The sequence below is a fragment of the Vigna angularis genome, chromosome 6 (assembly GCF_016808095.1).
Source record: "Vigna angularis cultivar LongXiaoDou No.4 chromosome 6, ASM1680809v1, whole genome shotgun sequence".
NCBI lineage: Eukaryota > Viridiplantae > Streptophyta > Magnoliopsida > Fabales > Fabaceae > Vigna > Vigna angularis.
In genome coordinates, this window is record NC_068975.1 from 3,433,600 (window position 1) to 3,505,688 (window position 72,089).

Genomic DNA, 72,089 nt, shown 5'->3' on the forward strand with positions numbered 1-72,089 from the left:
TGACTCACCCTTGAGGGGGAGATTGTTGGGAATCCAAGTGTGAGTCTAAGTCCCACATTGGAGAGAAATGAGAATGTAGAGTGGTTTATAAGTGGGAAGACCCATTAACTCATTGCCTTAAGGTTTTGGGTAAAGAGTGGTGTCAGCTACTTATAAGGTTGGACTCACATCTCATTTGCTCATTGACTTCCCGGTCAAAAACCTCCCCTTGATACTCCTAACATAAAATTGAATGGGGTAGTTTGTTTTCTATAAGTAAGGATTAGTGGGCAGTTAAGGGATTCAGGTTAGCATAGATAAAAAGGGTAACCATGGAGTTCCTTTTTACACTGAAAAAAAAGAACCTGCGGTAGTGAGAAAGAACTTGCATTATATTGTAGAAGCACGAAAAACGTCAAGCTACCCATTGATTTAAAAAGGTAAGAGAAGGTTACCATTATTTTGTGTTTGATGATTGATATTCTTGTTGTGACTCTTTGTAAGATTTATATCAATACTACTTGTTGTTTAATCAAGATTCGATGTATACTGTGATGAATGGTTTCGTGAACCCATGTATTCTTTTTTTGTGTGTAAGTGGAGCACCATAGCTTACTGTCGTGTTTTTCTATTATGTTTTGATTATTATATGATAATAATGCATGTGTCTTTGCGCTGTTGGGGGCTGTAAGGAAGCATGTGAATGCTTCTTTGTTTGGTGGTTGTCTCCTCTATGAACGGGGGACGATATGTGAAGTTCTTTTAATGTTCTATTTTGGTTGTGCTAATCTTAAGACCAGGAGATCACTATCGCTATTCAAGGAGGGGTAGAGTGATAAATTAAGAGTTGTTTTGGTAGAGGAACTATGGAAAGGGAAAGTGGGTGAGCTGTTATAAGCATGAAGGGTTGACGAAAGAGGTACAGGTGATTTGAGTGTTGGGAGCTGTGATGACGTGAGTGAATAATTGTTCGAGAAAAGATGAAGGAAAGTGATGGTGTTTGGACTTTGGGTACATGGGGAAGTAGTCTTACGTGAATGAAACATGAGTGGAAGAAGGTGAGGAGGAGTGGTTGATGGGTTTTGAGAGAGAATGGGTCTCTTGAATAATGTGAATTGAGAAAGAAGGAGTGGGTTAGTAAGAATTGCATGGGAAGGGAGTCTACGTGAAATTTAAACGTATGTGTTGATGTAGGGAAAATGCAATGGTGTGTGTGGGAAGGTCAAGCTGGAAGGATAGATATTGGATAAGAGGAAGGCTAGGTGTAGATAGTATATGAGAGGAAGAGTGGATATTGGATGAAAGAGAAATAAATTATTAGGTTTGAATCAGTATTGTGAGAAGAGTTTAGCTTTGAATTATATGAGGAAGAGAAGAAAGAAGAAACAGAGAAAGGAAGTAGAAGTTTTCATTATGGTTGATGAAGGAAGAAAGAAATGGAGAGAGGAAATCTTGCATGGAGTTTGTATCTTGCATCGTTTGAGGGTAGGGATGGCAACGGTCGGGTCGGGCACGGATAGTGTCTACCCACAACCCGACCCGCTATCCGTTGGATATCCGTTTTCAACCCACAAATATTTAAAAAATATATTTTGTGAATTTTTAAATAAGGTTTAAATTAAATTACAAGTTAAAGAGAACAATTTAATATATTTGCTACATATTAAAAAGACATCATGTAATTTTTAAACAAGTTAAAAGAAAACAAATACTGAACAACTTTTGAAAAAAAAAAGATATGAGGAAGAAACATCCCGTAACTGAAGTCTCAAGTTAGTCACAGGATTATCCTACAAATACCTATCAATGTATGAAAGAGAGAGATAAACAATTTCCAAGAGAACGCAAACAGGAACCCTGTGACATCCGAGCACTGACGAGGGCGGGGAGTGATGCCGGTACAAGAGGCATGGTGCAGGGGGCACAGACAAGGAGCGGCTCCTGGCAGCTTCGGGTGGAAGGGGTACATGGACGAATCGAACATACACCGGAATGAGAGGGATCTAGAGACTGTATAGGTATGGAACTATACGGTTGAAGGATAGCTTAAAGGGATTGATTGGGCTACTCATATCACCAAATGCATTTGCTTTTCGGTAGCCTGACTCATAAGAACTCCATGGTTAAACGTGCTTAGCCTGGAGCAATTCTGGGATGGGTGACCTTCTGGGAAGTTTTCCTAGAAAGTGTGCTTTTTGAGGACAAAGCACACTGGAAAGCTTGGTGGTCAGAAATCTCCAAACCGCGATAACCACCAAGGTCTTCAAAATCCAATCTGCATCAATAAACTAAAATCCAAAAAAACTTAAAACACTCATTCGAATCATAACCCCAAAATCGTGTAACCCCTTTTTTCTTTTAAAAAAATGTAATTGAAAGGAATCATAAGTCATTGTTATTAAAATTTCCCTTTTTTAAGAGTAATAAAAACATTTAATTTTAAAAAATATTAATTAAATTTTTTTTCGGGTAACAAGTATCCGCGGATTGGATAGTATAATACTCACATTCGACCCGTTTAGAAGCGGGTATTAAAATACTCACTACCCATTACTTGCGGATAATAAATATTCGCGGATAGTGACTATCCATCCCGGATTTTATCCGCGAATATCTGTATACGCGGATTTCTTTTACCATCTTAGTTGAGGGGTTGAGTGCATAAAGTGGGTCTGCAAAGTAAATCTGGAAATCTAATGTTTATAGGTGTTGAATTCATAAGAGAGTATGCAAAGTAGAATTTTAGAGATTAATATTTATAAGTTTTGAGTACAATAGTATTCTTTTTATTAGGTTTGAGTTATTTTGGGTGCTACCAGTGATGAAGGAATGTGAAAGTTAGTTTTTGAAATGATTTTACACTGGATGGAGTTACAGATAATATTATATTAAGTTAATTTGTGAATGACGATTTATTATATTAATTTATGATTTGACGTTTATGATTGAAGCTATATAATATTAGCTTAATTTTATTACATCACACGTTATATAAGTTAGTTAGGATTCACGTGATATAGGTTAGTGTATGAATATTTTATTAGGTTATTACATGAATAATATTAGGTGAATGCATAAATGATATTATATTAGAATAAAAGATGAAAGATATTTTATCAGGTGGTGCAGAGTATGTTAACGTAAGAGTTCTTTACATTTTTTTTGTAATCCTTTGTATTAGTGGTCAAATAAAGTGTGGGTTAGGTGTCTTAAAGTTTGAAAGGCTGTTTGCATATGAGCTGAGTATATTTTCGTTGTGAAAGAAGCGGATTGTTTTAACTCATAAGTCTTGAAGAGCAGGGGAGATAGATTTGAAGTTGTGGTAGATATGACTCGAACTATCCTGTTTTGGTGAACATGTGTCCTGTTTTGTTGAACAAGTTTCATATGGTAGAGTACAAAGGGACAACGTGTGTCTTCTTGGATTTATTTGGTTGTAGTATACTGATTAAATGTGCATGTTAACAATATTACTTTGTTGACTAACACTTGATGTGTTGAGGTTTTATTAGACGTTGAATATGATAGCTTACCCTTATTGTTTGTGTGTGAATGCGATGGTCGTATAACTCGTGTTGCTATACGGGAGCAGACGTTAATACATATACTCCAGTTGATTATTAGAGCAGCAAGGAATTTGGGGAGAAACTAGGAAATAACTCTTTTGTTTTACTTTTGAATATTTTCAATTAATTCGGTTTATTTGTTTTGGAAGATGAATTAGAAGTTACAAGTTTGTAATAAAAGTTTTTATTGGATTTTCATGAACTATTATTTAATTCCTCAGTCTAAGATTTATATGAATGTTCTTTTAAGTTATCTTTTTAGAGAAAAAAAATTATTGACTTGTGCATAACAAAATGGGATGTTACAACGGTTATATGGTACAGTTAAATTTTTTGTTTTATTTCAAAATATTGGATATGAGATTGATTTTGAGTCATTTTTTAATCATGCAATATTGAAATTTTCTAAATTAAACAATTCGAAATATTGACATTGTCCTTAAGCGGATGCATTCTCTACATGCACATCATAGTCAACACATTCTAATAGGAGGATCCATTATAATATCTCACTAGGTTGAGAGACACAGACTTATCCTAACCATATTTATTCTCGATAAAATATAGCACATTAAAATAACATAAAAATGTAATTTCAAATAGACTTTTGTATTGTATGCGTATCGGTCGATACATATTGACCAATTTGCTTTAAACCGATTGTCCAAACTGTTAGAAAACTGATTGATGCCGATTAAGATTAGCTAATAATTCAAGGGATGGTTGACCATTACATTTGTGATTGACCGGAAGATCATATAGTACAGTTAAATTTTTTTGTTTTATTTAAAAAGATTGGAGATGAGATTGATTTTGAGTCATTTTTTAATCATGCAACATTGAAATATTTTAAATTAAGCAATTTGAAATATTGACATTGTCATTATGCAAGTGCATTCTCTACATGCACATCATAACTAACATGATCTAATAGGAGAATCCATTATAATCTCGCACTAGGTTGAGAGACACAAACTTATCCTAACTATATTTATTCTCGGTAAAATATAGCACATTAAAATATTGTAAAAATATAATTTCAAATAGATTTTTATATTGTATATGTACTAATAAGTACATATCAATCAAACACCTCAAACCGATTGTTTAAACTGGTAGAAAAGTGATTGGTGTCGATTATGATGAGTTAATAATTCAGCTAAGTTAAACAAATCAGTAATAGAATTTAACAGAGACTAGGTCATGATTAGGTCAACTCTAATCAAAAGTTCATGACGAAATTTATAAATACAGGTTAAATGTATGATTGTTGAAATTTTTACTATGCATTGATTATAGCATTAATTGTCAAACCAATCAAATACTAAAATGACTCGCGGAATATCTTTAATGAATACATCTAATTGATTGGAGTGAACAACAAAAAAAGGAAACTAAAGAAATAAAAAGACTCTTTTGAGTGAACACTTAACCCATAAACAAGAAACATCTTCTAAATAAACACCATCCAAAACATAATGTCTATGGATCAACCCAGTGGAAACGAAAAAGCAGAGAGAATGACAAAATTGACCTTCAGGGACACAATAAATGTGGCGAAAGACAAGCAAAAGGTGTTGACTGTCATGGAAGTACACAGAGAAGAGGGTTGCATCATAGAGACGTAGGTTAGAAGAAATCATAGGAGAAAATAGTGATGTGCGTGATTTTATAACAAAAGCATAAAAGATAAATTTAAATTTGAACATTCCATAGATCATAAATTACAAGGACACATCTAAACATAAATGTCGAAATAAGAATACATGCAATCCAAAAGATCACTTAATTTTATATTTTGGTTCGGAAAGAACAAGTGGAAGAATTTAAATAAACACTTTTTTATTTAAAAATGTAAAGAAATATACAAACTCAGTTTTTATTGATTTTTAGTTTCGAAGAAACTCATCTCTTTTCTATTCTTTATTTATGAAATTTGTCAGGTTCTAATCCTTCACACACGATCATGTGTCAATTTCTCTTTAATCCCTCATTTACGAAAACTACACAACAAATTCCTTTTGGTAAAAAACACAATTGTCTCGGGTGACCAGCAAATATAATTGATTTAAGAAATAATTATATTTAATCTAAATTTCTTGATTAATGAAGAAACTGTAAGGAAAAGAAAAGGAAAATAAAATGTCGATCCTTTATCATCAATATGAATTATATTTTAATTTTTTTTCCTTAACTTCCAAAATCCCAATCCCTGTCAATCGTGAATTGTTTTATGTTTTCCAAATATGGGTTTCTCTATCTTCTCCAAATAAGAAAAAAAAAATCAGTAGTTTGCTTGTGATTATACATATATGTGTGTGTATCTTTATAATATATATATATATATATATATATATATATATATATATATATATATATATATATATATATATATATATATATATATATATATATTCATTTTAAGCAGAAACAGAGAAAAGGGTGGAAATGGAACCCGGAAATGAAGAAAGATTACATATCATAATTACATGGAAGACTTGTCCATTCGTCTCAATTTACACAATGTCTTTAGCAGGACCATTTCTGACAACCAGACACTGCCACTTAGTAATGACAATATCTGTTGATACAACAAAAATAATAATGGTGATATTCAACGGTCAAACATTGGTCTGACCGGTATAGGATCAGCCTGAGTTCACCAAGATGCAGGGGAAAGGGGAACATTAATCTGTGGCATTCAAATTGCACCTGATACCATTCGATTCAATTTCAATCGCAGAGCATGATTTGTTCTCTCTGAGCTATTTGTCATGCTGTTGTAGATCAATTTCCCAGGCTGATGCCAACTGCAATAAAAGCTGATCTGGATGTACCCCTTCCCAGGCCTCAGTAGTATCAGTAGAAGCTTCATGTAAATTCAGTAATAGCTCTTTCTTCACTTCCATGGGGATGCCAAAGGTTTCGGCTCCATTTTCCAATACTATCTCCAGCAACTGAACATTATGGTCATGAATTCAATATATTATGCATCAGAAGAGATGTAAAAGCAGGCAAAAGAAGATAGCAAAAGGAGATGAATTCAACATTATGAAGTATACATCAATTGCTAAACAAGCTCTTTGTTGCAATTTGGTGCAGAATTATCATTCGAACGAATGAATGCACATATAACCAACAATTTTTTAAATCAGAATTAATGATCAGTCATATACATTTTGAAAAGAGATGTGATTCCATGTAACAGGGAATTATACAAACCCTGTTATGGAAAGGGACTAAGGGTTATATTATCCAACCTTGGGTTTTGGTAGGTTAAGTCTAAGTAGCACATTAAATTAAATCAATGTTGATTGCCAAATACACCCGATATTGCTCCCTTTCGAAGAGCCTTACTGAACATGAAACGCTTAAGATCTGGACCATCTACCAATAAAAAAGAGTGCACCTGACAGTCCCTGGCATTGCTCACAACTATTGAGTCATGCTAATGCAGACAAGGACACGAAACTCGCCCAAAAAATAATTAATATCTGAGTGACTGCTTAAAGAGGCATAAATTATGGTTTGAGTAACAGATATTTAATGAAGTAGCGGGTTCTCCGTCACTGCACTAAGTCAATTGTCTAGCTGATAAATTATAAAGAAGAAACATATAAGCAAGCCCTCCAACAAAACATTGACGCAAGAAAACATTAATGGCCACACCGCCTGAAAGATGAGATTTTTCACTTATAATCCACAGGAGTTGTGATCTTGTAGCAATTTGAAAACCAGATCTTGAGACAGGATTACACAGACGAGTCATGAAACCCTTTAACAAAGTATAATAATTTTTCTAGATGAAGATCTATTTCATGGTTTTATACTATACTAGTGTTGACACTGATAAAATATAAAGAAATACCAAAATCATCCCTAATTATTTTAAGGTGCTATTTTGATGAGAGGATTCATGTGACTAAAGAATACACATATTCAGACAAGAAGAACGGAAATTCAAACAGAAGAAAAAGTCATACCTGTTGAATCCAAGACAAACAGATGTCATACATGTTCTGGTCCAGCAAGAATTGCCCAATGGCATTCACAATTTCACATGCAACTTCACTTGAAAGTTGGTCAATTACAGGACCTGTTCTGTCCATTAGCTTTACAAGCAAAATATCATCACCAGTGGACAATACTTCTGCAAAGGCTGAATCTGTGTCACCTACTTGAAGGGCATCCATTGCATTGGTCCAAGAAGTCCAGATGGCATCCCTCTCTTGCCCAACATTGTCATCGGCCAGAGCTTCTGCAGTCATTTCAGGGATTGCTACCCTCGTTGCTCGAGATGCTCCATTGTCCTCACCAGCAACTCGAATTGCTTCCAAGGTAGCTTCATCCTTGGAAGCTTGCCAGACACTTCTGGCAGATGGTCCCTCACCAAGCCGGATGGGCAGTGCTGCTTTATCCCAAGCTCTCCTGTTTCCTGACTGATCACTCTCATGCACAGATTTCGGTGATCTTCCATCAGCAGAACTACCACCAAAAGTCCTCCTTGAGGAAACCTGGCTATTATTTCTAGAAGCACCATAACCAGGAAGATCCCACCCTTCAGACATGTCAGATCTCCAAGATGGCCCTCTTCCCCTCATTCCCAGAGCATTTCCATCAGATTGGGAAAATCTTTCACCAAATTGGATGCGTCCATCACCACCTCTTCCATACTTGGAATTGGAGTAGTCATTAAAACCATTATACTTATTAGGTGGCCTGCTAGATGATCCTTCAAACCCTGTAAAGTTTCTACGACCTGATGATATGGATAAATCTCGAGACATGTCTTCAACAATTCTCTCAAGGCCACGCACTCTATTCTCTAGAGTCACCATACTATCATGCGAACCACCCATGAAATCCTGCAAAATTGTTTAAACATCTATCACTTGTGATAAACATAATACCAGAACTATTTTTTGTGCTACACTGACCATACCTGAAGCATATTCATTAGATGAACCTGTTGCCTTTCCAGTTGCAGCAACTGCCTCTGGATGGCCAACCAATTTCCTCTGTTATTGGAGAAGGGTACGTCAGACTGACCATCAGTTTTAGAAAAACCTGCAAGATTGGCAGAACCCTCCCTCTGATCATTTTCAGTTCTATCATCAGTATCATATGCCTTAGTCCTCAGTTCTTTTGAGTTCATCCTTCTTTCGGAGTATCTGTCATGGCCAAAATCATCATAATTCCTTTGTTTGGAATTTCCATCATTGCCTCTCTCAAAGATACGATATTTATTACTTAGGGATCCATGAAAATCATCGTTAGGGATGTTTCCAACAGAACTTGTTCTTTCTTTTGAATCTTTAACATTTGCCTCTGACTCTTCCTCGTTGTTGGAGTTAGAAGAATTGAGGCCTCTCCGAGGAACAACTACTTCCACTGGCAAATCATCTGAACCCCTTCTTTCAAGTTTTTGGAAAAATTCTGGATTTAGCTCTTTATCAGATAAGGCTGGTGCTTTCTTTTTCAGTATTACAACCGCCTTCTCAGAGATGCCAGCTGCTTTGGCCTTAGAAGTTGAATCCGGATTCAAAGAACTAGTTGATGAATCTTTTACTGATGAATCAGTCTTCCTCTCATCAGGATTTACTTTTTTTGGGTCACTTGTCTCTGACGAAATAGCTGATTCATTCCCACCATCTAAAGCATAAAAACAACAATCATCACCAACATAAACTAGGATAAGAAACAGACAATGACCGACAACTCAAACATCCTACCAGACGAGGGCTTTGAATCATCAGGAGACCCATCTCCTTTCCCTGAGATCTTTTTCCACAATTGCAATGCCTCGTTGATGCTATCTCTTACAGGTTTTATCTGAGGACAATAATACATTAATTTAGGGGGGGAAAGTAGATAATAAAGCAAAGAATTAGTTCTCCAGTAATGGAGTTTCAACATATTAAAATCTGGCATACTCGGACCAATGATCCTTGGCCCAGACTATAAAGAGAACAGCATAAGTAGTACTATTGTCAGACACCTGATACACCAGTCACAATTAAATGCACTGTCAACTCTATGTCGGCACATAATTTCTTCAGTGCTCTTTGAATGAGATACACTAGAATGCAAGAACAAAGTCAACAGGAAAAGGCTAATATTTTGTGGCTACCTTCTTTAATGTTTTTACGATAAACATCCTCACTCCTTGCTGACCAGAAAAATAATTCTCACTCCTTGGGTGTGTTTGGTAAAACTAGACTATAATAAAGTAGCTGGTAACTAATAAAATAGCTTCTAACCAATAAACTAGTTGCTAGCCTCTAACTAATAAACTAGCTGCTAGCTGAAAAGTTCTAAACTTAAAAGTTCCAAGTTGATAAACTAGTTTATTGGATTGGAAATGTTTGTAGAATTAAATGATAAGCTAGTTGGTAAATATAAAAGGAATAACTACATAAACTCTAAACCCTAGACCTTAAATTTTGTTATATTAAAAAAATTGTGTTTGCTAGACAAAAATATATTATGCTATTATAATTTGTTTTTTAAAAAATAATTAAATTCTTATTAACCTTTTCAGTGTTTCTGCTTACTTTTTTCAAATTTATCTATGTTATTTATATTTGGACAAGTCACCTCACCTTATTTAAACTAGTTAATGTGATGAATATTAATCAAAATTCATTTTTTATTAATTTTCAAAAGTTTAATTTTTTATTTCTCAATTTAAATTATTATCTCTGATATCTTTTTTATAATCATTGTGTGTAATTTTCACAAAATAATGTAATGATTTTATCTTTGTAAAATTGTAATTACCAGTGGAGAAGAAATGTTTGCCACTGTAAAATTGAAAATAATTAAATTCTTATTAATCTTTTCAGTGTTTCTGTTTATATTTTTCAAAGTTGTGTATATGTTATTTGTATTTGGACAAGTCACCTCACCTTATTTAAATTAGTTAATGTGATGAATATTAATCAAAATTTATTTTTTATTAATTCTCAAAAGCTTAATTTTTTTATTTCTCAATTTAAATTATTATTTCTGAGGATCTTTTTTATAACTTTTATTGTGTGTAATTTTCACATAATATCATGTAATAATTTTATCTTTGTAAAATTGTAATTACCGGTGGAGAAGAAATGTTTGTCACTGTAAAATTGAAAATAGGAAAAAAAATTAAGAATGATAAGGAAATGTATTTAAACATAAGGGATAGTAATGGAACAAAATTAAATAAGCAAGAAGCCAGTTGAAGTAGCTTGCTCGTAAGATATAAGCTCCTACATAAGCCATTTTGAATTATCTTACTAAACACTTTTATAGAGATCAAACTAACTTAAAAGTTAATTAAATAAGTTAGTAACTAAGTTATTGGACTTACGAAACATACTCCTTGTTGAATAAATTCCTTCTTAGAAACACAATATTTAAATAATATAAGAATTGCAATAAGTGATAACACCAAGAATCAAAATGAAAATAGCATGGGATGTCAACAAGTTATAATTAGGAAATCTCACGGCAAATTCTACCTTGTCAAATCGGCAAGCCTCAAGTACTGCCAGTGTAGGTGCTGCTTTATCAGCAACCAAACTGCTTGAATGCAATGCCAATGAACTTAATGCCTCAGCTGCTGCTTTACGTGTTGCCCAATCCGTACTAGAAAGACATTCATGGATGCTAGGCAGCAAATGTTCCAAGCTTTGTGGTGCAATCGCTCCAACCTGCAATCAATACCCAATTACCTCTAAGGAATTTTCATACCAATTCTATACATCATAAAATGGTAAGTTGGCGATTAATGGCCCCAAGTTGGACAAAAACAAGCAAACCAACAGAATCAAAATTAAAGACATGGATCTTTGCAGCCTCTATCATCCAAATCTGATAGACCTATGCCAAATATTGAACTGCAACTTCCGTCGAACTTCATTGGGATTAGCCTCTGCAGTTGCCAAAGCCACTTTCAAACATCATTATCACCACATATGGCCATGTTAAATTCAATTCTATAAATGATTTTGTCAATATAATCAGTTCTAACTAAATCTCAGTGGTTCATAACCCTAATGAATCTACTACAATAAACAAACACTAGCATTTGTTTAGCATGTTAAGAGTTAAAATAGAACGGAACAGAGCCAGACATACGGATAAAAAGTGATACGTTTTGGATCCAGCAAGAGAACTAAAACCAACACCAATGCTCCTCCTGATTATATAAAAATGACTCCACCATAGTCTCTTAATAACAAAATGCCAAAATTTAAACGTAGTTTTGTAAGTACTTTTAACACTGTTTTCTAATTAGAACTAGAGTTTCATATCCAAGTCAGTCTGTGTTTGGATTAGCCTTTGAAACCTCAGATCCACAATTCAGATGTGAAAAGTAAAAGCTACTCTAAGTAACTTACTTGAATATGGATCGCACATTTTGTTTGGTCATGTCAAACCAAGCAAGCACAAAACTATCCTGTCCTGACCTTTAATGAAACTTTTATTACACAAATGATCGCACATTTTGTTTGGTCATGTCAAACCAAGCAAGCACAAAACTATCCTGTCCTGACCTTTAATGAAACTTTTATTACACAAATCATTGATGTGAAATTCCAATTCATATTTGAATATAGAAACAAAAAATGCCATAGGATTTACTTCTAAGTTTTAATCTAAAGATAACTCTATCGCAAAATAACTAAAGCATCTAAATGTTTTAAACTAAAGCTCCATGCATCAAATAAAGAAAGGACAAAACCACAGGACCACCTAATGACCAAAATAACCATTCAAGTTCAAACTGAAATCAACACCAGTGCTCCCCTAGGCAAGGTACTCCATAGATATAACTCAAGCACTCCGCCATATCATTAAGGTAACACTCCAATTCCCGTTTGAGAAGAAAACCAAAAAGAAAGCATCTGCATCTAAGTTTTGCCATAAGGGAAACTCTATATCTGAAAATAACCAAAGCGTCTCAAATCTTTTACACTAAAGCTCTGTCCATACCCTAAATAAAGCAAGCACAATACCTAATGACCAAAATAACCCTTCAGTTCAAACTCAAAGCAACACTAGTGCTGCTCTTGGCAAGGTACTCCCTCCCTAGTTAAAACTAAACCACTCATCCTTACCTGAATCATCTATGAGGACCTTCAATGAAAAATGCAAACCTTTATTATGAGAATCATGGAGAAGAAACTCCAATAATTTTGATTTGAGAACAGAATAAAAATAACACCTATGGATCTACATCAAAGCTTTTGATCTAAAGAAAACTCTACATCCCATATTGATCAAGGCACCTCAAAATGCTGTATATTAAAGTTCCATTCATACCGAAATAAAGTGCAGAACCATTGGATCACCTAATGACCAAAATAACCCTTCAAGTTCAAACTCCTCAGAACCATTTCATAATGGACAACATTTAGATGCAGTGAAGTGATGTTGGTGTGGTTCTCCGATAAGAATTAAAATTTCACCTGAATAATCTATATAATAAAAGATTCTATTGAATGCCATCCTGTATAAAGATGAAATTCAAATCTGGTTTGAGAAAAATAGTAATAGCATGTATGGTACTATATCCAGTATTTCCATTGGCAGGGTACTCCCTACATATAACTCAACCACTCCTCTATACCTGAATAATCTAAGCGAACATTTAATGCAGATCTTCATTACAAAAGTCATGGAGGTGAAATTCCAAATCTGATTTGAGAACTGAACTAAAGAAACACCAATAGATCTGAATCTAATATTTGCACTATATAAAACTACGCAACCCAAAATAACCAAAGCACCTGAAATGCTTTACACCAAAGCTCCATTCACACTCCAAATAAAGCAAGCACAAAAGCACTTTACCAAATAATGACCAAAATAACCCTCCAAGTTCAAGCTCCACAAACCATTTCATAATGGACAAAAACTTCGATGCACTTAAGCGTTGTTCTCCAGTCAGAAGTAGAATTTTACCTTAATAGCCTTAACAATAACAGATTCCATTAATTATCATCCTGAATTGCTGAAGTAAAACTCCAAATCTCATTCAAGAACAAAACCAATAGCACCTATGATACTACATCTAAGTTCTCTTCAAAATAACTCACATCAATACACCAACCCTCGATCCCACTTCACCCAATCCACAACAATGCAGTCCTCTCACCTGTGACAAGCTGGCAACCACCGGCAAAATCGCCGCCTTAGCCATGAAATTGGGACTGTTTAGCAGCTTGCAGATCCTCGGACAAAGTTTCTGGAACGCCGGCACCGGCGCCTCCCCTCCGCCGCCAGCACACTCCACCATCTTCGCCATGCACACTGCCGCGCCCGCCTGCACCCCTTTGTTCTGCTCCCCCATAGCCTCGAACAGCGGCTTCACGAACAGCCCCACCACCGTCCCGACCCCCCCTCCGCCGCCGTCGCCCTTCAGATACTGCGCGGCCAGTGCGCCGACAGTGTCCCTACAGGCATCGCGAACGGCAGAATCGGCGTCCTTGAGTCGGCGCACCACATGCGCTATAATCTTGGTGAGGTGCGCCGCCGCGGCGTCGGCGTGGGCGGCGCAGACGGCGGCAAGGAGGCGCAGCGCGTCTCGCTTGACGGCGGGCTTGGGGTCGGTGGCGGCGTCGTAGAGGCAGTTGAGGATCATGGGAATGGCGTCCGGTGACAGCGCAGCGATGGTCTTCTCGAGGTCCTCAACCGCGATCTGGTGCGTGTCGCGGTCGGAGAGCTTGGAAAGGGAAGTGAGTATCCTCTGCTTGAGCTCCACCATTGCAAGGTGCGATGAGAGTGAAGAAGATGAGGATGACGATCTTGACGAGGGTGATGGCGTTGGGTTTGTTTGGGTTTGGGGTTTTGGGTGCTTCATTGCTGGCGTTGGTGTGAGTGAGTCTATGTTGTTAAAGGTTTATCTTTGAACCTAATGCAATGGAAAAGAAGATAAGAGAGAAAGTGGAAGCAATCTGTGAAAGGAAAATGTGAACTGATTTGAAGTGGAGTGCGTTGGAAAGAAAAGATGGATCTGTGAGGGAAAAGGGTGCAAGACAAGTTTTCAAATATCAAAAACTCTAAATCATGGAGCCTTTCTTTTTCCCTGAATAACCAACCATTTCTGAATTGGAAGCTAAGAATTTGGAATATAAATTTATTATTTTTATCATTATTAAATTTAATTTAATTAAATTGTTGGAATATGAAAATAGGGTTTTCGGGTACCACAGCAGTCCTTGGATCTTACTGAGATGCCCTAGAACCACACTTCTAGGGCATGGGAAGGGACCCTGTACGGGTGTAGAGTGGGGATAGGTCCTACTGGCTTACTCAAGAGAATTTGAGTATAAAACATTTTTTCATTTTAGTTCTCTTTTTTTTCTCATTTTTCCCTGTTTAATTATTAATTCTAATAAAATGTCGTTCTTGATAACATAATTTAAAATTTTAATTATAACATTTCTATTAGTTTATTAAATTATATTGAACATATAAATCTCATATAGATCTCTAAGAGTATGATCAAATTATAAACTTTTCATATCATAATATGGTTGATGTAGTGTACTTTTAATACAATGACAACAAAATTATATCATATAATTTGTGTTCGGCAATAAAAATATTGACAACAATTATCAATGTACATGTTCAAATTATTGTAGAAAAAATAGTATATGAATTGTTATAAAACTACCTCTATAAGATAAAATTACTAAATATACATAAAAGTTCTAATTTAAAAAAAAATAAACGCAGGACTTCGTGTAAATTAATTAAATTTATTATCACTAGTTATGAAAATGAGGTTATTTAATATTGTTTTGGGATAGGATGAGGTCAACATATTGGAAAGTAGTTTAAAAGGTTTTAAAATTGTTTTATTCCAATATCAAAATTACTTTTTAACATGTATCAATAATATAATAAATGCAATCTCACGTTTTATTTCAAACTTATATTTATAAATTATATTTTATCTTTTATAATTTAATAAGTAGTAATTATACTTTATCTTAAATTATTCAACATTATAACTAATTGTCCTAACAATCGATTCAGTTGACTCGAATGAATACTAATTAATGTGTATATATATATAATAAAAATAAATAAATTAAAGTATTATTATGGTTGTGTTCACTTTACATGATGGATTTGGCAAAGAGAGATTTGAGAGGACTTGATAGTGAATTGATTGTTGTTTTTTAAAGAGATTTGGAGGTGAATGAGAATGGAGTTGGAAGTAAAATTTATGAACCAAAGTATAAGTAATAAAAAATGATAATTTTTTAATGTTATATATATTGTAAAATTTATTACGAGGAGAAAACAAATAATTTTTAACATGATAAAAATTTGTATTATTATTATAATTAATTGTTATTATTATTTTTATTATTATTATCATTATTTACTATTATTATTGTTGTTGTTGTTGTTATTAACGCATGTGGGAACCGAATATCATATTATGGAATCGAATACAAAATGGTAGAACTGAATACCTCATGGTGGAACCGAATACGGGGGACTGTAATCGAATACAGCCCCTATGGAATCAAATAAAGGTCGTGTAACCAAATACAACTCCAAGTGGAATGAGATCCAACCTCCGCAGTTTGAGCAATGTCATCCTCTTTCACTTCACCTACAACCTTCATCACAAGACAACCCTTCATCTTCAACCTCTTCAATGTTTACGTTAACGGAGACCACGAAGATCCACTTCAATGGCTAATGAGTATGGATGCATGTATGATTGCTTGCTCTTCGGGAGCATTTGGTAATTTTACTTGCAATCATCGCAAATCCGACCTATCATACGAGAATTCACTTTTCCTCCAATCCCTCAAATCCTCTTAATCACTCGCTTTTAAATCTTTGACAAATACGGTAAATTTCACAATTCCTTCCTCGCAAATAACCTTAAACAGTACATTCAAATCAAACAAACATAGTCTGTTTTATCATATAATTCAACTAATATATTATTTATCTTAATAGGCAATTTACAATTCCTTAAATTTAAGTATATTCTCAATCTATACTTATATATTATAATTATCATGTACAGGAAATTCTCCTTTCTAATATCCATATTTTGTTTCCTATTTAATTATTTTACTATTTTATCTTTTAATTGAAACTTTTTTAAAATTTAACTACTTTTTTCTTTTTGAAATTTCACCCTTTTGTTTAAAATTTAACGATTTTGTTAAACTAAAATAATTATCTATAATAAAAAAATTCTATAAAATCCATTTTTAATAAAAATATAAAATTTATTTATATTTACTTCTATAATTATAATTAAAAAATAATATTTTTCTTTAATTGTCATAAAAAAATTGAATAGTAATATTAAGCAACGGTTGTAAAGTTAAATGCACTAATCTCATTCAACTTTTCATTGTCTTAATTTATATAAGTTATTAATGAACTTATAACTTTATCATTTTTTTAACAAACTGATTTACTTATTTTCATAAAAAATTGTTAATGTATAAACATATTATACATCATTAAATAAAAATATATCTTTCATAATTTTGTTTGGAACACTCATTGTTTTAATAATAAATAATATCATAATTTTTATTGTTTAATGAAGTAGTAATCTCTCAAATTCATAAGTGTATTATAGGACCGTTTCGGCAGCTATCCAGTGGCTTAGGATAACGGCATACTAAAGTACAAATCAAGCGACCATTTGGTCAAACATCGAGAATGACCAACCAGTCATGAACACTTAAAAACCTTAAGTATCACCCACAATCAAGTTTATCTGTAAAGTATGTTTATTAGATATTGGGTCATAATTAAGTCTATACTAATGATAAGCTCATCTAAAAACTTATAAATATGAGTTTAAGGTAAGGAGATAGGTGATTGCATTTATTGAGAATTTAAAATTTTATTATGCTACCCGAACGGTCATAATACTCACTTGATTGTTGAAGTACCTTTGGCAAGTATACCCCGCACAACTTGGAGACACAGACTATTAAGGACTCGGAAGAACTTTGTAGCCGAAACAGAAGAACATGTTTGGAAGCTTGGAGAAAAGTGTGAATGACTGTTTTTATTGTGATCTCTAACCCCACACTCGAAACAATAAAATTATATGTAGGTCATAAATAAATCTAAAGAATCATTTATACAAAATCAAATGCAAGTAGTACAAGATGAAAAGTCTATTTGAAAATTATAAAACTCCCAACTATAAAAACTTATAGACCAAGATGTAATTGCTCAAACACTAAATGTTAGCCCTCATGGTAACCTTCCATCAATTTTTTTTTATATTTTGTAATATGATAACCTAAGATTGGTCCATAACTTATCAGTATATAAATCTTTCCACTGGATTAATTCATTATAACTTAATAGAGAAGGAATTGACGATTCCTAAACTACCTATAGGAACCTCCTACACTCTTCACCACCAAATCTCATTCTTTATGAGTGTGAGAGTCTATTAGAGTCTAAGGATAACTTCACATAGCATCCTTAGAAATTGCATCACACTACCTTATCAAATACTCTTCCTCCTTATAGAGAATATAACCTTACACACCAATTAATTTATACAAATAATTCATACATTTATCACATTTACATCATTTTCGAAAGTTTACCCTTCATTTTCATTCTCTATAACATAGCCATTCAATAATTATATCACACTTCTCATATAGCTCAACTAATCACCCTTAACATATAGTTACGTTATTCTTTGATCCTCAACCATTCATGATTCTCAATACAAATAACGTACTTTACTAGTTCAAATCACATCTTTAATCACAAGGTACATGAATAATTATACATTTTATAAGTCATTAACTTTTCATAAATAATCATGTTAACTTCATATACACATTCATAAAGTACTCAATGAGACAATCACAGATACACTTTGGGAAGTAACCTCAATTCATTATAATATTAAATACAACTAACTTATACAAGCATAAACCCGCAACTTAGATCCCTTAGCAATTTAGAAAATGAAAAGAACCAAAACATCCCAATAAGTCATGCATAAAAATGAAAGCATTCACAAAGACATTACTCAATATTCGCGCTCAAAGCCAAAGCATTAGAGGCTCTGGTCGCACCAACTCTTAGTGATATGTAACACTTCCTAACGCCCTACTTCCAATGGTCATTGAGTGACATAAGGTGCCTCCTAGCGCCAATCTTCCATGGGTTCTCTATTGAGCCCATGCTTAGCGATAAGTGGTACTGATCAACAATGGATGATATCGCTCAGCGGTGTCCGGGATAATAGCCTCTATTTGAGGTTTTGTGCAACTCGCACTTGACAATGTAGACTAATAGCCCAATGATGATGTTCCAACACTAAAGAAATTTCACGATTCAGGTATAAATTCGACATGCAGTATCTTAATCTTGTTTATTTACAATCTTAAATACAAAACACAATTTATATCATTTAAGAACGCAGTTCTAGACCATAAATTTAAGTAATCCTCTAAAATAAATTAGCTTTCCTTAACTTCTTAGTGACCTTTACTTATTCTTTAACAGACACCCAAGTTTCAACCTCTTACACATAGAATATGAAACAAAAACTCAATTTAGTGATCCAGAACTCTCTTGAGACCAAAACCAAAAGAGAAACCCTAAGGAAGCTTTGACAACACATATAAGGAGAAAAGAGACAATTGCATATAATTCAAAACTAGTTTAAGGATGAAAACAAAAATTTCTCTTTCCCTGTTGCAACTCTTAATGATGTTAGGGTGATGTGTTGTCCAATGTTTCTTCAATGACAACTCTTAACATAGAAGAAGAGAAAGAAAAAATAAGGGCTAAGAAAATAATTGAAAAGAATAACTTGAAAAAAAAATTCAAAGTGAAAGTGAGAGTGAGAATTCTATTTTAAATTAGAAAAGGGTTTTGCATTTATGAGGTTTCACTTATTACATAACTTTTCATAAAAATAAGTTATTTATTTTTCAAATAAAATAACTTTTATTATAATTTTTCATAAAAAAACAATGGTATATGTATCTTTTTTTATTTATTGTATAATTTGTAAGACATATGTAATGTAAATAATAAAAAATGTAAAATATGCCACTAAAACAATATAAAATATTAAATTTTCAAAACTAATAATAAATATTATTGAGTAACAGCTACTTGAATCCATCCCTTCCATTGAATCCATGGTGACTACTATTATTCTTTATTGTTTATCATTACAGTAAAACAATTTCCAAAAATTTAAATTAGTCTATTTTAAAGCTTGAAATTGGAAGAAAATAAAATAAAAACTAAATAACATCTAGCAAAAATTGGTTAAAAACTTGAAATTTATGACTAAAACCCATTTAAGTGGTTTTTTTTTTGGGGGGTTTGAGGTACAAGAATAAAAAATTGTGATGACAAAAAATATCAATGATCGATTAATTTTTTGAATAAAGATCAAGAATCTATACAAAAGTAATATCTTAGACATCAATAACAGATAGATAACAGAGTGGGTGAGAAAGAAAAGAATATTGCATTATTAACAAATTTCAACTAACATTCAATGATCACAGATATTAATCATATTGTTTAACTAACCAATTGCAATTAAAAATTATTGTTAGTTACTGGCATAGTTTTCAACACCAAAACGAAAAAAAAAAAAGAGAATGTTAATCTCAATTTCTTTTGGTTTGTAAATTGAATTTGGTAAACCATGTCGTGTGATTCTAAATTACGGGTGGCTTATGCACAAATGTCAAATAGACGTGCAGACGAAAACATAAGTACTATGAATTGAGTATATGTTAGCATTATTTTAAATTTAAAATAAATATTATAGCATTTTCAATTTCTATTTTTAAGGAACATAAAGTGGTCCATTAAACGTAAAGTTCATTTATTTTGAAACCTGTGATGACCCGACTTTATATAAGGGAAGGGGTTACTGTCAGTTTTGATCACTAAGCCTACTTCTCTATTCAGAAAAATACACCATCGAGTTTGAGTGAGTTAAGGTTTAAAAAACAAAGCTGTTTGTGTTTAGATTTACAAAATTGCAATGACAGAAGGTACGCACCTTGTTCTTTCATTTTTTTTCTTCCGCTGTTTTTGATCTGAATGTGTTACTGTGATGTTAATATAACATGTTTAGGTCAACTTCTAATTTTATCATATTTAATATTTAAGAAAATAAATTACTTTTGTAATCATATTATTGATTTGAAATATAGAATAATTAGCCTACATATTAGATGGGAAAAGTGAGAAATAGAGATTGAGAAGAAAAAAATTTTAAAAATGAACAATGATGAAAAAATAAAAGTGATTATGCAAGGAGACCGTCCTATTTTGTTTCGTCTTGTATTTTGTCGTCTTAAATTGGGCTGGAGAGAAGTTTTCCTATATAAGACTTCTGACTTAATAGGTTTAACTCATTTCACATAAATATGAAATTGCAGGTCAATAAATAATCCACATAAATTACAAAACATATAAATCTTTTTTGTAATTTTTTATTTATAAATTTGAGTATCTAATAGGATTTTATTTCTAAGTATAAGAATTAAAAAAAAATAAGACTCCAACGATTTACTATTTATTACAAGTAAATAAAAAAATACTATAAAAAGATATTAAAACATATTTTCTTTCTCCGTCTACTTTATCTTCATTATTTATCATAAAAACACATTCCATCATTCATCTCTTCTCCATTTATTTTCTTCTTCACAATCACTCTAAATCACCAAAATAAAGACCAAACTCCCTCCATTAGAACCCATACACTAACTACTTATTCTAGACATTACACTCATTACTTAGACGCTCCCATTTTTTCCTTCAACTGAAACCAACACTCCATCTCTTGTTTTTCTCTTGTTAGAAAGATGAACACTTGTTTTAAAAAAAGAGTTTTGATGATGATGACTCATGGAGAAGTGTTGAAGATTTAAAGAATGTTTGGATTCAAGAGATACATTGAAGACTTAAGAATTTAGTTGTTGAAGTCTTGTAATTTAGTACATCAAGAGTCAATAGGCACAACCCAAGCAGTAGAGCACTCAAGGAAAGTTTTAATTTTCATAAAAACCTTTGTGATAATCAATTATCACTATTGAAAATCGATTATGCCTCGAAGCAAATTCAAGAATTTTTTTATCTTATTATTAATCAAGAATTTCGTATATATCTAGACCGACCCTCACAAATTACAAAAACTAATTTGTTAATAATTAATCGAATTGAGGTTATAACATCATCATTAGCTGGAATTGAAATATCAACGAGGTCTGGGTCACTATTTTTATCAATTAAACAAATTGTTGTAATTGATTATCATAATGAGAAAATAATTTTTGAAATAGTTTATGGAATAATCGATTATCACTTATGATAATCAATTATCAATGGTAGTTGTTGATAAACTCTTTAGTTTTCTAATCTAATTTTCAAAATAAGGGTATATATATATATATATATATATATATATATATATATATATATATATATATATATATATATATATATATATATATATATATTACCTAAACCTAATTTCTAAAGAACTTTTCACTAAGAGGTTTAAGATTTATGTGCTAGAGAAACTCTCAATTTTTGTGAAAAAGGGTGCTTTGAAAAACCTGGTGTGGATAAAACGAGAACTTTCACTGAATATGTCTAAGTGATTGAGTCTTGTTGTTGTTGCTAGGAAAGTTGTTCATCATTTATGTGTAAAAGGAGGTGTTGTTCATCCTTTGTGTGTCAAAAGAGGTGTTGTTAATCTCTTTGCTTTCTAACCTTAACTCAATTCTCTATTATTGTAAGTTTTAATTATTTTTTAGTGATTAGTTAATCCCTCTTTAGAGAGATTAACAACTCAACGTAAGATCTTTTGATTTGAACTAGTATAAAGTTGTCGGTGGAAGCTTTTCTTTCCCTACTCTTTTTAACTTTGTTGTTCTTGTTTAAAAGTAAACTAACTTTCTTATAAAATTATTTATAAAAATAGAAAAATTTTAAAAGATAAGTTTTTACTAAGTAAACCAATTCACCCCCTATTGGTTTTTGTCTACACACGAACCTTTTGTTGCGTGATTCTAACACATCTTGCCAAAAGACTGGTCCAATTAGAACCAGATTCAACATAACCCCTGTCATTGTTTGAAATCCAAAATGACCATATGAATCTACTTGCCCCTTCCCCTTTAGAAAGAATCACAAATTTGTGTTACAATTTAGAAAATGATACCTTTGAAGTATCATACATGCATTCCTTTCTCCCTTTAGCATCGAAACAAAAACCATTAAATAGAAAAAATATAAATGATGTGCAATTTGAGGTAGGAGCAATAAATGGGTTCCCCTCCACCATTGTTCACACAAAAAAAAGGAGAAAAGAAGGGGCATACAATGGTGCTACAATAGTGAAATAGTGTTGCAACATGTCTTTAATTTGTGTCCCTGCCACATGTACAAAACGAGTGATTAAAAATGTCCAATAACAGAGGGGTGACATAACATGCCATTTGCCACGTTTAAAAAAAGTTAACGTCCTTAGGCATTAAGGATTGAGTTGATGCATGTCTTAAGTATAATGACCTAGTAGATCAAATTTTGAAAGAGTAACTAAAACAAAAATTATATTATAGTTTAGAAAATTAAACATAATTAATCCTAAATATAGTATTGATAAAATAATAAATAATAAATATTTAATCATATTTAATGTAGAAATCATGTTATATATTTCGATCTCAAGTCCGTTGAGTGACATAGTTAAGATCAATAACTACATTTAATGTATTTTTCGCTTTAGAGTTATGGAATTTCGTCATAGTTTTGTCTTTAAAAGACGTCTCAAAGGTTCGAAGTAGGAAGGAATATTTAAATTGCGCTTGACCTCAATTCGAGAGTGATGTAAACTTATGGATTGATTTGTTTTTGCATAAATAGTGGGTCCTACTGGTTGGTTTCTACTTAAAGTTATAATGCTAAGCTAAATAAAAAGCAAAAACAACATACTCTAGTACACTAAACACTTACATCTTCCAAAACCTCTCCTATTTCAACCACTGACCATGCCTCAACAATGTTATCATATAAAAGTCACGTCACACCATGTCCAACTCACTTCTTGTAGAATTGCAACCGGACTCAACAAACTCGATATCAAGAATGGCGATGACATTCTCCTTCTCTCAAATTTTCCCAAGTTCGTCTTCGCATTCCTCAACTTCTCCATTCGTTGCGCCACCATCACCGCAATTAATCACCCAGGTAGAGGCGGTCAAGTAAGTCATGATGTCCAACGCCAAACTCATCATACGGAGAACAAACGAGGAGGACTTTCCTAACGCTTAAAGGATATGGATGCATTGTTGTATTCTTTAGGAATAACGAGACTTCAGAAAAAGTGATGTTAATGCATGAGAGGATGGCTACGAGCGTGGAACAACAAGTCGACCAAGAAAACCCTAATCAATATATACGCAACAAAGTGATGTTTTGATGTGGCGTAAATGTCGTTGGTGGCCTGGATGAGCTTTAAGACAATGAAAGTGAGAAAATACGACAAAGATGTCATTGCAATAAAGAAAATCCAATCTCCTTGATTAATGACCAAGCAACGTGAGCTAAGTAGAATTTTGAAAAGGGAAGACTCTATATTGAAAAAGAAACTTTCTGATTCGAAGTGCAACTCAACAATCATGAAATATTTGTTCCACCATGGAAAGCAAACCCAATCCAAGAACTCCTAGTATACTTGAGATAAAAGGGAGCATAGGCATTGAAGAATGTCATGTCGATGGATATCAAAATGAAACCTACGCCAATTGTGGGAATACTAACAAAACAGTTGAAGACACATGTTTTGTTGATTCCAACCATCATATTGTGGATTCCAACCAACATAGCAAAGTAAAGAAACTTAGTGCCAAAATTGTGAAATCAATGATTGAACAATAATAGATAAGAAACTTCATCGAGCCCAAATTTCAGCTCTTGCTTATGACAATAATCTTAAATGAAAAGTTATCTTAGAACTATTTCAAAAGTGTTAAGAGTAACACATAAGATTGAATGAAAATTCATTTAAGAGTCCATGTCATGACTAAGGTTGTTTCATCAAATAAAAAACATGGATTTCTATGAGGAAATTTGTAAAAAGAAGGTTTAAGGAAAATTTTGGTTAGGAAAGATAAGATTATTAAGTTTGTTTATTATGATTTCTCTCTCTTTCATAGGAGTCTACTTAATAAACCTTCAATAATATTTATCTCTAGAAAGATTTTATGCACCACATAGCTAACCATTTGGGTGGTACCATTATCAACTTATATCGGGACAAATTGGTTCGACCTTCGACCTACGTCAAAATGGTTTGACCTTCAACCTACACAAAATCAACATGATCTTCGACCTACATTGGATCGTCTTGACTCGCCTTGACTTATGAGTCAAGATGACTCGTCTCGACCTTCGTCCCAAGATGACTCGTCTTGACCTTCATCCTGAGTTATATAGTCTCAACCTTCGACCCGAGCCAGTTTAGCTTGACCTTTGGCCTTTGGTCTTTGTTGAATCAACGTAACCTTTAGACGTGATTGACTCAACTCGTTCTTTGTCTTGAGTCGAATTGACTTGATCTTTGGTCCAAGTTGAATCTACTTGACCTTTGACTATATTGAATCAGTTCAACCTTCGACTTGAACCAACTCGTCCTGTCCTTTGTCCTGATTGACATGTTTTCTTGACCTTTAGCTTAAGTCGACTTGTTTTGACCTTTAACTCGAGTCAATTCCTCTTAAATTTTCCTTTGGGCCGAATTGATTCAACTTTCAACCTCAGCCGACTTGAGAGTTTGAATTGACTCAAGTAAATCTTCAGTTCGAGCCAATTCAACTTAGCCTTTAGCCCGGGCCAACTCAACTTAATCTTTAAGTAAAGGTGAAAGAGTAAAATTTCAATTTTCTTATATCTTTTAAGATATTTGTAATTCTTTTATTTTATTTATTATACCTTACAAGTTTTCTTAAATTTGTTTAAAATACTTTATTCAAACAAGTGATATTTTACTATACAAAATTAAAAATTCTTCAAATAAATAGATCAACTTTCTAAATTACCTTGTTTAAACACAATGCTATACTTTTAAATTAAAAAAATAAATTCAGTGACGTATTTAACAAACGAGTATATTAATACCTTGTTAATTGCATACGATGAAAATATAATTCCTCGTTCCCAAATACTCGAAGATAAAAATCGTAACTAACAATTAAATTTATAAGTTTACTCCATTTTTGAAAATTCAAAAGTTATATTTAGGTTTAAACCCTCGGATGATCCTCGCATTTGTATAAAAATCTCAAGTGGGTACTCATATTTTCAATTGTCTCAATTGGATCCATATATTTGCAAAATGTCTCAATTGGGTCCAAATATTTGAAAAATTAAGCCATTTAAACCCTATCCGTTAAATTTTCACAGACGGCGTTAAAATGTGATGACGTGGTGCACGCTGATGTAAAAATGTTTTATTACGTGGATTTTTTTAAAATTAAGAGTTTTTGACGTGTTAAAATTTATTCCTCCAACCAATCATTGCCGCGACCGCAAGACCAGCCTGCTCGCGAACCCGATCTGCACACTTTTCATCCTGGAGAACTTTTTCCAACAAGGAGAATAGCTTGAGTTTGAGAACCAAGTCTTGCAACTCGCGGTTAAATCCCTGCGAGATTCGATCCCGGGCTACCAACGTCGTCCATCGCAACCCCATGGCTGCTCCTCTTGCATAACCACCAACAATCATCAAGAACCAGAACTGCAAGAATTAGAAAATCCTAACGGAAGATTTCTAAAGTAGAAATCTCAAAACGCTGCAATCGCGAAAAGAAGATCTCCAAAACTCAAAACGCTGCAATCGCAGAGTGAATCCATAAAGCCCAGTTGCAAGATAACAAATTTAGCACAAAAATAAACCCCAAATTTTCAAATTTCATAACCCTAAAATGCCAAAACGGAAGATTCACTCCGTTGCCGCGTCGGTCTCCCTTACAACGCTTCGCCACTACCTTCACCAGTCATCATAGTTCGCACCCAACCTGTCCACCTTCGCGGTTGCTTTGAGGGTCGTCACAAGAGCCTCCATGAGACCGTGAAAAGCCGTCATCGTAGTACACACTGCCACGAAGAGAACGACACGCCTTTACCGCGCCATCGTCGCTTTCTCGCCGACATTGTAGTGCCATCGATGATCCCTCCATGTTGGTTGCCCGCGAGAAATTGGGAAGAAAGAAGCTGGAGTTTTGAATCCTCATGGAAACGGCACCGCTGCAGGACGCCCTCGTCGTGCCTCGCCGCCAACGTTGAGTCTACCGTAGTAAAGAAAAAGAGCAAAGGCTTCAAGCTTCTAGATTTCGCAAGATGAAGAGGAAAGAAAATGGAGGATACTAAGGCTCACGAGAAAGGAAACCCAAGGTTGGGAGAAAAATTTTGCTTAGATATTAAAATGTAGGGCTTGATCAAGGTTTTTCATCCTAATGTATCCAATTAGGATTTTGAATAAAAAAAATATTATTTATTAAAAGAAGGAAATTAAGAGGGCATTATAATTCTACTTTTTTTTAATTTATTAAATTCCATGTCATCATTGCAGCATATTTTTTTTAATAAAATATCCACCTCACTATATCCACCTCAACACATTTAACGCTGTTTGTGAAAACTTAACGAACATGACTTAATTGGCTTAATTTTTCAAATATTTGGACCCAATTGAGACATTTTGCAAATATATGGATCCAATTGAGACAATTGAAAATATGAGGACCCACTTGAGATTCTCATACAGATAAATACGAGGACCATCCGAAGATTTAAACCTTATATTTATTATGTTTAAATTAATAATTTTACCATTGCAAAAAAAAATTCTCAAAATTTAAAATTTACTTAAAAATTTTGTTTTATAATAATATATTTTAGTATTTCAAAATAGTTAAATGTTAATTTTAGATTGTGATTTGTAAACTTTGAAATAGACCCTCCAAGTATTTTATGTAAATTTGTAAGGATTTTAAAAGGCTATTTAGGTGACTTCACTTCACAGCAATGGGTTGAAAAATGTTTGATCTGACCCGGCCCATTATCGCTCTTTTGCATAGTTTAAATTACAACTACACAATGCAGAACCCTTCTAAAAACCTGCGGCAAAAACAAACCAAACAACCATGTCGCCCAGCTTCGTCTTCGAACCTCCCAGCGACGAAGAAATCGAACACTCCGAACGAGAAGAGGAAGAAGAAGACGAAGAAGAACCAGAGGAAGCTGAGTCAGGATCAGATTCTGACTCAGAAGAAGAGGAACGGCACAAAGAAGCGCGGGTTTCGAAGAAGAAAACGCAGTCTCCATGGGACTTCGCCAAATACACGGAATCAGTGGCCGAGGAACACGCTCGCAGGAGCACAACCTCCGTGGACGAGAAAATCTCCAAAGCTCTCCGACAACGTTCCACGCCGCTCGTTGCGGAGCTTGACCACAGCTCCGAGTCTGAACTTGATGAACAAGTAATTATTGGGTTTTCTTTGTTTGCGTGTGTGTGCATTGGTGTACCCTTCTGGGTTTTTACTCTTACACGATGAGAAAAAGTGTTTTTTTTTGTTGGGGAGGATTGACCAGAAGTGCTTCACTGTTTCAGAAGTTGGTTTTGTTTGGGATTGAAAACGAATTATTGGGTTTTCGTTTTTTATGTGTGTGTGCATTCGTATACTCTTCTGGTTTTTACACGATAAGAAAAAATGTTTTTCTTTTTGTTGGGGAGGATTGTGAAGAAGTGCTTAACTGTTTCAGAAGTTAGTTTTATTTGGGATTGGGAACTAATTATTGGGTTTTCGTTTTTTTTTCCGTGGCCGTATACCTTCTGCATACACTATTGAAATTTTTGGTTATTGGGGAGGATTACATAAGTGTTTCTCTGTTTTCAGAAGATGGTTTTATTTAGGATTTGGATGTTTTCTATATGCTTCAAACGCTGTTTTTTATTTTTGTTGTTCTTTTTGGGCAAATTGAGGAAGGGGTCTGTCGGGTTTGTTCCAGTCCCAGGGGTTGAAAAATACTGCTTGTTTGTTTAAAAAACTTGATTATTTAGTTATTGAGTTTCTTTAGGAAGATCGTATAATGAGTGCTCATTTGTTTCAATAGTAGTGCTAGCAAAATGCATTGCAACACACTCCTGATGTGCTCTGTTATTGGTTAAAATTTATTGGAAGCTATAAGATCATGAATGGAGGCTTATTGAAGTAGTGAAACTTGTGTGGAAATTTTTGTTTTCTAATATATTTCAGCTAATAATACTGTGCTTTGAAACGGGTATTAGAGACAGTGTTGCTAGCATTTCTCTTGTTTCAGAATTTGCTCTCTGACCAAACGATATGCAATAGTGCTCATTTGTATCAAGAATTGATTTTTTTTTTTAAATTTGTTGCTTTTGGTTAGGAAGATTATAAACCGGATGAAGAAGACGAAGAGGAGGGTTATGGTGGTGATAGCAAGTCCTTTTTTGCTCCTTCTGATGGAACCTCTTTCCATGCCGATTCCTTCCTGCAGCTTAATTTGTCTCGTCCTTTGCTCCGGGCTTGTGAGGCCCTGGGGTATGCTAAACCAACGCCAATTCAGGTTTTTATTTTTGGCTTTGTTGATTTTTATGTTAATTCTTAGCATTTATGGTTGCTTAATTAAATGCTATTTAGGATAGATTACCTTCAATATCTTGCCTTGCTTTATCTTTTGAGTCTTAGCACTGGAATTAGTTGTGTGACTTCATGACGTGTTCTATCTTCATGCTATTTAGGACGCCTGTGCAGACAATTTTACTTTGTTTTTGGGCGTTTTGAATTTTGATGACAGGCAGCATGTATTCCATTGGCACTGTCTGGTCGTGATATATGTGGGAGTGCCATTACTGGGTCAGGGAAGGTATTCTATCTGTTACTTTTCTTCGGGTGTTTGTAAATTTGTGATATCTTGCTTCAGTGTTCCATATATTGTTCATATCATGCTCATGTGTTTCCATGCAGACAGCTGCATTTGCACTACCTACGCTAGAGAGGTTGTTGTTCCGTCCAAAACGCATGCGTGCAATAAGGGTCCTCATTCTTACTCCAACCAGAGAATTGGCCGTCCAGTAAGTGTTACAATTGTACTGATTTTTACTTTAGGATTTTGTTTATTTTGTAAAAGTATTCCAAATATAGTCTAGGAGAGCGCCTATGGATACTAAAATGTAGTATGAATGTGCTTTTCTTTTCTTTGACCATGTATGATGTGGGCTGACTAGTATATAGGCTTTGCATACTCGTTCTTCATTGTCACTTGCACAAAAGCTGGAATTAAAGTGGTTCATTGGGTATATAGATGGTTCAGTTCATGGTTGCATTGGATGCATTGGATGGATATAATTTTTGAAACATTTATTGCTTTTTTAATGCATTTAAATTAATGCATCAAATTCAGATCAGGCACCTTTTAAATCAATGATTTGTATATGAATATATAAAATATAATATACATACATATATATATATATATATATATATTGTATTCATATATTTAATTCTGAAAATTAAGCACATCAAGCAGAAAAGGCTGTAGATTAAATTTTGAGAGTACTCTTTTTATGGTGATTCATGCTATTTGCTTTCCAAATATACTTATTTCTAATTTTTCTTTGACAGGGTTCACAGTATGATAGAAAAGCTTGCTCAGTTTACTGATATAAGGTGTTGCCTGGTTGTTGGGGGTCTGTCAACAAAGGTTTGATCACTATTTCAATTTCCTGACAGCTTAATTTGCAAGATTTTTCTGGCGGTTCAGAATAGATTTATGTGCCTTTTGTGATGCTTTCAGTTTGCAGTCAGCTGTTATCGTATTGTCCACGAGAATTGTTTTCTTTTGCCTTCTGTCTCTTATAAAACCTGATAAATTTTGGGTTTTATACAGTACATTTCCTGTCTGTTTGACAGTTGATACATAAAAATCAATTGAGTTTGAAGGCATTAATTTTCTTTCATACTATCAATGAATCTAAATTTGACATGTTTGACACTGTATATGATATGATATCTATTTGTAGACGATATGAATTGATTTAAGAAAGAATTTTGTAAAAGTAACCTTTTCTGATGACTAATTAGATTAGTGAGCCTTTGAAGAAATTCCAAACTAATAAACTAAGAGAATATGACGGATTGTATTCAATAAACTAAAACCATTGGTTTCTTCATAATCAGTGGTCTGTCTCATTTTTTTTTTCCAAATTTTAAATAATTGTGGCTTTTATAGCTATAAAATTTTTCTACTTTTGTCTAGTTGATTGGGGACAAAGATTGTCTCCTTTGCTATTTGTGGTTTACAAGCGGTATTTTGCCATCCTAGGTGCAAGAGGTTGCTTTGAGATCAATGCCAGACATTGTTGTGGCTACTCCAGGACGCATGATTGACCATTTACGCAATGCCATGTCTGTTGATTTGGATGATCTTGCTGTTCTCATCCTTGATGAGGCAGATCGTCTTTTGGAGCTTGGATTTAATGCTGAAATTCAAGAACTTGTGAGTTTTAGTGTCCTTTTAATACAAGAACCATTACACTTAAAAATATGCTGTATAAATTTTCCTGATATCAATTTTTAAAATAAAAAGTGTTAAAAATGTGTGTTTGTTTAATGTTAAACAGGTTCGCTTGTGCCCCAAAAAAAGGCAGACTATGTTGTTTTCAGCAACAATGACTGAGGAGGTTGATGAACTTATTAAGCTTTCCCTGTCAAAGCCCTTGCGCCTTTCTGCTGACCCATCTACAAAACGGCCTGCAACCTTGACTGAGGAGTAATTTCTTTGTCTCATTATTATTTCTAATCTCATAATCACTTATCTCTACTTCTGTTCTGTATGCTTTGATGATAGTCGGCTGTATGTCGTATTGTAGTGATCAATAAAAGGTTATTGTGGAAGAAAAATCAATAAGTAATACTTCTTCAATGTTCTTTTGTTGTAAGCAAGTCTTTTAATGGAATGGACATTGAATGGTTTTATTTTTTGAACTTTAAAAGCATATGAAGGAGAGCATCTTTCATGCTTGTTTAGAGTATATTTTAATCCATAGAAGTTACTTGTACGAAACTATTATTTAAAACATGGGTTCACAAGGTTTTGGCATCAATTAAAATCTTTCAAGCTTTGTTAATTATTTTTTTTCTATTCCAGAGTTGTTAGAATACGAAGAATGCGTGAAGTAAACCAGGAGGCTGTTCTTCTTGCAATGTGCTCAAAAACTTTTACCTCCAAAGTCATCATCTTCAGGTTTCATTTATCATTTCCTATGCTTATTCATGTAGGATTTGATTCTATATCATGAACTGGTTATGGATTCTCATATATTGTCATCATATGAAACTGATTGGCGACAAGTAGGAGGTTGATTTTACTACAACTCCAGTGTCATACTATTACTCCTCTAATCTATGTTGGTCTTCACTTGCACTGCTTTATAAGTGTTAAAACACTAAGACATTTTATTCATATATGAAAAGTGTAAGTTACAAGGTTATGGTATTCTATATATATATATATATATAGAATACCATGACAGAACACAATTACACAATATAACCCACTTCTCAAGTTGGGTACACACACAAACAACATCAAACAACAACATAAACATAATACATTTTAACACTCCCCCTCAAGCTGGAGCATATAAATCATATGCACCAAGCTTGGAACATATAAACTGAATCCTAGGCCCTCTTAAAGACTTCGTAAAAATATCTGCAAATTGTTCATTAGAATTGACAAATTCTGTAATGAGATCCTTGGACAATAACTTCTCTCTGATGAAATGACAATCAATTTCTATATGTTTTGTTCTCTCATGGAACACTGGATTGGAGGCAATGTGAAGAGCTGCTTGGTTATCACAATACAACTTCATAGGCTTGTTTTCACAGAATTTTAATTCTTGAAGGAGTTGTTTGATCCATATAAGTTCACATGTAGCTATGGCCATAGATCGGTATTCAGCTTCTGCACTAGATCGAGCAACAACACTTTGTTTCTTGCTTTTCCATGATACAAGGTTCCCTCCAAGGAGTACACAATATCCTGTAGTAGATCTTCGATCATTCGGACAACCAGCCCAATCTGCATCACAATATCCTTCTAACTCAGTACTTCCCTTGTTCTCATACAATAGTCCATGACCTGGATTCCCTTTTACATATCTAAGGATGCGGACCACGGCATTCCAATGATCAATATGAGGATTTTGCATAAATTGGCTCACAACTCCCACTGGATAAGAAAGATCAGGTCTTGTTATGGTGAGATATATCAGTTTTCCAACCAACCTTCTGTATCTTTCTGGATCTGAGAAAGGTTCACCATGGTCTTTCATTAACTTTTTATTTGAGTCCATAGGACTATCAATGGGCTTGCAATCTGTCAGACCTGTTTCCTCCAAAATATCCAGGGCATATTTTCTTTGTGAAATGATGACTCCTTCTTTTGATTGTGCCACTTCAATACCAAGGAAATATTTCAACCGACCTAAGTCTTTGGTTTGAAAGTGGTTGAACAAATGATCCTTTAATTGAGCAATTCTTGCAACATCATTTCCTGTAATTACAATATCATCAACATAAACCATTAGATAAACACATTTATCAGGAGTAGAATGCCCATAAAACACTGAATGATCTGCTTCACATCGTTTTAATCCGAATTGTTGCACAACATGGCTAAATTTACCAAACCAAGCTCGAGGTGATTGTTTCAAACCGTAGAGTGAACGACGTAATTTACAAACTAACTTAGACTCCCCCTGAGCAACACAACTAAATCCAGGAGGTTGCTCCATGTATATCTCCTCTTCCAGATCACCATGAAGAAATGCATTTTTAATATCCAATTGGTGAAGTGGCCATTGTCTAATGGCAGCCATGGCAAGAAATAGACGAACACTACTGATTTTGGCCACCGGAGAAAAAGTATCACAATAGTCGAGACCATAAACCTGAGTATATCCCTTTGCGACTAGACGAGCTTTAAGACGATCAATGGCACCAGTAGGACCAACTTTAATAGCATATACCCATCTGCATCCCACGGGTTTCTTATCAGGAGGAAGAGGTACAAGGTCCCAAGTGCCACTTTTGTCAAGTGCCTGCATTTCATCAATCATGGCTTGTCGCCATCCAGGGTGATCAAGTGCCTCACGAACATTATTAGGAACTTTGATGTTAGAAAGGGAGGAAACAAAGGAGAAATATGTAGGAGACAGACGATGGTAACTTAAAAAATTATAAACAGGATAAGGATTTCGAGTAGATCGAATACCTTTTCGAAGAGCAATAGGCCAAGCCTGATTTGAGTCAAGAGAGGACGAAGAGGATGAAGGATCCATGGTCTGAGAATCTGATGGAGAAGGAGTTGAGTCTCGAGGATCTTCAGGCACGGAGGAAGGTGGTTCAACAATATCTTGTGCATTCTGAGTTTGAGCTAAAGATGGAGAAGCGGGAATGACCAAGGGATCACATAATGGTATAGGAAGCATCTCTTCAACAGATGAAGGATACTCCTTGGAAGACAAGAAGAAGGGTGTATCCTCAAAAAAGGTGACATCAGAAGACATATAATACCTTCTTGTGGAGGGAGAATAACATCTATATCCTTTCTGAATGCGAGAATATCCCAAAAAGACACATTTAATAGACTTGGGAGAAAGTTTATCAAGACCAGGAGAAACATTATGGACAAAACATGTACACCCAAATACACGTGGGGGAATATGATACAGGGCGTCATTTGGAAAAATAACAGAATGAGGAACTTTATTCTCAAGAGAGGAAGACGGCATCCTATTGATTTGAAAACAGGCAGTGAGGATTGCATCCCCCCAATGATGAACAGGAACATTAGTATTTAACATCAGAGAACGTGCTGTTTCAATAAGATGTCTATTCTTTCTCTCAGCTATGCCATTTTGTTGTGGAGTGTGAGGACATGTTGACTGATGTAAAATTCCTTTGGAAGATAAAAATGAAGAAAATGCAGCAGAAAAATATTCCTTAGCATTATCACTTCTGAGAATTTTAATTGTCTTTCCAAATTGATTTTGAATTTCATTAACAAAGGACATAAAAATGGCTAAAAGTTCAGATCTCTCTTTCATAAGATAAACCCACGTACATCGAGAAAATTCATCAATGAAGGTTACAAAATAGTTAAAACCAAAGGAAGTAACCCGACTCGGTCCCCAAATATCAGAGTGAATGGTAGAAAAAATAGACTTACATCGTGTCTCAGATTTCTTTGGATAAGAAGATCTAACATGTTTTCCTAACTGACAAGACTCACAATCTAAGACAGGAATGTGTTTAAGACTTGGAACCATCAACTTCAGCTTAGACAAATTTGGGTGACCCAAACGATCATGTAAAATTTTAGGAGATGAAGTTGAAATGCAAGAAACAAGAGAGGTAGGTTTTAGGAAATACAATCCTCCTGACTCATATCCTTCTCCAATTCGACGACCCGTACCATGTTCCTGTATGACAAAGGAAGTAGCAGTAAATGTTATAGAACAATTTAATGAACGTGTCAATTGACTCACGGACATTAAGTTATAAGGACAATGAGGAATATACAAAACAGAATTTAAGTTCAGTGAGGGAGATAAAGACACTTTGCCGATTCCTTGAGATGTCAATTTGGATCCATTGGCAATAGTAACTAACTGAGGAACTTTTTGAGAGGTAATGGAGGAAAACAAACGAGTGTTACCAGACAAATGATTTGAGGCACCTGAATCAAGAATCCATGAACCTTGAGATTCCGCAGATTGTGAGATACGTGCACTTGACATACTTGGCACTAAAGGAAACTGACAATGGCCAGTGGATTTCTCAAACTTGTATCTCAAAAATTCTTGATACTCTTCATTTGAACATTGCACATACCCACTTCGACTACTATGGCATCCTCCATTAGCTCCGTTCCTTGAAGTGGCAGATAAGGAGAAATTAGTTTTAGTAGACGATGTCATTCTAGATTTGTGAGTAGGATCCAAAAAGAAACAAGGTCTTATGACTATGGGAAATCAGAATCCCTCTTCAACCATACTAAGAAATGAAGCTCTCCAATGTGAAATTTAAGAGAGAAAACCCTAGGTGCAAACAACAACTACCAAACCAGCGAAGCAAGGGGCCAAAACACGCTGAGGAAGCTACGAAAAACTGTCTGCAATGGCACAGTGTCGACCCAGTACAGAGAAGGCTGCGCGTGAGGAACACGCGCCGGAGAGTCGCCGGAAACAGGCGGCGCGTGAGGACCACGCGCCGGGAACTTGCTGGAGATATGTGGCGCGTGGCGGCGCGTGAAGATGAGTCTGCTCTTGACTCCGACGATGTTGGCCGTCGCTCGAGAAGACGGTCCAGATCCGCTGGTCACCGGTCAAAACCGTGACGGTGGCCGGACGGTGGCCGGCGTAGATCGGAGAGAAGCTGCGCGTGGAGGAGCGTGTGGAGGTTTCTGAGGAAGCGGCCACCAGGGTTGGGTCGCGCTTCACTAGGCGAACCTAACCCTCAACTTTGCCTGACAAACGGCGGCGGCGTACGGCGGCGGACGGCGGCGGCGGCGACGGTGATAGCATCGGCGGCGGCGGAAACTGGCGGCGACAGCAGTGGCACACTGGGTCTGGCTCTTGATACCATGTTAAAACACTAAGACATTTTATTCATATATGAAAAGTGTAAGTTACAAGGTTATGGTATTCTATATATATATATATATAGAATACCATGACAGAACACAATTACACAATATAACCCACTTCTCAAGTTGGGTACACACACAAACAACATCAAACAACAACATAAACATAATACATTTTAACAATAAGTATTCTTTCCTTTGTGCAGTGGAACAAAGCAAGCAGCACATAGATTAAAGATTATATTTGGATTAGCTGGCATAAAAGCTGCTGAGCTTCATGGAAATCTTACTCAAGCCCAGCGTCTGGAAGTATGTTGTTAATAATTGATGGGTGTATTATTTGTATTTTTTTCTATTTGGTTTATTTTGTAGTTATGTTGCTATCACATTTTTTGGATACTAAACTTGATTTCATTTGGGTTTCATGTTTTTTTTTCCTGTTGAAATTAGTTGTGATTGTGACAAGATTTACTCCCTTCTGATTGTCTATTCAGGCTTTGGAACAGTTTAGGAAGCAGCAAGTGGATTTTTTGGTTGCAACAGATGTGGCTGCTCGTGTACGACTCTATTCTTGACGTTTCCTTCTTCTTTATCCTCTTTGAATATTATTTTATTAATTGTATTGTTAAATCAAACACCCCTTTTGATCTCGTAAAACTGTGGTCACTCAAGGTGATCCTACAATTATTAAATATGTGGTTTTTCTAGCATTTTCTTTTGGCATTTTGGAATTTGGATATAAATATGACACTGTTGCCTATGCTTTTATTTGTAGGGCCTTGACATTATTGGTGTTCAAACAGTTATCAACTTTGCATGTCCACGTGATCTTACTAGGTATAGTCTATGATATCCATCTTTTTGTTAACTGGTAACTTTGCTTGACGTGTTGCTGCTGTGCTGTATATATGAGTATATATTTATTGATCTCACCTTAAACAATATCTCATTCTCTCCTTGGTCATCCTGATAACTTAAATAATTCTTTTATCCCCAAAGCTATGTTCATCGTGTGGGTCGAACTGCAAGAGCTGGAAGAGAAGGATATGCTGTCACTTTTGTGACTGACAATGATCGATCACTTTTAAAAGCCATTGTGAGTATCGTTTTAAGAATTGCTCCATTTTTTTCATATTTTTTTTCCATACTTTTCCTTATTTTTAAGGTAAAAAAGGTTGCATGAGTTCATCTGGATTTTGGGTCCTCGTCCTTTTTAGTCATTTATACATATTCTGCCAATGTATGTTAATTATTTTTCCCAATTAGTTATTCAAGTTTGACATTTCATCGGAAAGTTTCTACACCAAATATTTTAATTACATAGTCTACATAGAAATATCCCATTCACTCTGTATGTACTAATTTTAGTTTTTATTTGGTCCGGATTATATATACCTTTACTATTAATCATTTCACTAAAATATGCCTGAAGAATACCAGATATTTTTATTGTTTTCCTATTAAGGGAGAGAATACACAAATGGAAAAAAAAATCTAGTTATGCTTTAAATGAGCCATTTATAATCAGTCCTGTAACTATTGATTTTCAATTAATTAGGCCAAGAGAGCCGGTTCAAAGTTGAAAAGCCGCATTGTTGCTGAGCAATCTATACTTAAGTGGTCTCATATTATTGAGCAAATGGAGGATCAAATTGATGAAGTACTTCGAGAAGAGAGGTGTTGATTGTATATTATTTTATTTAGTTTTTAAGGCTTCATTCTTTATCTTTCACTTCCATTTTACTAATATTTTACTGTATTTATATTTCTATTTATTCAGTGAAGAGAGAATTCTAAGGAAAGCTGAAATGGAGGCCACAAAGGTATTTACCAGTTATCTTGTTTTGCTTGCTTCCAATATTGGCATGCCTTGGATAACTAAAAATGTAATCATGTCTATGTCATTTCAGAGTAACATCGCTTAGAAAATTATATTATCTTAATTTTATTATGTTACAGTCCCTGACTTCGGAACCAGTATGATTATTTTCATTTTCTCATCATTAACATTTCCCCTTTACTAAAAGTATGCACTTATATGACATTGGCAGGCCGAAAACATGATTGAACATAAGGACGAGATCTTTTCCCGTCCCAAAAGAACATGGTTTGTCACAGAGAAGGAGAAAAAGCTTGCTGCCAAAGCAGCTAAGGTAGAATATCTTCTTATCTTCCTGAATAATATCTCAAATTAGTGGCATTAATTTACCATCTTACGATGGATTGATTGAGCGTTATACTTCAGAAGAAATCTCACTCCGTTCTTATAATATATTTATGCATGTCTGGATTAAAGCTTATTCAGAAGAAATCTCACTCCGTCTCCCATTTTCAGCTTCTTAAGGAAATCTTTTGGAAAATGGTTGTTGTTTCTTCTAAAATAATAGCTAAATCAAACATGCAATTAGTCTTATATTAACTAGTAATTACAATGATTCAATCCTAATTACACAAATATAGAAACCTTAATTAGTTCCTAAGATTGCCCCTAATTGATTCTATCATATACACGTATGCTTCATTTCAGTAAGTATCCAGCGATATATTTTAATGATTATTGTTGAGAATAGAGAAACTGGAAAGACATATAATGAGTTACATGTGTGTTACACACATGGAACAACAATAAGGACTATAATCAATTGTTAATACAGCGAAATATTTACCCAGATATTTTCCTATCTATTATGGTCGAATCATATCACATTTTCCTATTTAATGTAATCAAGTCATATTTTAGCAATTATAATGCACATGAACAACGGTGACTCTTTCCTTTATAATGCACGTGAACAAACTAATGACTGAATGGCAAGTTATTTTTGTTTAGATTTCTCTTTCTTGGGTGAAATATTTCCAATTGTTGATAAGAAATGCAATAATTATGATCAGGCATCCTCCCAAGAGAAGAACAAGAGTTCTGGGAAAGAGGTAATTAGCGCCGAACAAGCTGAAGACCTCAGAATGAAGGAAAAGAGGAAGCGAGAGCGAGAGGTAACAGAGTTTCCCAATTTTGTTATGCATGCAGTTTGTTTGTTTATATACATATAAAATGTAAGTGGGCTTGCATTTTTATGCATTGCTATGTATTTACTTGATGAATATGTCTTTGGTGTAGAAACATTTGCCTAGAAAGAAGCGCAGAAAGTTAGAAGCAGCTAGAGAGATGTTGGAGGATGAGGAGCAGGATGGTAACCAAGTAGAGGTATATGCACTCCTCCTTCCTATTAACATTCTTCATGCATGAAGGCTGAAATATACTCTTTGTTGTTCTTCTTGTTGCACTTAAAATAAATGCATGTGATTGCAGGCCAAGGGAACGAATAAAAAAGAAAAAGGTGGATTGTCACTTGTTGATCTTGCTTATCGACGGGCAAAAGCAGTGAAGGCTGTTAAGAAGGCAGTAGATTCTGGCAAGATTGTGAAGAAGAGTCAGAAGAAATCTAGTAATGTTCCAAGGAAAACTCCTTCAAGGACAGAAGAGATGAGGGATCTATTCCAGACTGACATGAAGGATAAAAAGCCAAAAAGAAGAGGTGTTGGAGGAGGAAAGAAGGTGAAGAGTTCATTCAAAAGCAAGTCAAGGTATTAATATTGTCTCTTTTCTGAAACCAGTAACTCTGAGCTTTTAAGCGTCCCTCAAATCATTGATCTCATCTTGATTCATTCTATTTGCTTCTAAAGTTTTTCATTGTTTTCATTTTCATTTTCTTTGGTTCATTATTTTTACAGTGAGTAGATATTTGTTTGCCCCTCTAGTTATAATTCTGTAGTTACTACATTGGTAACTTTATGCATGTCGATTTATTTTACACTAGTTTGTTCAATGCCAAAAAATGAACTCTCAATTCAAATTCCCTTTTCAGGTACAAGCGCAAGTAGTCTGTGAAGCTGATAATCCTTGTCATAAACTTGTGCATGGAAGGACCATAGAAACCTGCAATGTGTCCTTGTTACTAACCAGACACGTATTCAAATGCTTATAATACCAGATATCTACTCCCACCATTGGAGTTGTGAATTTCAACTGATGCATTTGGGTGGTCATGGTGAGTGGTGAGTGGTGTGTAACCTCTGTTGTGGGGGTTATGATAGCTGTAACTAATACTACCAGTACTGCTTTTTTGGTAATTGTATCACTAGCTTTTTGTTCTCATCCCAAAAGGACAGCATGATTTATTGCTGTCCAATTTTGTAAGACTAGCATCAGATTGAGTTTTAAATGTTGCCCATAGAATTATTTTTCAGAGAGCTCTTGAATTCTTTCTGCTGTACTTCTGTTAAGACACCATTTATGCAATACAATAGCATGTTGGGGTTGGATGATCATTTCATTGTAAATGCCAAAATTCTCCTGAGCTGCTTACTATTGACCCTCTGCTGTCAGTGGCTATTTTAAGGAAATTAAATCATAAAAGAAGAGGTTTAACAGTACTTCACTCTGAAAGAATTAAGTTGGATGTTAGACTCATGTTTATTATTTAAACACGATACTAATATAAAATAAAAAAAAAATGTAAAATTTTAATTTGGTAGAAAGTATATGTCTAAAACAAACAATCAGGATTTAATTCGTAATTTGACTTTATATTTGTGTTTTTGATTTGTTTTGATTTTTATATTTTTTTTATTCAATTGAGTTTTTTTAATTTTTAAAAATTAAATATAATTTCTTCTATTAAATTTACAATTGATATTAACCGTTGTTTGGAACATAGTTTAGTGTCACTTGTCAAAAATAGAAGATTTAGATTTTGATAAAGATTTTGAAAAAAAATAATAGAGGATTTAGATTTTGATATAAGATAAATTCAGTTTTGACACGTTCTAAATTATGTTAATATTAATTTAAAGAAAAAGATTATTTAAGTCAAAAATCGGGTAAAGAATAACAATTTATATTAAGAAAAGTACTGACAGTTGAAATAATCTTTTCACAGCTATTATATTAATTCAGTAATATGAATTAATCACTGATGAGTTAAATAAAATTGTTATACGTATATTAATATATCAATTTTCTTTATATAAGATTAAGTTTAGGCTCTTAAAGGATTTTTAACTATTTTCAGTAGTCGCTTAATCAGTTATTGATTGTTGCTCCCTCCACTATCACCGAATACTTTTTCAACCTCTCCACATTATTTTAATTTCAATTATATCCTTAGATTAAAAGTTTTTTACTTTTACCCTATTTTAAATAATTTAAAACCCTAATCCTTTTTTACTTTCTGCCCAGTACCCATGAAACTCTTTTCACCTTTTCCCATTTTCGTTTCACCTCCCATCTTCCTTTTCTTTCTTTTATGTTTTGTTTCTTCCCCGTTTTTCTTTTGGTTTGAAAGCTTTTATTGCCGCCGAGGGGTGGAGGAGCGTCGAAGAGCGTCCAGAGCTTCGAGGAGCGTCAAGGAGGAGCCTGGAGAGTTCCTTTGCAGCTTGTTTTCGTCTTCTTCAGGTTGGTTTTCTTCACCATTCTCTTCCTTTGTGTTAGATAGTTTAATTTAGGGTTTATTATTGTTTGTGTGCTTTGAATTTGTGCTGCTTTGTTGTAAGACCCATTTAAAAAAAAAAATAATAATAATTTATATTTGTTGTGGTTTTGAATAATTAATTATAGTGTGAAAAATGTATAGTGAAAGTTGTTTGACCCAAAATTATTGTGATAAGATGTCTTATTTCATTTTGTTGCATAATTAATAAATATTTATTGTTATATGATAATAATATGATGTTAAAATATTGAATATATGATTCTAATATTTTATTTTAATCTATTGTATAACTAGAGTATATATATCAATATTTTGTCAAGTTAGAATATACATCTAGTATATGAGTTTTCTATAGTAAAAATACTCATTATTTTGACTAATGAAAATATACCATATTAATTTTCTCTCTTCCATAATGAGACTTTATCTTTTTTTTTCCCATTCACTCATAATGCATTTCTTTTCACCTAACAACTTTGAAATGTTGACTCCACTCCAAACTTCTACCCAATGAAACCAAATAGGACAAACTTACAAAAGTAGAAATAATGGTGTGGTGATCATTAAGCATAGACTAAAGGGTAGTGGTTTCTTTGTGGTAGGAACCACCAAACACTAAGGTAGGCTGCTGATTTCAAGGTTAAATGCATGGTTTCTTACCTTAATAAAACTTAAGAACACAAACTAAAACTTAGGAGAGATTGTTGTTGGAAGTAAGCAAAGGAGGAAGCTTGAGATTTAAAGCACCAAGAGTTGGAAAATCTTCATTGGAAAAGAGGTAGGGGAGCTAATCCTTTCTTGATTATGATCATGAATATGAGTATGCATGTGTTAAAATTGGTAATGGTAGTTATATATTGACTTGTGTAAAATTTGGTTTTCAAGATTATAATTTCTCATTTTCGAGTTACTGTGGTGAAAAATTTCTATTAATTGTTTTCACCGTTGGATTTAGCTAAAAATTTAGTATGTAAATCCTAAGACCTATTACTAAACTTTGACCGTTCGGATTTGAAAATAAAAGTCTGTACTTGGAGAAATAAATACTGCAAGTTTGAGTAAATTAAGTTACCCCTGTAGTTCTGTTACTGAGTTGTCTCGGTATAATATTGATTCTGACCTATTGGACCGTTAGATCAACCTCAAAATTTAATATATGATCCCTAAGACATATTAATACACTTTGACCGTTCGGATTTGTAATTAGTAGTCTGTAATTGGAGATATATATCCTGCATGTTTGAGTGAGTTAATTACCCCTGCAGTTCTATTACTGAGTTCCCTTGGTAAAGTATAGATTCTGACTTATGGGACTGTTAGATCAACCTCAAAATTTGATATATGATTCTTAGGACATATTAATACAATTTGACCGATCGGATTGGTAATTGAAGGTCTATGTTTAGAGAAAGAAATTTCGAAAGTGTGAAACAATCGGATGAACACTGTATTGCTGTTCTTAAGCTATCATGGTAAATATTTCATATATATTTCATCTACCATTAGATTGAGCCCAAACTTTAGTATGTAGTTCATAAGACATATTAGGTGATTTTGACCGTTCAGATTTGGAATTAGATATCTGTGCTTAGAGAAATTAATTCCGCATTTTGAGTTAAACCGAGAACCACTTAAATTTCTGTCTCTGAGTTACCTCGGTAAAACCTCCATATCTACTTATTTAGCCGTTGGATTACCCTGAATTTTTAGTATGTTGTTCCTAAGAGGTAGTGGCATACTTCGACCGTTCGGATTTTAGATCGGAGTTACAGATTTAGAGATATTAATTTCGTACCTTCTCAGGGATCTCAATACTGTTTAATTTATGTTTTTGGATCATTTATACAAAATTGATGATTTCCACCTCATTAACCATTGGATTGGACTGAAAAGCTTACCATATGATCTAAACATGTTGTTGATTGGTTCAGATCGTCAATAAATAATATATTGAAAAAGGTAATTTGGTTAATTTGTGCTACTTTGGTAAGTAGGCAGAATTGAAACTGAGATATGTTGATTGGTTATTATGTACTTGTTAAGCATGATTGGTTTGGGATTAGTGGTTGAGATGGCATGTGATTGGTTATGAATAATATGTTAGGAAAATGTAATTTGGTTAATTTGTACTACATTGGTAAGGGAATTGAGAAAAGTTCATCGGTTTTCTTATGCTTGTTGAGTATGATTAGTTTTGGATGAGTTGTGGTTGATTATGAATAATTTGTTGAAATAATGTAAAAGATGTTGGTTTGCGCTACTTTGGTAAGTAGGCGAGTAGATGTTGGGTCTGCGTTACTTTGGTAAGTAAGCAGGGTGATTTGCGCTACTTTGATAAGTAGGCAGGATGAGATGATGAATGAAGAGATAAAAAGAATGATATAAATCGGGCTACTTTGATAAGTAGGCAGATTAACTATACTGTGCTACTTTGGTAAGTAGACAATATTGTCTTGCTGCGCTACTTTGGTAAGTAGGCAGAAGAACTTGGTTTGTGCTACTTTGGTAAGTAGGCAGAAGATCTTGTGTTGTGCTACTTTGGTAAGTAGACAATATCACCTTGTTGTACTACTTTGGTAAGTAGATAATAAAAATCACCTTGTTAGATTACTTTGGTAAGTAATCGGTATATCATGGTTATACTACTTTGGTAAGTAGACAGAAGGATGGTTGACTGCTGTGCTTTGGTAAGTAGGCAGATTAATAATATGTTGTATTAACTCGAGTAAATCGACTGATGATTTTGACCGGAGAAATATTCTAAAGTATCAGTGTAATAGTTGGTTTTTGAGTATGTTTAAGATGCATGTATTTGACTGATTGCCACACTTGTGATGTTAGTAAGATTGTGGATGATGCATACTTCTTGAATTGGTTAGCTCACCCTACTGTTTGTGTTTGTGCATGTGAATGCAATGATCGTATAATGTGTAATATTATACGGGAGCAGAAACTATATCAGATGAATTAGCAGATGGTTCTGGACATGCTTAGAAGAATGAGAGATCTGTGGAAAAAAAAAAGAGACATGGGGAATTTTTAAAATAAATCTATGTTTGAATTTCCGAACTGTGTGAAATTTTAAATTTCAGAAGTTTATTAACTGTGTGGAATTTTATTTTCAGAAGACTTGTGTTGTAATAAAGAACGTAATATTATGTTGGTGTTGAAAAAAAAAATTTAGTATGTATTATTGTTGAAAATAAATTGTAACGCCTAAATCGGGGTGTTACACTGTTTGGTATCAGAGCACTGGTTTTTTCGAAAATCTTTTGGGGCTTTTGGGAAGTGAGCTCGTTAACTTCTATTGTGTGACTCTATGATTTGTTGTGATGAGTTTGTAGCTCTTTTGGAGAGCACTGGTTTGAAAGGTATAGATATGCATTGTTTTGACTTGTGTTTGAATTAATTTCTTTTGACGTATATGGTAGAACATGGCACGTCGATCTAACAATGTTGGTCAAACACCTCCAATTGATGATTTTAATCGGGCTGTTGATCGGATGATCAACGCAATGGAAAGGCAACATACCACTCAGGAATCGAGGACTCATTCGAGGCTGAATGACTTTCTGAGGCACGACCCAACAAGGTTCAATGGAAGGACTACGCCAGATAAAGCGGATGCTTGGATCAAGGACATTGAGAAGATCTTTCATGTGATCAAGTGCACAGATGAAGAAAAACTAGATTACGCAACCTTCATACTGAAAGAGGAAGCAGAGTACTGGTGGGATGGTATGAAACGACTGATGGAATCTGATGAAGAGGCTATTACTTGGAACAGTTTCAAGGACAAGTTTTTGGAAAAGTACTTCCCTACTAGTGCCAAGATCGAAAGGGAGCAAGAGTTCTTGGCCTTGCGTCAAAGTGGGATGTCAGTGCAAGAGTACATCGACAGGTTTAAGTATCTTATCCGTTTTTATAGTCAGCACATGACGGAAGGGTGGAAGTGTCAAAGATTTGAGCAGGGTCTGAGGTATGACCTGAGGAGAATGATTGTACCTCTTGAAATCAAGAAGTTTCCAGCCTTAGTTGAGAAGACAAAAAAGGTGGAGTTACTGGAAATGAACCGAAACCGAGTTGACAAGACTCAGAAGGACAAGTTTATTAGAGGAAAGCCATGGAAGAAGCCATATCAGCGACCCCAACCGCTTGTACGAACAGCCGTGAAATGTTTTGAATGCGGTGGTGCGCACTACAAGAAGGATTGTCCTAAGCTCTCTGGAGTGAAGGTTGAAGAGAAGAGGTGCTTTGTGTGTAACAAGCCAGGACATTTCGCTCATGTTTGTCCTGAGAAGAAGATAACATATGCACCACAACAACCAAGTTCTTCAGGCGTGAAGCCCAAGATAGCTGGAAGAGTTTTCGCTTTGACCGGTGAAGAGGCTGCAAAGCCAGGTAATCTCATCCTTGACACATGCCTTTTGTTTGGTAAATGTGTGCATGTATTGTTTGATTCCGGAGCTACGCACTCCTTTGTTTCTTCTACTTGTTTGAAAGACTTCAGTATACCGGTGAGTAATCTAAGGTATGAATTGGTGGTTTCGACACCAACATCGGGTCAGATTTCAACCAGTTCGATCTGTGTTGGATGCCCGATTGTAGTCTACGGACGCAAGTTCAAAGTGAACTTGATCTCCTTACCTCTCCAAGGCTTAGATGTCATTCTGGGAATGGATTGGTTGACCGCCAATCACGTTCTTCTTGACTGTGGACAACAACGATTGGTTTTTCCAGACTCGGATGGTTTAGAACTGATCTCAACCAAAGAAGTTCTAAAGGATGTTAGTGATGGGGCCATGTGTTTTGTGATGGTAGCCCAAGAGAAGAAGAGTTTTGAGGTTCAGACGATGGGTATCCCAGTAGTGGAAGAATTCGAGGATGTCTTTCCAGATGAAGTACCAGGGTTGCCACCAAGCAGGGAAGTGGAGTTCTCTATAGACTTGGTACCAGGAGCTGGACCAGTGTCTATGGCTCCGTATAGGATGACTCCGACAGAGCTAGCAGAGCTGAAGAGACAAATTGAGGAACTATTAGAGAAGAGGTTTATCAGGCCGAGTGTGTCACCATGGGGAGCTCCAGTCTTGTTAGTAAAGAAGAAAGATGGTAGTTCAAGGTTGTGCATTGACTATCGACAGCTGAACAAGTTGACGATTAAGAACAAGTACCCACTGCCAAGAATTGATGACTTGTTGGATCAGTTACGAGGAGCTGGTGTGTTTTCAAAGATTGACCTGAGGTCTGGTTACCATCAGATCTTGGTCAAGTCAGAGGATAGTCAGAAGACGGCTTTCAGATCACGTTATGGTCACTACGAGTATGTGGTGATGCCGTTTGGAGTGACCAATGCTCCTGCTATATTCATGGATTACATGAATCGAATATTTCGACCGTGGCTAGATAAATTTGTTGTTGTGTTCATAGACGATATTCTTATATATTCAAGGGATCGTGAAGAATATGCTGAACATTTGAAGATCGTGTTGGAGACTCTTAGGGAGCATCAATTGTTTGGGAAATTATCTAAGTGTGAGTTTTGGTTGGAGGAAATACAGTTTCTTGGCCACGTGATTTCTGCCAAAGGAATTTCTGTAGATCCAACGAAGGTGGAGGCAGTGCTAAAGTGGGAACGTCCAAAGACGGTTTCAGAAGTAAGAAGTTTTGTGGGCCTAGCTGGTTACTACAGGAAGTTCGTCGAAGGTTTCTCCAAGATAGTGGGTCCTTTGACGCAATTGACTCGTAAAGAACAACCTTTCTTATGGACCGACAAGTGTGAAACAAGTTTTGAAGAGATGAAGAAACGGTTGACAAGTGCTCCAGTATTAGCAGTTCCTGATACTTCTAAAGCTTTTGAAGTGTTTTGTGATGCTTCATACCATGGGCTCGGTTGTGTATTGATGCAGGAGAAGCGACCAGTAGCTTATGCATCGAGACAGTTGAAGGTGCATGAAAGGAACTATCCAACGCACGACATCGAATTAGCGGCTGTGGTTTTTGCTCTGAGGAGTTGGAGGCACTATCTTTACGGATCACGTTTTCAAATCTTTAGTGATCACAAGAGTTTGAAGTATCTCTTCGATCAGAAGGAGTTGAACATGAGGCAGAGAAGGTGGATGGAGTACTTGAAGGATTTTGATTTTGAGTTACAGTACCATCCAGGGAAGGCAAATGTTGTAGCCGATGCTTTGAGTAGGAAGCGAATACATATGTCAGCTTTGATGGTGAAGGAGTTGGAATTAATAGAGAAGTTCAGAGATATGAACTTGGGATTGCAGCTGAGCCAAGATCACCTTTGGTGTTGTCATTTAAAGATCACAAATGATTTCTTGGAAAAGATCAAAGTGGGACAAAAGGAAGACACATGTCTACAAGATACGGTGGAGTTATTGGGAACGGATCAAGCTAAAGACTTCAATTTGGGATTAGATGGTATTATTCGTTTTAAAAATAGATTCTGCATTCCAGCAAAGGATGAGTTGAAGAAGATGATTCTAGAAGAAGGACACAAGAGTCGTCTTAACATACATCCCGGTATGACTAAGATGTACAAAGACTTGAAAGAATCTTTCTGGTGGAGTGGGATGAAAAAGGATGTAGCAAAGTTTGTATCTTCTTGTTTGGTATGTCAAAAGGCTAAGATAGAACATCAAAGGCCAGGTGGAATGTTACAACAATTGAATATTCCCCAATGGAAATGGGACAACATCTCGATGGACTTTGTAACTCACTTACCAAGATCATTGAAGGGTCATGATTCCATTTGGGTGATAGTTGATCGATTAACGAAAAGTGCTCACTTTTTGCCAATCAACCTGAGAATGTCAATGCAGAAACTGGCAGAGTTGTATATTCAGGAAATAGTGAGATTGCATGGTGTACCTAATAGCATTGTTTCAGATCGGGATCCAAGGTTTACGTCAAGGTTCTGGCAACAATTGCAAGAGGCTTTGGGTTCGAAGTTAAGGATGAGTTCAGCATATCATCCTCAAACAGATGGTCAAACTGAAAGGACTATTCAGTCATTGGAAGATCTGCTGAGAACGTGTGTATTGGATCACTTGGGAAGTTGGAGTGAGGTATTGCCTTTGGTGGAGTTCACATACAACAACAGCTTTCATGCGAGCATTGGAATGGCGCCGTATGAAGCATTGTATGGGAGAAGGTGCAGGACACCTTTGTGCTGATTTCAGGATGGAGAAACAATTTCAGTAGGTCCCGAGTTGTTGCAACAAACGACAGAAAAAGTCAAGTTGATACAAGGCCGGATGCGTGCAACACAAAGTCGACAAAAATCTTATGCAGACAAGAGAAGAAGACCTCTTGAGTTCAACGAAGGAGATCACGTGTTTCTACGTGTGACACCGATTACCGGCATAGGTAGGGCTATTAAATCAAGGAAGTTGTCACCAAAGTTTCTTGGTCCTTACGATATTCTTAAGAGGATTGGACCAGTAGCATATGAGGTAGCATTACCACCACAGTTGGCGAACTTGCATAATGTGTTCCATGTGTCGCAGCTGAGGAAGTATGTCTCTGATCCAACTCATGTTTTGGAAACAGATGACATTCAAGTACGTGAAGATCTTACTATCGAAGCGAGACCAATAAGGGTGTTAGAAGTTCAAACAAAGAAGTTACAGGGAAAGGAAATTCGTACAGTGAAGGTGCTTTGGAACGAGGAAACCCAAGAGATGACATGGGAACTAGAGGAGTATATGATAAAAGAATACCCTCATTTGTTTGGGTAACATCTTAATTTTCGAGGACGAAAATTTTTGGAGTTGGGGTGAATGTAAGACCCATTTAAAAAAAAAATAATAATAATTTATATTTGTTGTGGTTTTGAATAATTAATTATAGTGTGAAAAATGTATAGTGAAAGTTGTTTGACCCAAAATTATTGTGATAAGATGTCTTATTTCATTTTGTTGCATAATTAATAAATATTTATTGTTATATGATCATAATATGATGTTAAAATATTGAATATATGATTCTAATATTTTATTTTAATCTATTGTATAACTAGAGTATATATATCAATATTTTGTCAAGTTAGAATATACATCTAGTATATGAGTTTTCTATAGTAAAAATACTCATTATTTTGACTAATGAAAATATACCATATTAATTTTCTCTCTTCCATAATGAGACTTTATCTTTTTTTTTCCCATTCACTCATAATGCATTTCTTTTCACCTAACAACTTTGAAATGTTGACTCCACTCCAAACTTCTACCCAATGAAACCAAATAGGACAAACTTACAAAAGTAGAAATAATGGTGTGGTGATCATTAAGCATAGACTAAAGGGTAGTGGTTTCTTTGTGGTAGGAACCACCAAACACTAAGGTAGGCTGCTGATTTCAAGGTTAAATGCATGGTTTCTTACCTTAATAAAACTTAAGAACACAAACTAAAACTTAGGAGAGATTGTTGTTGGAAGTAAGCAAAGGAGGAAGCTTGAGATTTAAAGCACCAAGAGTTGGAAAATCTTCATTGGAAAAGAGGTAGGGGAGCTAATCCTTTCTTGATTATGATCATGAATATGAGTATGCATGTGTTAAAATTGGTAATGGTAGTTATATATTGACTTGTGTAAAATTTGGTTTTCAAGATTATAATTTCTCATTTTCGAGTTACTGTGGTGAAAAATTTCTATTAATTGTTTTCACCGTTGGATTTAGCTAAAAATTTAGTATGTAAATCCTAAGACCTATTACTAAACTTTGACCGTTCGGATTTGAAAATAAAAGTCTGTACTTGGAGAAATAAATACTGCAAGTTTGAGTAAATTAAGTTACCCCTGTAGTTCTGTTACTGAGTTGTCTCGGTATAATATTGATTCTGACCTATTGGACCGTTAGATCAACCTCAAAATTTAATATATGATCCCTAAGACATATTAATACACTTTGACCGTTCGGATTTGTAATTAGTAGTCTGTAATTGGAGATATATATCCTGCATGTTTGAGTGAGTTAATTACCCCTGCAGTTCTATTACTGAGTTCCCTTGGTAAAGTATAGATTCTGACTTATGGGACTGTTAGATCAACCTCAAAATTTGATATATGATTCTTAGGACATATTAATACAATTTGACCGATCGGATTGGTAATTGAAGGTCTATGTTTAGAGAAAGAAATTTCGAAAGTGTGAAACAATCGGATGAACACTGTATTGCTGTTCTTAAGCTATCATGGTAAATATTTCATATATATTTCATCTACCATTAGATTGAGCCCAAACTTTAGTATGTAGTTCATAAGACATATTAGGTGATTTTGACCGTTCAGATTTGGAATTAGATATCTGTGCTTAGAGAAATTAATTCCGCATTTTGAGTTAAACCGAGAACCACTTAAATTTCTGTCTCTGAGTTACCTCGGTAAAACCTCCATATCTACTTATTTAGCCGTTGGATTACCCTGAATTTTTAGTATGTTGTTCCTAAGAGGTAGTGGCATACTTCGACCGTTCGGATTTTAGATCGGAGTTACAGATTTAGAGATATTAATTTCGTACCTTCTCAGGGATCTCAATACTGTTTAATTTATGTTTTTGGATCATTTATACAAAATTGATGATTTCCACCTCATTAACCATTGGATTGGACTGAAAAGCTTACCATATGATCTAAACATGTTGTTGATTGGTTCAGATCGTCAATAAATAATATATTGAAAAAGGTAATTTGGTTAATTTGTGCTACTTTGGTAAGTAGGCAGAATTGAAACTGAGATATGTTGATTGGTTATTATGTACTTGTTAAGCATGATTGGTTTGGGATTAGTGGTTGAGATGGCATGTGATTGGTTATGAATAATATGTTAGGAAAATGTAATTTGGTTAATTTGTACTACATTGGTAAGGGAATTGAGAAAAGTTCATCGGTTTTCTTATGCTTGTTGAGTATGATTAGTTTTGGATGAGTTGTGGTTGATTATGAATAATTTGTTGAAATAATGTAAAAGATGTTGGTTTGCGCTACTTTGGTAAGTAGGCGAGTAGATGTTGGGTCTGCGTTACTTTGGTAAGTAAGTAGGGTGATTTGCGCTACTTTGATAAGTAGGCAGGATGAGATGATGAATGAAGAGATAAAAAGAATGATATAAATCGGGCTACTTTGATAAGTAGGCAGATTAACTATACTGTGCTACTTTGGTAAGTAGACAATATTGTCTTGCTGCGCTACTTTGGTAAGTAGGCAGAAGAACTTGGTTTGTGCTACTTTGGTAAGTAGGCAGAAGATCTTGTGTTGTGCTACTTTGGTAAGTAGACAATATCACCTTGTTGTACTACTTTGGTAAGTAGATAATAAAAATCACCTTGTTAGATTACTTTGGTAAGTAATCGGTATATCATGGTTATACTACTTTGGTAAGTAGACAGAAGGATGGTTGACTGCTGTGCTTTGGTAAGTAGGCAGATTAATAATATGTTGTATTAACTCGAGTAAATCGACTGATGATTTTGACCGGAGAAATATTCTAAAGTATCAGTGTAATAGTTGGTTTTTGAGTATGTTTAAGATGCATGTATTTGACTGATTGCCACACTTGTGATGTTAGTAAGATTGTGGATGATGCATACTTCTTGAATTGGTTAGCTCACCCTACTGTTTGTGTTTGTGCATGTGAATGCAATGATCGTATAATGTGTAATATTATACGGGAGCAGAAACTATATCAGATGAATTAGCAGATGGTTCTGGACATGCTTAGAAGAATGAGAGATCTGTGGAAAAAAAAAAGAGACATGGGGAATTTTTAAAATAAATCTATGTTTGAATTTCCGAACTGTGTGAAATTTTAAATTTCAGAAGTTTATTAACTGTGTGGAATTTTATTTTCAGAAGACTTGTGTTGTAATAAAGAACGTAATATTATGTTGGTGTTGAAAAAAAAAATTTAGTATGTATTATTGTTGAAAATAAATTGTAACGCCTAAATCGGGGTGTTACATTTGTCATTGTTGATGGAGTGTTGTTGTCGTTGGTTCGATTGTGTGTCGCCTGAACAAACCACGCGAATGCCAAAACGTATGTGAGATATTCGTTTGGCTTTTAACGGATATCTGACTTCCAATGACAGATGTGAGAGATCCGTTGAAGGCCAAACGGATATCCCACATCCGTTTCGGCCTTTTGGGGTTTTTTCTTCTTCAATATTAAATATAAAATGTTAGAAGCACATAGTCAATCCATGCAACAGAGATATTGCACTTAGTTTCGCAACTTAATATTAGAAGTTCAAAGCTCAATCCAATATATATTTTACAAAAACATTAAATTTAAAAACTAATTATATATAACGTGAAAAATACAAAAATATAAATATACATTATTAAAATACATCAAAAATATATTCAAAAATAATAAATCAAAACATTTAAATTAAATTATTAAAATATCTCCAAAATTAATATAAAATAATAAATTAATAAAACAAAACCTAAAATAAAAATGTAAACTTTAAACGGATGTTGACATCCGCTGAAGGATGCTCACCTCCGTTTAATGTTTACATTTTTATTTTAGGGTTGATTACCCACCTGGAGGAAGCACCACTGCACCTTTAAGCACCACCACACCACTAAGACCGACACCGCTTGATCAATTCTTTCCATCACCATCAACTTTTGCAACCTCTGACTAAGTATATCACTGAATGAAACTCCAGTGCATTTTTAGAGCGAAACAAAGAGAGGAAGAAGTGCAACGTTAAAATGAAAGAAGAGCTTGTCGCTCATGCATTCATGTAGGAGGGGACTAGTAATAGGTCATTACTGGAATGGATTGGGAGTGGGTAAATGTTCAAAAATATTAACCATAAAAATAAAATTTTACTAAAGGGCAAAACAGTAAAGGGGAGGTGGAGGGAGCAAGAGGTGGTAGTGCAAATAGCAACACCCTTAGTTCTTAGTATCACATTAGTTAAGAGTGGTAATTGTTTTTTATCAAATACTTTTGATTAGTTAAAAGGATAAATAATTTGGCATGACATGAAATTTTACTTTATTTTTTCCTGTTTTTTTGAATTCATTTTATAAATATTTTCTTAAAAAATAGAGTTACCCCATGATTGAAAAAAAAATGTAGCTATCTTTTTTTTCGTGTTATTTTTTGAATTAGGCCTTTTGAAAATATTGAAAGAATCTGTCGCAACCGGAATCGCGACGGGACGACGATCCAATAAAAAGAAGAAATTAATAATATTGGAAAAGAGATTTTGGAGTCGCCACCATAGTTTATTCTGGAAAACTACGGAAAAACCATAAAATGATAAGGCATGGTCAAAATGAACCAGATTCTTGGTTCGGGAGTCGGTTACGTGTAGGGAAGGTATCAGCACCCTACAACGCCTGCCCTAAGGCAGTACCTTTAACTAAATGCGTGAATGTGGATGTGGTTTTCAAAGTGTTTAACATTCCCTTTAAATAAAACTCTAAAGAAACAAACAACATTTTTTAGCTTTTTGGGGCCCGACAAGGATTGACCTTGCTCCTACGTATTCTCATGTGAGAAATCAGGGTTACGTAGTTCTTTTGAAAACTGCTTGGAAATTTGTTTGAGAATTGTTTGAGAATTTGTTTGGAAAATGATTTGGATTTTTGGGAGAGTGAGCCTGACAAGGAGTGGCCTTGCTCCTACGTATCTCCACTTTTGATGGAGAATCAAGGATCACGTAGTTCTGGAAGGCGATATTGTTTGTTGTTTGAAAATGTTGATGTTTTTGGTTTTTTGAGGATTTTTATATCTTTTGGTATTTTTATTTAGGAAAAAGAAAAGGTTTTTGGCACAAGGACGATGCGTGCGATCACACATGTGCCTAAACCTTTAAAACATATTTTTTGTAATTTTATTTAAAAGAGAGAAAAGGTTTTTAACACAAGGACGATGCGTGCGATCACACATGTGCCTAAACCTTTAAAACATATTTTTTTGTAATTTTATTTAAAAGAGAGAAAAGGTTTTTAGCACAAGGACGATGCGTGCGATCACACATGTGCCTAAACCTTTGGAACATATTTTTGGGATTCTAAAGAAAGAGAAAAGATTTTCGGCACAAGGACGATGCGTGCGATCACACATGTGCCTAAACCTTTAAAACATATTTTTTGGTATTTTTGAAGAAAGGGAAAAGGTTTTTGGCACAAGGACGATGTGTGCGATCACACATGTGCCTAAACCTTTAAAACATATTTTTTTGTATTTTGAAGAAAGAGAAAAGGTTTTTGGCACAAGGACGATGCGTGCGATCACACATGTGCCTAAACCTTTGGAACATATTTTTGGGATTCTGAAGAAAGAGAAAAGATTTTCGACACAAGGACGATGCGTGCGATCACACATGTGCCTAAACCTTTAAAACATATTTTTTGGTATTTTTGAAGAAAGAGAAAAGGTTTTTGGCACAAGGACGATGCGTGCGATCACACATGTGCCTGAACCTTTAAAACATATTTTTTTGTATTTTGAAGAAAGAGAAAAGGCTTTTGGCACAAGGACGATGCGTGCGATCACACATGTGCCTGAACCTTTAAAACATATTTTTGGTATTTTTGAAGAAAGAGAAAAGGTTTTTGGCACAAGGACGATGCGTGCGATCACACATGCGCCTAATCCTTTAAAACGTATTTTTTTGTAATTTTTGAAGAAAAGTTATTATTATTGTTTTATTTACTTATTTTTGTGATTTTTATTCATTATTATAAAAAAAAGGCGAATGCGTGCAGTGTTTAACAAATAAACAAGACAAATACAATACAGAGGGATGGGGATACTTTACAAAGGGGGGTTACATAAAATAGAACGAATAAATAAATAAATAAGACAAAAAGAAAAGGAATAGCCCAATAAAAAATGTAGAGATAAAACCAGGGGTGCCGAGTGAAAATGGAGCTCCTTTAGTCTGAGCCATGACTCTTTTCTTGAACTTGTAATCTATCAGAGGTGCAAGGACAAAAATGGGGTGCCATCCGAAATATGAGTAAGGTCCAATTCCCCTTTCATTTTTTTGTTTGTAGAAACGAACGGACTTAAACCCAAACTGAATGGGGGTGTGAATGGAATCGCGCATATGGCACAAAGGAAAAGAAAACTGCGGCCCAATAGCTAGGTCCAACGTCTCTTTGTTCTGAAACCGTTAGGGGTCTGCTTACACCTCCATTCTTCTTCTCATTGGCCAAACTCAAACCAACTCTTTCTTCTCCCATCCCAGCCGAGAGGGAGTCACCTCTGATCGCACACTCCCCTTTTTCTTTCTCTTATCCGCGCATGTGAGGCCGTGGTGGCGCAAGGAAGCTGACGGCTTCCAATGGTGGCGTTAATGGCCGACAGCATCGGGTTTCATGGTTGGTGTATGGTGGGAGGTAATGGTGATGAACCGGTAGTCTCAGTGATAATGGCGCAAGGTGGCTGGGTGATTTGGTTTGAAGGTGGTGTAGACGATGGTTGTGGTGGCTTGAAGGTCAAGTGTTGGGGGTGGAAATGAATAGGAAAGGATGAAAATGATGGGTGTTCCCAGTAGCAGTGGTGTTGGAGGTGGAAATGAAGTTGAAGATGCTGGCCGTGTGTAAGGATGGAGATTGTGATGTTGGCTGTGTATAAGGGGTAAGGGTGAAGAGATGATGTTGGAGGTGGTATATGGATGAAGCTGAGAATGGGCGTTGTCTGTGAAAACGAAGAGGGAAGGGGTATGGCCGTGAAGTCTCAGGATGAAAATGATGATGTTGATGTGTATAAGAGTTATAGGTCCAGTGTTGGAGCAGTGTTGGAGATGATAGAGATGTTGTTGGTCGAATGGTAAGGATGAAGATGGTGGGCTGGAATGGGCGAATATGGGTATAGGGGATAATGGAGAAAGAGAACGTGATGAAAACGATAGGTGCAGGCCGCGGGTGTCAATATGACTTATGGCAATGGGTGAATATGGATGATTGGTGTTTGTCGTTCAGTGTCATGAAGGGATGAAGATTGATGTTCGGTAACAACAGACATGTACAAATATTTACAACACTAGCCATTTATTAAACAACAACACATGCAAACTTAACACACGTAAGCTTAACACATAGCAACCACATAACAAGGACATATTCAAGGGAAACTTAACAGAAACATGCTTAAGGGCGACGTAAAAGATACATACTCAAAGACAAGTAATCAAACCAGTAAGACAGGGAGTGCAAAGGATTACTTACCTTTTGAAGCTTCGTTTGCTATTGCTGACCTCGCGTCCCCAATGATTCTATGCTAATTCTTCTTTCTTCCAGTAAAATGTCCTCTCCTTTGCTTCCTTCTCGTAGCCCGGTGACGCTCCAAGCTGTTGGACCATTTGCTGGACCAGCCGGCTGGTGTTGAATGTTTATCTTCCTCTAAACTGCTGGGCGTGACAAACTGCTACTGAACCGTGAATCATCAGGCCGTGGATGAAGTTGCTGTATGGAAAGCCGATGTTTTCTTCTTTTCTCCAAAGTGGCTGCCTCCTTTTGCTGACTACCGGAGGCTTCTTCAAGGCTAGCTAGTGTTAAGTTAATTTTGTGTCATCTCTGATTTGGATCAAAACAGCATATTCCATTCCCTCCTTTCTCTATCTGGTGTTGAGGAGGTCCTTGATTATTTGAATCTTGTAATGGAGGGACTGGATTTCATTGCTGCTGGACCTTTGTCAAAGCTTCTTAACGTATCAGTTCTGTGGTGCCAGGCCCTGTGCTTCTCTTTCAATCTTTCATCTTGACCACGTTCAGAATTTTTTTTTGATGGTTTTCCAGGTCATCCTCCACACCAAAAATGAAAGCAAAGACTTCCACTAGCTCCTCCCCATAACCATGTGCACTCCCTTTGCCCATGCTGTAACGTGGTGTGCTCCTCATTCTTCTGCTGACTTTGTGCACATGCATTCTTCTGCTGACTTCATGCACATGCATTCTTCTCATTTTTCCATTCAGACGCCACCCTTTGCTGCTGTCTAGTGAGTGCTTGTGGTCTCCCATATCTTAGAATAAAGAATATTTCCACATTATGGGCCGTGAACGTGCTCTGCAATTTCTTCCAAGCCATACCGTGAGAGCTAGCCGGAGGGAATTCTTGTTTTGTTTTTGCGTTATGCCCACGTGAAAACTGCACCAAGGTGGCTGCCTCGTGAGTGTGTGGGATACACCAATTTATTCTCCATGCTTTTCCACCTTCACGTGATGTTTCAGAATTCTGGTATCTCTTTCCAATTGATTCTTTTCCATGTCATCATAGCAGCCCCCACATCTTTATTATTTTTTTTCTTTGTTTCCTTTTGCTTTGCTGACCATGCTCACCAAAATTCATCTCTACCAATGTGCTGACAGCCACGTGAAGTTCCTGCCTTGTGATTCCCAAGCTGCCGAAAGGTATGGAGCTGCTATCATTCTGAACCGTGAGCTCCTCTGTAGGCTGGAGCTGGAACTTGAAGTTTGCTGGACGTGTTAGATGTGCTTCATGTGATGCTACTGTCCATTCTTGCTTGCTGGAATATTTCATCTTCCCTCGGTGCTGCTTCTGTTTCCATTGCCGTGAGCCATCCATTCTCCGTGCTATCCTTCCAGCTGCTATCTCACGGCCTCCACTTCATCCTCATGGCCTTTCCTCTTCTTCTCTCCAGGTGACTGGACCGTGTTTCTTCTCCAAGCTGCTGGTCGTGAAGCTTCTGCACTGCTTTCTGGACATCGCAAGCATGGAGAGTTTCTTTCAAGCTGTGCACGTGAAACTGGCACCGTGATCCTTCAAACCGCTGGTTCGTGGTGTGTTGGTTGTGGCAGCTGTCAAGCGTGTGTTTCTTTCCAGCCATGAATCCACCTTTGTCCAAATTAAAAAATCCAAAAGTGAAAACCTGCCAAAAATATTCTCTTGCACCCATACTGCAAATAGCTTTTCAGACGGTTAATGGCGGACACGGCAGCATGAAGGTCATCTTCGCTGTTCAGACCAATTTAAAATGTATACCAGCTTTTTGGACGTTCGGTCAAACAGAAAACGAACGTCCGTTCATGTTAAATGAACGAACGCTCAAACCAAACGCTCAAGAGGTCAGGCCGAACCCAAACAGTAACAAAGAACGAACGTTCACAAGGTCAACCAACGAAAACCGAACGCTCACAATCACTACCTGAACGCTCGACATCTCAAACAGACCGAACACTCGGCTTGGACGCTCGCAAAACTGAGAACAAAACCACATTAAGAACGAACGTTCAAATAGTACAGACCGAACGCTCACAAGCTTGAACACTGACCGAACGGAAACCTTGTCAGGCCGAACGGTTGATGACGAACGTCCAGAGGAAACGAAATGCCGAACGGCCGAATAGTGAAAGACCGAACGCTCAAGTAGTCGCTTCTGGGCGAACGGTCACTGTTTGGACGAGCGGTCACAGTAACAGTGGGGAGAACCGAACGACAGGGGACGAACGCTTGATCCAAGAGGACGAACGCTCGCAAGCTTGAATACTGGCCGAACGGTATGGGACGAGCGGTTTGAAACAGAGGACGGACGTCCCAAATTAACACATGGCCGAACGGCCGAATAGTGAAAGACCGAACGCTCAAGCGGTCTCTTCTGGGCGAACGGTCGCAGAAATAGTGGGTGAGGACGAACGGTCACTGTTTGGACGAACGTCCACAGTAACAGTGGGGAAGGACGAATGGTTGAACCGTGAGGAAGGACGAACGGTCACTGTTTGGACGAACGGCCACAGCAACAGTGTGAAAGGACGAACGGTCACTGAAAGAGGACGAACGCCCTCAGTTGAGGACGAACGTTTTCTGAAAGAGGACGAACGCCCTCAGTTGAGGACGAACGTTTTCTGTCGTTTCATTTTTATTTATTTTTTTTGCTATTTTATTATTATTTTTTTTTAATTTTTGTTATTATATACCCCTTTTTTTTTGTATTTTTGATATTTATTTCTTTTGTTGGTGAAAATAAATTTTATTTAAACAACCCGGACGAAATTGAGTGTTGACAGAATCTTTAGAGTTGTATGTTAAGAAAAGTAAAATTATGTTTTAGATAATACCATTAAAATGTTGATAACTTTCGATTGCTCTATTTGGAAAAAAGATACTCTTGTTAAAAATTCTTAAATAGTTTATCAAAAACATATTTTATTTATTTATTTATTTTATATTAGTTAATCTAGAACTTCATTGTAGACCTTTTCTCTTTATTTTTTTCTTTTGTATTTTTAGCCTGTTTTCAACTATAGTAATGTATGTTTCATCTTTATTATATTAGAAACTAATTGCCTGTTTAGAGAGAAAAAAACTTGCTAGAACAATGGTGATGGAGACAAACCAATTTCTCATTGATGTGAATTCTTGTTTGGCACTAATAACCTAATTTGGAATTAAAAAGAAAACATGTTTCAAATTATTTGTCCTGAAATTTACGACACAACTAGTACAATTCAAAATTTTCAATCTTATATTTATATATTATACTATAAAGTATAATATATATATATATATATATATATATTAAAAAGATTTAAAATTTATATATCAACTCATTCTACTTAAATTTTCAAATTAAATTTATTTTTTAATTTAAATTTTAAAAACATCAATTTTAAACTTATATCAAAAATATAAATATAAAATGAAACTTTTAATTTTTAAATTTTAATATTTAAAATATTTTTAAAATTTGTATTTCCCTGTTTAAAAAATTGTATTTGAAATAATTTAAAAACATGTCTTTTTCTTTATTTAAAAAGTTGTATTTGAAATAATTTAAAAAACCACATTTTCCTTTGTTTAAAAAACTACATTTCAAATATTAAAATTTAAAAATTTTAAGGGTCACTTTACATTTATATCTTTAATATTTTAGAAAATGTATAAGTTTAAAATAAGGTTTTTTTATTAAAAATTTAAAATATAAAAAAAATTAATTTCAATATTTAGGTAAAATGATTTGATGATAAATAGTAAAAAGTTATTTTAATATGTATGTTTAAGTTGTAATTTGTAACCTCTCATTTTAATAGTATAAAACTATTAAAATAAGACATACATAAATGAGAACTTACAAGGAATTTGAAACTACTAGAACAAGAAATCATATTCTTGACAGAACAAAGACTATCTATCTCGTTGCTTTTCTCTCTCAACCAAACGTTGAATCCCCAGAAAGATGTCTTCCCTAAGCTCACACTGGATAAGGTGGTCATTGCAAAAGAAAAAACAACACACAAACAGATAAACACAAACGCAAGGGTAAGCTAGTTTATAATTGAAGCATGATATATATAAACTCATTTAAACATGTTACACACAACAAACATATCACTACACAGTCATCAAACACTTTATGCAGGACACTTATTATGAATGGATTGTCCGGACTTAGAATAATTGTCGAGCTTTGGCGGGTTGTGCACTTATGGCGGGTTGTGCATTACACATACTTTCACTTTGAATCTGAACACATAACTTTGATATTATTGATATCACTTCACATTCACATAGTAAACCAATACATGAGACTCCTGGTCATACATTAAAGAAATAGAAACAACCATACAAGTCATTAGAAATCACCCAATAACACAATTTATTCATGGCATATTGATACTCATCTTTAGGTAAGGAAAACAACTTTGAAACCCTCACCAACAGCTTCAGAGAGGTAAAATAATCCCTCAAAATGACCTAAATAACGTTAAAAACCGATAACCGGAACCCCAAATTTGAGATCCCGAAAACTGAAAAAAAAAACAAAATCTGCTGAATTGCGCCCAGAGCCCAGGGGTACCCGGGTGCCAGACCTCTGGAACAAGGGCGCTCAGGGGGCACCCAAGCGAATTCTTCTCGAAAAAACGCTCAAGGGCCCTTGGAGGGCGCCCAACGCTGCACTAGGTTCTAAAATTCACCTATTTGGACTCTGGCGACCCTCTATACAAGTTTAAATTATTCCTAAACACTCTTAGGCATTGAGAAACATCTAAAAACATACCTCTTACTTGAATTGACCACTCTAAACCCAAATTGACCTATGAAAACCCAAATTCACTATGATAAGCTACCCAAACTCAAATCTACCTCTTATACCACCCATGTTACTGATTTTGCTGCACAACCAATTTTATATTGACTCAATAATGGACTCTAATCCAACTCTCACTGCACAAAATTGCCCCTTTTTATATTTTTCGCAACTGGGATCGTGATGGGCAGACGACGAAACTCTTAAAAAATAATGAGGTTGAAAATCAGAGTTTGGAGTTGCCACCATAGTTTATTCTAGAAAACTACAGAAAAACCATAAAAGTAAGGAATGGTCTATGAAATCAGAGTTTTGAGTTCGGGATTCGGTTACGCGTAGGGAAGGTGTTAGCACCCCTACAATGCCTGCCTGAAAGCAGTACCTTTAATTAAATGTGCAAAGTTGATGTGGTTTTCAAAATGGTTATTTTCCCCGAAAATAAAAATGCAAGACAATACAAATGAAAGAAAAATATTTTTTATTTTATTTTTAGGAAGCCCGACAAGGATTTACTTTGCTCCTACGTATTCTCATGTGAGAAATCAGGGGTAGGTAGTTCTTTTGAAAATATTTTTGGAAAGTTTGAGAAGGAAAGTTTGAGAATTTGTTTGTAAAATTGTTTGAAAATTGATTTAGGATAATTTTGGACTTTTAGGGAAGTGAACCTGACAAGGATTGACCTTGCTCCTACGTATCTCCACTTTTGATGGAGAATCAAGGATCACGTAGTTCTGGCTCAGAATGATTGTATGAGAATGTTTATATTTTTTAGCTTTTTGGATATTTTATATTTTTTTGGTATTTTGATATAATATTTATATTCTATGTAATGAGCACTAGGCTGATGCGTACAATCACACGAGTACTCACACGACTTTTTGTTTATTTTTATTGTTTTGCGTAATGAGCACTAGGCTGATGCGTACGATCGCACGAGTACTCATACGATTTTTTTTGTTTATTTTAATGTTTTGCATAGTGAGCACTAGGCTGATGCATACGATCGCACGAGTACTCACACGACCTTTTTGTTTACTTTATTGTTTTGCGTAATAAGCACTAGGTTGATGCGTACGATCGCACGAGTACTCATACGGTTTTTTTTGTTTATTTTTATATTTTGGGTAATGAGTACTAGGCTGATGTGTATGATCGCACGAGTACTCATACCGTTATTTATATTAGGGTTAAATATGTTTTTGGTCCCTTAACTTTCAGTGAAAATTGGAATTAATCCCTCTTCAAAACTTTGACCTAATTTAGTCCCCAATATTTAGAAATGTGTGAATTTAGTCCTTTTTGACTAAATTTTGTTAGGATTATTTGATGTTTTAAGTGCTTTTCATGATAGTATTTGAGTTGTTTACACCGTTTGACACATTTTTGCTTCAATGTTAACTGAGAAATGCGTTTGAAACATCAAATAAAGTTAACAAAATTCAGTTAAAAGGACTAAATTCACACATTTCTAAAGTTTGGAGACTAAATTAGTCCAAAGTTTTAAAGAGGGACTAATTCCAATTTTCAATGAAAGTTAAGGGACCAAAAACATATTTAACCCTTTATATTATTATATATTTTTTAAAAGTTTTATGTATTTTTGTCATTTTTTATTTGTTTTTATTTTAAGAAATAGAGATGAGTTGAAAGATCTATAACACACAAATGTAAAAAAAAACATAAAATCAAATAAATGGGGTAGAAAATAAAATAAATTTATAAATTAAAAAAAAATGATCAAAACGTATAAATGGAATGAAAAGAATATGTGTACCTTGTTGAAGATTTGAATGATGAAGGAAAACCTTACTTGGAATAAGTGTTGAGAAGAGGTAGATGGAAGGTGAAGAAGATAACCTTGGAGTAGAAATGTGGTATGGGATTTAATGTGTACATAGGAGTTAGGAAATGGTAAAGTGTGAGAGAAGAATGAAGTAGAGTTTTGGGATGGAATGAAGAGGTTTTGAGAGAGAAAAGATGAATATTATGTAATTGTGTGTGTATGAAGTGAAGAGTGTATGGGTATTTATAAAGTTATGGATGAAAAAAGTTGATGAATAAAAACAATATAATAAGTTGGTGGAAAATTTAGATGAAATAAAATATAATAAAAAAAAGTAAATAGTAAAAGTTAATGTGGAAAATAAGTGAAAGAAATAATATAAAAAAGTTGGTGAAGAAATTGGGTGAAATAAAATATAGTAAATAGTAAAAGTTAATGTGGAAAATAAGTGAAATAAATAATATAAAAAATTTGGTGAAGAAATTGGGTGAAATAAAATATAGTAAATAGTAAAAGTTAATGTGGAAAATAAGTGAAATAAATAATATAAAAAGTGGGTGGAAAAATTACGTGAAATAAAATATAATAAAAAAAGATGAATAGAAGAAGTTAATGTGGAAAATAAGTGAAAGAAATAATATAAAAAGTTGGTGGAGAAAGTAGGTGAAATAGAATATAGTAAATAGTAAAAGTTAATGTGGAAAATAAGTGAAAGAAATAATATAAAATGTTGGTGGATAAATTAGGTGAAATAAAATATAGTAAATAGTAAAAGTTAATGTGAAAAATAAGTGAAAGAAATAATATAAAAAGTTGATGGAGAAAGTAGGTGAAATAAAATATAGTAAATAGTAAAAATTAATGTGGAAAATAAGTACAAGAAATAATATAAAAAGTGGGTGGAAAAATTAGAAAACTTAGAAAAAAAAATAAATATATAAAAAATGTAATAGTAAATGAAAAATGTAGATGATGTGGAGGGTGATGTGGAGGATGATGTGGAAGGTGATGTGGAGAGTGAGGTGTGATAAGAAAAAAGAAGTGGTGAGGAAGTAAAGAAATGTGGGATTATTTTGGGCCATTGCGCTATGGGTTAAAAATTTAATTTTGGGGGTGCAAAAAGTAAAACAAATAGTTTTTTTTTTTGTGATGAATTTTATTTACCCGGACAAAATTGGGTGTTGACAATATTCACTACCCAACACCCTTTTAATTGACTCAAATTCACTTCAACCAAATCTCACCAACACTTTTCTACATAAACTAGATTTTACTGGTTTAATCACTCTCACAAGTCCAAATGGACTTCAAAACAACCCCTAAACATTTATTTTCCCTAATCCAATGCTTACTTGAAAATCCACCTACCAAAACCCTAAATTTTCTCTCCAAAATAAGTAAGATTTGAACTCATTTTAACTCCCTCCCTTATGGTCCTAAATTTTGACCATTTAATGATGATAACCAACCATAAATCACTCCAAAACCAATTACAAACTGCAGATTCCACAATGTGATCACTATTTCAAAAATTGACATACGCACTTCATCAATTTAAGTTATAAAACTAGACTGTAGTTTTCACACCTTCCCAACCATTATTATTAATACCCTTTTATCTCAACAACACATTAAGTTCATCATATCATAACTCATAATAGCAACCATAACTTCCTAATTCTAAAACACATCATAATGTACTCGCATTCAACATTTTTCCCAAATTTAACATCATAAATTACCATATAATCAAATACACACTAGATTTCAAACATCTTACAATACCTATGAAAAGCAAATTAGCTAAGAATCAAATGAGATACTTAATTGAAACATGCAAATAGATTGGGTATGCATGATCATAAACCTAAGATAGACCGAGAAAAGAGGTAGAAACTTACCCACTCTACCGCAGAAATTGATCGATGTATAATGAAGACAACTCAGCAGTGATCACATAGGAACTTTTTGATCGTCTAACAGATGATCATAGGGGAAGAAATTGTAGAGAGAAGGTAGAGAGAGTTTAGAGAACGAGTTTTAGAGAGATGAACTGTGTTTTAAGTAATGAGACGAGTGTATGAACTTCTATTTATATTATCGACTTATTTTAATATAAAATAATCGGTCTCATTATTTTAAAACACCTATCTACTCTAATACTCTATTTTCTAGGTTCTTATATTCTCCTCAACAACAAAAATTTTCATCCTCGAAAATTCATTCATCAAATAGAAGTAACAACCTACTTTCCTCTCATTCTCTATCACAACCATCCATTTGACAAAGATATTACTCCCCAAAAACTTTACTAACATGAAAAACATTGTCTCTGTTCTAAAATACTCTAATGTTCAATAATGTAAATTGATCTAGCCACTACTCTCAACACAAATTCTCAACCTCCAAACTTCAACTCTTATGGATCTTTCTGACACATAGCCAACCATATTGTGTCTACCACACTGATAACCCTTAATCTACCTTCCACTGCCTCTGGTAAAACTCGTTTAAAACTTCTGCTAACCTTGAGTGTATATCAACCCTTGATCAATATTCTTTCACCTTCTCTTGTTTCCTCGAAGAAACACCATACTACTGACTTGATCACCACAACTTCTAGTTTGCTACCAACCATTAACATTCTTGATCGTCTTTAAACAGAACCATTATGATGAAAACTTCACCTTCCTCTACTGCTTTTCACCCTTGAATAACATAATTTCCAATTATGTTATTCCATTATCAAACTAGAACTCTTATCCATTACAATGACAAACCCAACTTGAGGACTTCATCTTCACTTTTTCACTAGTTAACTTGAACCGCCTGCATTTCTTGACCCACTAGCATGTACACATGCTTAGCTCCTACTTCTTTTCGACTTGAAATCACTAGCTTGATTAGTATTTAGCCACCTATTTATACCTCTCAAATTAGGATTGTCTAAACTACTCATTTCTAAAACATTTTGAGAAACCCATTAGTTATAGTCTATCAACTGTACTAATGAAATCTCCTTATAACTTCACCTCAGACTCCAATCTTCATACTCTTCGACTAAGTCTTACACCATACTTATCAAACTAAGAACTTGAATCTCCCATTTGTTCTAATCATCTGTTAACATTTCCTCACTCAATATTTTCACCACACTTGAAACCAAAACGTAGCTCATTTTCTTCGTCTCGTGACCTATCTTCCTTGTTCTACGTCCTATATCACTTTACCACTTCAAAGCTGACCTTGCAGCTTGAAACCATAGACTCACTTTATCATTTCTATCGCATACTTATTTTCCCCATAAATAAACTCACTTATGGCTTTTGAAGACCATTGAACATTCCCAATCCATCCTCAAATAACAACATGCCCACTAACATCCGCTGCGCTACTCTGATTCTCATACTTCCTTACTCATCGGTTTACTGAAAAGAACACCTTCTTCATATTAGTCTTAACCTGAAAATTTAACCTTTGAAGAACCTTCTTCAAACTTCTACGATTTTGCAAAACTCTGAGAACCATTCTCTTTCTCGATAGCCTTGTCATTCTGTTTCCTCAAAACTGTTTCTGTTCTTAGAAAACATACATGCCCCAAGCCATTCCTAACTGCCAAGACTTTTACTACATTGTTCCAACCTACCCTTTCCTTCTCTTCCAAGATCCAAAAATCTTGTAGTATTTTCCCTAATAAATGCACTGAGTCCAAAACACTCTTGCTCTAACCAAACCTCTACCTTTCTTTTGTACTCCACTACTCTAATGCCAAAAATCTTAGTACTTGTTGCATAACCTCTATAGATATCATTCCATAACGAAATCTAGTCTTCTCTTCCTCATCTGTCCTTGTTAAACTCTTCTGATTCTCACAACACTTGCCTTCAGTTTCTAACTTGGTCCATGCCTGGAGTATAACCAATGACTTTTCCTCTTGAAACATGAAACTTATCCTGAAGACCATAACCACTCTAGTGATCACACTCTAACTTATAAGAGAACAACGTCCTCCTTGCTTCACTTGCATTTTTCAAACATCCTTTTCTTAACCCACATTTGATCCACAACCCCCGTTTTCCTTCTCTCAAAATAAGAAACACTTATAGAAGACCAAGATATACTAGAACCAAGTTAAGAGACGATTAAGCCTCTCAAAATGTTAAGCTCCAACTTGCTAAGAAATCATTTCATAACAACTTCAAATTTGATCCCTTTGATCTCGACATGTGTTACTCAACTTACAAATCTTTATGTAGCCCCCACTACCACAACCTTACTACTTAACATAAGACCTTTTTCAAGAATAAGCCTCTTCAACTCAAAATCCTCAGGAACAAAAACCCTGCCTCTGAACCGCAAAACCTCAGAATACCATTATCCTTCAACGCAAACTCTTTGGCCTGATCTAGACCCACAAACCCACCGTCTTCTATAACCCAACATCCAACCACTACTTCTCTCTTGATCAACTCAATCAATCATTCAACACTACTCCAAAACCACACTTGATGAAAACTGACTTTAACTCAATCTGCAACCTCATATCTATAAACATCTCAACCAACCCAAAATCCTTGATCATTCTCTATACCTTTTTCATCAGCTTACATTGCAGACATCCTTTTCTCTATTTTCAAGACCTTTCTTCTTCATCCTCATACATAGTGCCCTTAATTCTCTAGCCTTATCTTTTTATTATTAAATTAACTTTTTGATGTGATTCTTCCTTCGGTGCTTGAAGTCTACCACATTCGTCCATGGTCAAACCTTACTTCTATGCGAACCATTGATCTTGAAATATCCTTCTAAACTTGACTCTGAATCATCCACTTGTTAAGAAAAACTTAACCATTTCCTTATGATTATCTATTTAACCTAAGTCCCTTGCAATGCTTCATTCTTCTCTAAATACTTCATGTTCTCTCAGCTTGGAAATTTTGTCTTCTACTAAACTCTCCCCTAATCCGCTTTATGCCTTATACAACTGTTTCTCCAACCCTCCTTCTTCTACTTCCTTTCTAGATATCTATTTCTCTTGGTCCTTTTCAGAATTCTTATTCATTTCTTAACTTAAGCTTCAAACCTTTCACCACTTATCTTCTTCAGACCTCAAACACTGATATACTAACCCATGTTGCCTTCTCAACCATTGCTACTCCATTGCTCACTAACACCTTCCTTTTTCTGACCTCTGACGTTATTGACACACAGAACCAACTGATTCCTCAAACCTTGTTACATCAATGTTTATCAAACTCCTCTTGGAAAAACTTGTGATTTCTACTCCCCTAATTCGGTTCTTGGGACAAAAGCGATGCTTCTACCTCCTCATATCTTAAACCATCCTTTGAAACTCAGAAACTCTGGTCCTCTAACTCTTTATTCTCGAGGCAAGAATTTGTCTCAAAGACTTTAACCAATTATACTAAAAGTATATAGACCAAGTTACCTTGAATATGCATTCTTCTATCACTATAGAGCATAAAACACTAACACAAAGGCAAGAACAAGATAGGAAACACTATTGAAAACCAAACTTGACTTATAACTCTTTATTTTCCCAACACCTTTAGGATTAAGAAATGAAAATCGTCTCTGATGTATTCATGAGTGTGCACCCTCATTATTATTATCAAGACATTTCCTATTCTTAAAACTTCCAATTAGATACACATCTCTTCTATCTAAACTTGGAGAGCATAGTAAAACATACCCATTTAGACTCAATTTCTCACAGGAAAACACGACAAACCCACAACTCACAGGTCATCCTAAGGACGAATATCTATGATACCATTAATTGTAATTAGACTTAATTCCTAATTTGATCTTATTTTAAAAAAGATTAAAACTTAATTAAGTCAAAATTTTAAATATAAGAATTGAATTAAACATAAAATATTATTAACACTTGAATCCTTGACATTTATAAAAAAGATGTTATCGTCAATCTAACCATAATCAACTAATTGAATTATTTTAACAAAAATTAAGATTTAATTAAAAAATATAGATAAAATAACGAATTGAATTATTTAAACAAAAATTAGGACCAAAGTGTAGTCGTTAGGAATTCAAGTGTAAAGTTAAGTTCTTCAAAAGAGATAGTGGTTAAAAAAAAGAGAAGAAAAACTCATAAACTTAGCTTCATAGGAGATAATATTGTATTATCTTACATAGATTTACTCATAACTTGTATCAAATATTGCGTTTTTTGTCTGTATTTCTCATTTCTTTGAATAACACGTCTCTCCTTTTCTTGTCTTATTGTAAGAAAGGATGGAGTTTTGCTTTAGAAACACTTTAAAATTATGATAAATGAAATCTTGAATGTGTATTTAATGAAATAATATTATAATAATATTTTAATATGTATTTGAGAGTGGAACTGAATTAAATAGCTAACTGTTTTGTTGTGATTAGTGTGATATCAACTAATAATATTAGCAGAGCAAGAGGTTCATATCTCCGTAGAAAAATCATATCAAAATAGTTTGAATATGAACATTTGTATTGAAAAATAACCCCGCGGCGCCTACACTGATTATTGTCAAACCAACAACAGTGGATCCGACAAACTCCAATGTAGAGACACTCAAAAGTTTGTCTTAAAATTGGATTTAGATATGATTTTGTCTCTTTCGATGTTTTCCCTTGGGGAAAAAAATAACCATTTTGGCTGTAAACCATTTTGTCCTAATTTTCCCTATAAACCAAAGTTTCATTTCCTCATATTCCAATATGCAAAAGGATTAGCTTTTACTTTCCCCCTTCTTTTTACCTGAGAAAATCTCAACTGGGTCAGTTTCAAATTTTCAAATTCGAAACTTGAGGAGCCGTGTTTCAGTCTGCTCTGTAATGCTTCTGAGTAGGGTAGATAACCAATCTTGTTTCCACTTCTTTTTGAGCTTACCTATGTGATTTGTTTGCATCTATAATGTGATTAAATTTGAGTTATGCTTTTCTTCTTCTTCAGTTTGTTACATTCTTTTATAATATTGAGCCTTTTGTATTTTCTTCGTGTATACTCTTTAACATTGTGGAATTTAATGGGTTGTTTGTGTTTCTGGAAGTCTTTTGGTGAACTTGCTACCCTTCTCTGGATTCTGCTAATGTAGCCCCCTAAGGGTTGGGTGGTTTTTAGCAGATTTGATTCTGCATCATCGTAGCTATTCTTGATTGGTGGTCCTCTTAGGTTTGTTTCTTTACCTTTTCATCCTTTTTCCTATTCAAAATTATTCATTAATTTTGTTTCCTTTATCCCGTGAAACTTGTTTGGATGAACTTTTCAGTAAACATTTCTAGAAAAAGCAAAATAAGAAGGAAAAGTGAAAACCTTATCCATAAGTTAATTTATAATGGCTCTTTCATATTAACTTCTCCAAAATCAGAGTTTTAACTTACGCATAAGATAGTTTGAACTACCGCAACTTATTTCTTTTTGTTCTTTTTATTCTTTTTATTTTCCTCTTCTGTAAGTGGTTACAGAGATCTACTTAAGCAGGCCCATAGTCATAAATGCACGAAGAGTAGTGTAGTTGGCATCCTCAAATTGATATTTTAAATTTATGTGTGGTTGGTGTCTTGTGGTTGAGAGATGCCACATGATGTATCGTGACAATGTGCATTCTAATTTGTGTTTGTTTCTCCCAATAAAGCATTCTTTATTTGCTTGCCCTACTCAGTTCTGCTGTTTATGGAAAATGGATTTTTGTGTTTTGTGATTTGCATCTCAAGCAGCCATGCAGTGGTTGATTCGATGATGCTTTGCTAGTGTGAACTTGGTGACACATTATACCCTTTGCAACCCTTCTTGCTTGTGTAAGATATGATGTTTATCACTTGTTTATTCATCATTCCATTCACTTTCAACTGTGAATTTCTAAATGGTAATCTAAGCTACTTGCTAATTTTGATTTTCTTATGCTGTTTGCATGTTTTGTTGACTCTGATGGAAACATTTATATTTGAATTGTGAACTGGTAAATGAAAGACTAGGAGTTGTTGATCTGAATGCACCATTTACATGTATAACAGATTATCTGGCTATATCCATCAGAGCTTTGAACATTTGGGAGTTTGATTGTAGCTAAAAGAAGCATGGAAGGCACTAAGGGTGATGAAGGATCCATTACCGTAGGAACCACTGGAACAATCAGCTTATTGATGACAAAGGAATTGGATCAGATGTCTGGTGTTCCACAGCAGGATTTATCTTCAACAAGTAAACCTCGAATTTCAGTTTCAAGTGGTAGTGCTACGCCGAAACGACCACAACCAAGAAAATCATTTGAAGCCAGTAGTAGTAGTAGTACTAGTAGTAATGTTACAAACCATATAAGCTCAGGGATTGGCCCCAAAACAAAACATAATGGCAAACATACCCATCAACTACCCATGCTTGGTTCCCACACCCTTCCATTGGAGGCAAGTCCAGTTATGAAGAAAAAGGATAAGAAGAAAAAATCTAAATTTGTGGAAGTTGTGGACATCAA

At 34.8% G+C, this 72,089-nt stretch overlaps 4 protein-coding genes across 12 annotated transcripts in view; 3 read left to right on the plus strand and 1 right to left on the minus strand.

Annotated features, from left to right (window-relative positions):
- Positions 1-6,007: 6,007 nt before the first annotated feature.
- On the minus strand, positions 6,008-14,636 carry LOC108343026 (TORTIFOLIA1-like protein 1). The gene is made up of 6 exons (XM_017581043.2): positions 13,687-14,636; positions 11,045-11,236; positions 9,278-9,377; positions 8,488-9,197; positions 7,529-8,410; positions 6,008-6,502 (listed from the first exon to the last, which is right to left on the minus strand). Exons 1-6 carry the CDS (start codon positions 14,389-14,391, stop codon positions 6,311-6,313), a joined length of 2,781 nt encoding a protein of 926 aa, XP_017436532.1. The 5' UTR covers positions 14,392-14,636; the 3' UTR covers positions 6,008-6,310.
- Positions 14,637-27,717: 13,081 nt separating this feature from the next.
- Positions 27,718-40,619, plus strand: LOC108343313 (DEAD-box ATP-dependent RNA helicase 28). Its single transcript, XM_017581512.2, has 19 exons — positions 27,718-28,090; positions 29,019-29,198; positions 29,430-29,498; positions 29,600-29,706; positions 30,257-30,335; positions 30,957-31,130; positions 31,255-31,403; positions 31,782-31,877; positions 36,497-36,599; positions 36,785-36,847; positions 37,066-37,127; positions 37,290-37,386; positions 37,849-37,967; positions 38,071-38,113; positions 38,342-38,443; positions 39,183-39,284; positions 39,409-39,495; positions 39,601-39,875; positions 40,157-40,619. The coding sequence occupies exons 1-19, from the start codon at positions 27,755-27,757 to the stop codon at positions 40,170-40,172; spliced, it is 2,259 nt and encodes a 752-aa protein (XP_017437001.1). The 5' UTR covers positions 27,718-27,754; the 3' UTR covers positions 40,173-40,619.
- Positions 40,620-45,216: 4,597 nt separating this feature from the next.
- LOC108341261 (uncharacterized) lies at positions 45,217-52,689 on the plus strand. The gene is made up of 2 exons (XM_017578956.2): positions 45,217-46,183; positions 52,471-52,689. Exons 1-2 carry the CDS (start codon positions 45,217-45,219, stop codon positions 52,512-52,514), a joined length of 1,011 nt encoding a protein of 336 aa, XP_017434445.1. The 3' UTR covers positions 52,515-52,689.
- Positions 52,690-70,120: 17,431 nt separating this feature from the next.
- LOC108341000 (uncharacterized) overlaps positions 70,121-72,089 on the plus strand; it is a 2,791-nt gene continuing 822 nt past the window's right edge. The window contains exons 1-3 of one of the 9 annotated variants that reach the window (XR_008249726.1): positions 70,121-70,467; positions 70,668-70,789; positions 71,684-72,089. The exon at positions 71,684-72,089 is cut by the window's right edge and continues 822 nt beyond it. Coding sequence is in view for 5 of the 9 variants with exons in the window: in XM_017578597.2 (XP_017434086.1) it covers positions 71,695-72,089 (395 nt within the window). In the remaining 4 variants the exon portion in view is untranslated. The other 8 variants (XR_008249723.1, XM_017578597.2, XM_017578595.2 and 5 more) reach the window with 8 other exon arrangements.

Excerpts from the sequence above, each read along its gene's own strand:
- LOC108343026 (XM_017581043.2), bottom strand. The coding sequence starts at position 14,391 with ATGAAGCACCCAAAACCCCAAACCCAAACAAACCCAACGCCATCACCC. Across the intron at positions 11,237-13,686 it reads TGGTTGCCAGCTTGTCACAG|GTTGGAGCGATTGCACCACA; the intron begins GTGAGAGGACTG and ends TATTGATTGCAG. Across the intron at positions 9,198-9,277 it reads TGATTCAAAGCCCTCGTCTG|ATGGTGGGAATGAATCAGCT; the intron begins GTAGGATGTTTG and ends TTTATGCTTTAG.
- LOC108343313 (XM_017581512.2), top strand. The coding sequence starts at position 27,755 with ATGTCGCCCAGCTTCGTCTTCGAACCTCCCAGCGACGAAGAAATCGAA. Across the intron at positions 31,878-36,496 it reads TCCAAAGTCATCATCTTCAG|TGGAACAAAGCAAGCAGCAC; the intron begins GTTTCATTTATC and ends TCCTTTGTGCAG. Across the intron at positions 36,600-36,784 it reads CTCAAGCCCAGCGTCTGGAA|GCTTTGGAACAGTTTAGGAA; the intron begins GTATGTTGTTAA and ends TTGTCTATTCAG.
- LOC108341261 (XM_017578956.2), top strand. The coding sequence starts at position 45,217 with ATGGCACGTCGATCTAACAATGTTGGTCAAACACCTCCAATTGATGAT. Across the intron at positions 46,184-52,470 it reads TGAAGAGGCTGCAAAGCCAG|AAACTATATCAGATGAATTA; the intron begins GTAATCTCATCC and ends ATACGGGAGCAG.